This window comes from Bidens hawaiensis, unplaced genomic scaffold (assembly GCF_021521415.1).
Source record: "Bidens hawaiensis isolate Kalapana, Puna unplaced genomic scaffold, B.hawaiensis_p1.1 tig00036757_1, whole genome shotgun sequence".
Taxonomy (NCBI): domain Eukaryota; kingdom Viridiplantae; phylum Streptophyta; class Magnoliopsida; order Asterales; family Asteraceae; genus Bidens; species Bidens hawaiensis.
Window position 1 is genome coordinate 53,103 of NW_027505432.1, and position 72,089 is coordinate 125,191.

General features: G+C 36.6%; 4 protein-coding genes and 1 pseudogene across 5 annotated transcripts in view; 3 read left to right on the top strand and 2 right to left on the bottom strand.

Moving 5' to 3' along the window:
- The first annotated feature begins 10,762 nt into the window (after positions 1–10,762).
- LOC143613157 (putative beta-1,3-galactosyltransferase 14) lies at positions 10,763–14,221 on the top strand. The gene is made up of 7 exons (XM_077086942.1): positions 10,763–11,106; positions 12,697–12,849; positions 12,929–13,011; positions 13,395–13,494; positions 13,587–13,700; positions 13,862–14,004; positions 14,105–14,221. Exons 1-7 carry the CDS (start codon positions 10,769–10,771, stop codon positions 14,194–14,196), a joined length of 1,023 nt encoding a protein of 340 aa, XP_076943057.1. The 5' UTR covers positions 10,763–10,768; the 3' UTR covers positions 14,197–14,221.
- Positions 14,222–28,834: 14,613 nt separating this feature from the next.
- Positions 28,835–33,248, top strand: LOC143613151 (TPR repeat-containing thioredoxin TTL1-like). The gene is made up of 9 exons (XM_077086937.1): positions 28,835–29,595; positions 30,567–30,762; positions 30,861–31,038; positions 31,164–31,498; positions 31,595–31,799; positions 31,883–31,989; positions 32,763–32,936; positions 33,108–33,166; positions 33,245–33,248. Exons 1-9 carry the CDS (start codon positions 28,835–28,837, stop codon positions 33,246–33,248), a joined length of 2,019 nt encoding a protein of 672 aa, XP_076943052.1.
- A 7,664-nt stretch (positions 33,249–40,912) lies between these two features.
- Positions 40,913–42,654, top strand: LOC143613156 (multiprotein-bridging factor 1b-like; annotated as a pseudogene). The gene is made up of 4 exons (XR_013150065.1): positions 40,913–41,053; positions 42,024–42,107; positions 42,177–42,259; positions 42,346–42,654. The product of XR_013150065.1 is annotated as a multiprotein-bridging factor 1b-like (transcript).
- A 113-nt stretch (positions 42,655–42,767) lies between these two features.
- LOC143613152 (uncharacterized) lies at positions 42,768–43,746 on the bottom strand. The gene is made up of 3 exons (XM_077086938.1): positions 43,636–43,746; positions 43,387–43,553; positions 42,768–43,035 (listed from the first exon to the last, which is right to left on the bottom strand). The coding sequence occupies exons 1-3, from the start codon at positions 43,744–43,746 to the stop codon at positions 42,768–42,770; spliced, it is 546 nt and encodes a 181-aa protein (XP_076943053.1).
- A 28,207-nt stretch (positions 43,747–71,953) lies between these two features.
- LOC143613153 (uncharacterized) overlaps positions 71,954–72,089 on the bottom strand; it is a 394-nt gene continuing 258 nt past the window's right edge. The window contains exon 2 of the mRNA XM_077086939.1: positions 71,954–72,089. This exon is cut by the window's right edge and continues 160 nt beyond it. Coding sequence (XP_076943054.1) covers positions 71,954–72,089 — 136 coding nt within the window.

Below are 72,089 nucleotides of genomic sequence, written 5' to 3' on the forward strand. Positions count from 1 at the left end.
CTACCCACCAACCAGCATGGCACGTGCGTAGCCCATAGTTGGTAGAACAGGAATATTATACAGTTGGCTATACCTGCTTGGAAACCTACCTTCGGCTATAAATACTCCAACACCTTGGAACGGTAGGATCATCTTGTATCTTATCTTCTCTAGCAATCTCTCTTTATATACACATATTCAGAGCAATCTAGTCTGATTCTCACGCCGGAGGGTGGTCACAAGGAGGTACCCCCCCCCCTTCTAAGTGACGAGCTCACGGTGTCTGTTTTGCAGGTCACCAGAAGAACCATCTTTGCCGGACATAACCCCTCGTGGGAAACATCTATTTAACCCCCAGATTATCCGTAATCTGCCCGGGGTCAATTAGTGTTTCTTCATTGGCGCCATCCGTGCATAAAAGCTAGAACTAATTCTCAGTTTTTTCAAAACTTCTGAAAAAATGGTTAACGTTACTCCGGTCCCAAGGCCAGTAAGTGACCAAGAAACCCCGGTAACCACAACCCCAGCTACTGGGGGGAACACCGGCGGTTACACAAATTTTACGAACACTACCCCGGTTACCCAAGCCGGGGCAAGTGCAGTAAACAATATTTCACTGGGGTTCACTGATGCCCAGTTGGAGAAACAGACGAGGCTCCCTCGCCAAACACTCGATCAAGTTAAGGCTTGGGCCGAAGCACGTCAGAAGGAATTCCAAGCTGAGTTGGATGAACGCTTGCGTTCACTCCAACATACTGACGAATTCGGAAGCACTCGACAACAGCTCAACATGAACAGTGAGTGCGAGTACTCGGACGATGATCGGGAGGAATCCGACACTGATGCGAACCCTCGCCATAGGGCGAAAGGGAAGCGTAAAGAAACGGACTTCCAACCAAGAAGGAATTTCGGAGAAACCTTCAAACCAAGGAACGCGGGGGGAAACCCACGCGACTTCTCCAAAACCTTTAGACCAACTGCTGCAAATGCGGGAACATCCAAGTTTGCAAGGGACATTGCGGAAGCAATCGCTCCGAGAAGTGCCAAACAGATGTCCAACATCGGCACTTATGATGGTCTATCCGACCCAGATGATCACTTGAACAGATTCATAGCGGGGGCAACCGTCAGTAACTGGACGGAACCCACGTGGTGTTATATGTTCCAGATGACGCTGGTTGGAGCGGCCAGGGGGTGGTTTGATCGTTTACCGGTCCACCACATCTATGATTGGGCGGACTTTCAACACAAGTTCAGCCAACACTTCAGTCAACAGAGGAAATATACTGAAGAGCAGTGGACGATCCTCAACTGCGTGAGAGAGGAAGATGAATCTTTACTAGACTTCATCACTCGCTTCAACTCCAAAACGCTGAGTCTGGGCAACATAAGTGAAGATCTTGTTCGCAGCCGCTTTCATCCAGGGCGCCGAATACCCAGAGCTTATCCGCACGTTGACGGGTAAGGACGGCATGCCATCCACATGGGATGCCATCATGACGGCGGCCAAGCGCTTTGCCGAGACGGAGAAGCAACTGGGTAGGGATCTTCCCCAGAGTACACACCTCTACACGCAGAGGACCAGAGAAAACAATGTTCGGATCGCCCGGCAGAACAAAAAGAGGAAGCTAGGTATTTGGCAGTCAAGGGTAAACTTTGACACCTCATCCAGCTCTCGCTCTCTTGTTGGCGGAAGGGATAACACGCACCCTTCAAGCCGAAAACACCGGTGGACGCCACTCACCAAAAGCGTCAAGGAGATATTTGCCACCGAAAAACTCCCATGGCCAAAAGCTCCAATGATCCGGCAGCGACCTAATGCGGATCAGAGCAAATCCTGTGACTTCCACGGGACAAAGGGTCACAATACAGAGGAGTGTACATCCTTGAAGGATATTGTTGAAACATTCGTCAAGGATGGAAGACTTGCACACCTTGTGGCATCAATCAAGAATGGAGAAAGGAATGATAACCGGTATAAAGGCAACGGACGAAAGCCCGTTGACATCAGTATCCACATGGTTCATAGCAACATCAGAGGAAGAAAAAGACGAACGACAGAACCATGCGAATGGAAGGAAGCTGAGGTGCGCTTCCCGCGAGTGCCAGGAGGACCCAGCAAGGAAGGCCCTATCGTCATCAAAAGCCAGCTGGGGCATTACATAACTTCCCGCACTCTTGCTGACAATGGCGCCTCGTCAACGGTTATGTACAGGCAGTTCTTCGACAAGCTAGATGACGAAGACAAAGAACGCTTGGAAACGGTTTACGCCTCAATGGAAGGGTTCGACGGCAGCACAAACACCCCCCTGGGTATCCTATCTTTCCCCGTCATTCTCACGGACGGGAAATACTCCCGCACAGAAGACGTGGACTTCGTCGTAATGAGGAAGCCACATCACACATACGACATTCTCTTCGGGAGAGACGGGATGGCAAGATTCAACGCTGTGGTATCTTCAGTCCACGGCATGATGGGATGGCCAACTGCTGAGGGTGTGTAGCGATGATCACCGGTATCCCCCAGGTATGCATCGCATCCGTCTCATCTAAACCCAAACCAAAGATGGCTAAACCAACCATCACCGAACCAGAAAATGGGCCCTCAATGGCAAATACCCTGACCAGGATGTTACAATTGGCCCAACAATCACTGATCCTACGCGCACCTTGCTCAAACGCTTACTACAGAAAAACGCTGACATCTTTGCGTGGACACCAGCTGACATGACTGGTGTACCTCGAAGTAAGGCAGAGCATAAGCTCAAGTGTGACCCGGCTTTTATGCCAGTCATACAAAAGCGCAGAGTAATGGGGGCGGAACAAGCTAACACGTGTAGAACCCAAGTCAAGGAACTCCTTGACGCGGGCATCGTACGCGTTAGTAGATATCAAACATGGGTTGCAAATCCCGTTATGGTACCGACGGCTAACAAACAATGGCGCATGTGCATAGATTTCAAAGATTTAAACAAAGCATGCCCCAAAGATTGTTACCCGTTACCCGAAATTGACCTCAAAGTGGATTCATTAGCACCGTTTCGCCTTAAATGCTTCCTTGACGCATATAAGGGGTACCATCAAATCCACATGGCTGTAGATGATCAGGACAAAACCGCATTTCGGATGCCCGATGGCACATTTTGTTATCAAATGATGCCATTCGGACTTAAGAATGCAGGGTCCACATACCAACGCCTGATGGACAAAGAGTTTCATGCCCAAATTGGGAGAAACTTGGAAGTCTACATGGATGATTTGGTCATCAAAAGCCCTGAGCCAGAAGCGATGTTGAAAGACATCGAAGAAACTTTCAACACGCTCAGAAAGATAAACATGAAGCTCAACCCGAGCAAGTGTTCCTTTGGGATGGAAGAAGGGAAGTTCTTGGGAGTCATTGTTACTAAAGATGGCTTCAGAGCGAACCCTGAAAAGGTCGATGCCATTATCAAAATGGAATCACCTACTACCATCAAGCAAGCTCAGACACTGAATGGACGCCTAGTCGCACTTAACCGCTTTTTGTCAAACCATGCGGATAGGTCGTTCCATTCGTGTCAACATTGAGAAACTGTTTAAAGAAAACGCACTTCCGCTGGACACCAGAAGCGGAAGCAGCTTTTCAGGAAATTCGATCACGCTTGATCGAACTCCCAACGCTCACAGCACCAGAAGCGGGGGAGGAATTAATCATATACCTTTCTGCCACAGATAGAGCAACCGGGGCAGTCCTGCTAGTAGAGCGAAAAGGTATCCAGATGCCTATTTACTATGTTAGCCGTGTCCTAACAGACGTAGAAACCCGGTACTCCACCCTGGAAAAATTAGTCTTAGCACTTGTACAAGCTTCACGCAGACTAAGACGATATTTCCAGGGTCACCCAATCACCATTCTCACCAACTTCAAACTCGCAAACGTTCTAGGCAAACCCGAGTTATCGGGACGTCTAGCCAAATGGGCAATTGAGTTGGGGGAATATGCGATAAAGTACAAGCCAAGACCAGCTATAAAAGGCCAGGTCCTGGCCGACTTTATTGCAGAAATCCCCGCTTCGCGGGAGAAAGAGTGCCAGGAGGAGGCTTAACCCCCCCCCCAACACAGGACATCAATGATGTCTGGCGACTCTACACTGATGGAGCAGCCAGCAACGAGGGTTCAGGCGCAGGGTTGAAACTAACCAACCCAGCAGGCCAAGAATACACTTACGCTATTCGACTGGATTTTCCAAGTACGAATAACGAAGCCGAGTATGAAGCATTCTTGGCCGGGCTGAGAATTGCGCGTAAGATGGGAGTGAAAAACTTGGAAGCCCACGTGGATTCCATGTTAGTAGCCAACCAAATAAACGGGACGTACACGGCCGTGAACGACACAATGGCCCTGTACCTCGCACAAGCAAAAACCCTTATGCGTGATTTTAATGATTATAAAGTCATACACGTCAAGCGTAGCGAAAACAAATCTGCGGATGCGTTAAGCAAGCTTGCATCATTAGCCTTTACCCATTTGGGAAAGGACATCCGCATTGAACTCCTTGAAGCACCATCAGTCCCGCACAAGGAAATTTGTGTCATCCAAACCGGCACAGAAACGTGGATGACACCGATAATAAATTACCTTGCAGCGGGTATAGTACCAGAGTCAAAAACACAGGCAAGAAAAATACGTTGTAAAGCATTAAACTATCAACTCATCGATGACATCCTTTACAGACGTAACTTTCTTGGCCCACTCTTAAGATGCGTGGACAACCAAGATGCTGACTACCTCCTAAGGGAAGTACACGAAGGCATCTGTGGAGTACACGCAGGTCCATGCGCTGTTGTAGCTAAGCTAAACAACACGGGATACTTTTGGCCGGGGATGCATATGGATGCGCTGGCATACATTCGAAAGTGTAGGGCTTGCCAGCTCTACGCACCCAACACGCATCGCCCGAAGAATGAACTTGTTCCAGTCACCTCTTCATGGCCATTTCAGAAGTGGGCCATCGATGTGACAGGCCCATTTCCCACAGCAGCTGGAAACGTTCAATTTCTAGTGGTAGCCATCGACTACTTCACCAAGTGGATAGAAGCAAAACCCTTAGCCCAAACAACCCCGAAACATATTAAAAAATTTATTTGGGAATTTATTATTTGTCGTTTTGGACTTCCACAGACTTTGGTGAGTGATAACGGCACCAACTTTGCTGACAAGAAGCTACAAAAGTGGCTGGAAGAACTTCAAATCACCCACACCTTTACCTCAGTGGCACACCCGCAAGGTAACAGTGAGGTGGAAAGAGCAAATAAAAGCATCGTCGAAGGCATAAAGAAAAGACTCCTGGAACACAGATCCGGCTGGGTAGACGAAGTTCCACACGTCCTTTGGGCAAACAGAACGCTGAAAAATGCCAGTACGAGAGAAACCCCGTTCAGCCTCACTTACGGCACTGAAGCCATGGTCCCAGTCGAAATTGGTTTACCCTCACCAAGGGTCTTGATTCAGCCAGAAGACAATGATGCGGAAAGACGGTTAGACCTTATGCTAACCGAGGAACGCAGAGACTTAGCCGCAGCGCGTGAAGAAAACTACAAGCGACAAATGCAAAAGTACTAAAACACGCGGGTAAAACTCTGCAACTTCAATGTAGGAGACTACATATTGCGTAACAACGAGGCTTCAAACCAAGAGCGCCCAGGAAAACTGGCACCGGTCTGGGAATGACCGTACATTATCAAAGAAGTTTTGGGAAAAGGCGCATACCGGCTCGAAAGGCTCGATGGCACTCCTATCCCAAGAACATGGAACGGAGCTCAATTACGCAAATGTTACATGTAGATCAATTCCAAACTTGTAAAGAAAAGGCCTAGAGCCAATTCTAATGGAAATGATTCTTCTTTATCACATTGCGTTGATAGCCTTACCTTTATACTTATGAACTTCCCACACTGATATGTCGGTATTCACCGCATAAATATGGGAAGAAGTAAGTCGTTGCGTGTGGAAGGCGGCAAAACCCGCATAAACACATAAAACGGTAAAAATTTCTAAGGAAAAGATAAGGAAAACCTTCACGCAGGTCAGCTATAGGTGAAGTTTGGTCATCCCAATAAATGAAAGTGACGGTCCTACCCGCACAATCATGATAGAGGAAACTGAACATTAACCTATTGGCAACCGCGCGTCGAAAGGTTAATTTATTCAAAACACTTAGAAAATTTCAAAGGAAAAGATGAGGAAAACTTCCACGCGGGACAGATATAGGTAAAGTTTAGCCATCCTACTAAGTGAAAGTGACGGTCTTATCCGCACAATCACGAAAGAGGAAGCAAAACTTTAACTTATTATCTGCCACGTTGAAAAGTTAACTTATCTAAGTACTCAAGAAATTGCTAAGTTAAAACAAAATATGCGCGAAATAAACAAGGCAAGGCATTAACAAATAATCTTTATTCCATCAACATTCAAACATTACAAGAATTGCTGGGTACATACCCACATACAAGATTATAAGTCTACAAACATAAAAATCTACTCTAATGGTGGAAAGGGATCTAAAGTATCAAGCTTCAGGACCACTCCCACTTGGACCCGCACCATCAGTAGAGTGTGGCGGTTCAAGGAAAGCTTTGAGGATAGCTAGCCCATCATCAGCAGCAGCAATCTCGTTTACCTTCTCTACCACCGGATGCGGGAAGGCGGCATACTGATTCACTGCTTGGTCATACGCAGCTTCAGTATCCACATTGTAAAGAGGGAAGTTGGAAGGCGGAATGCCTTGTTCAACAAACCCTAGACCAAGCAGGAAGCCAGCCTTTTCCCCATTCTCATGAGAAGCGTTGAGGGCTGCGCTCATCGCATCGTCATATGATGTGTTCGTGAACACCCGATGCACAACCTAAAAAACAGAAGTATATCAAAAACTCTTTAAGGAAAAGCGTAAAGAAATTGTGAAACTGCGCATACCTGAGACAACGCTTCTCGGAGAAGCCATTCCTTGGTAACCAGAGCCTCCTGGAGGGCAGCTTGAGCTTCATTACGGGCGCGTTCGGCTTCGTTCTTTGTATGGTTGGCAAGCAACACATCTTTGGCTGCAGCCTCTTCGACGCCCTTTAGCTTACGCTCAGTGTGGTCAAGCACCCCCCTCTGGTCCAAGATCTCTTGGAGCTTCTTGGCATCTTCCATGGCCAAGGCATCATGAGCCTGCTGGAGCCTCTCTAATTTGGCTTTAAGTTCCTCATTCTCGATGCGTAGAGGCTCAGCAGCAGCTTCAGCCTTGGTGGCCCTCTCGGTTGCGTTCCGTGCAGTTTCCTTAGCCAACCGAAGCTGTTCATTAACAGCTTGGGCGGCCTTGGAATGGGCCTCGAGACGAGCCTGAACTTCAACCTCAAGGGCCTTGAAGGCCTTCTCCTTCTCCGCAGCAACGGCGGAGAGCCTCCTGTTCTCCTCCCGGACAGCCTGTGCCTGAGCTACTTCTTGGATACGAGCTGCCTTTAACTTGTCGTTTTCACGACAAAGCAGCTCGACGCGCGGCTGCATCCGGGCTACGAGAATGCGGAGCTCATTTGTCAACCTACCCTCCTGGTAGCTTGACATTGCTTCCCCCAGCGCCCCACTTGGGGCGGCGTGGCGCGCCCACTCGACGCATTCCACAGGCGTCCGAAGGGTTGTTCCTCGGCGGATGTTCCATCGTGGAACATACACTTCATTGGAATCCGACACTGCAAAAGCAAAAAGCAGTTAGGAAAAGATGATAAAAAAAAATATAAAATAAAATAATAAAAGGCCAAAATAACCCTACGCACCTGTAGGGTCGACGACAGGCCTGTAGCCGCCAAATATTTGTGTGTTCTTCAGTTATTTAGTTTTAAATTAGGAGATGAATACTTTCCTAGTTGTAATCCTACGCCGTTAAATATTTGTGTGTTCTTCATCTATATATGCTTGTTTGCGTTTTGTGAATTAGTTTTAGCTTCAGCACGTAATGTCTAGCTATAATGTCTGTGATGATTTGTTGGTTGTAATCTTTGAAAGACTGCCACCTAAATCCATCATCCGGTTCCGATCACTCTCAATACTGGCATTCTCATCTTGTTAGCCCAAACTTCCTCAACAATCACCGCCTTCGATGCTCTAAAAACCCTCCAAAAGTCATCGTCAGACACGTCACTGATCATGAATATTACAAGCATAGAGAAATCTATACATTGCACTCACCAGACTAGTTGCCATTCGTCGACCCAGGTTCTAGGTTCGCCTGCATACCCGGAGTTGAGCTCCCCTATGCGCGGATGGCTTATGTTTTGGTTCTTATAATGGAATTCTGTGTATGTATGATTATGATAAGGAAATTATAGGTCTATGAAACTTTTCAATCAGGCGCAGACTAATCGTGCCACGTCATCTTCCTTTGAAATCAAGTACCTATACTAAGTTAGTATTCGGATTTGGTTTTGACCAGATCACTGATGATTACAACATTGTGGCTATATGTTACAACTACTCATTAGAAGAAAATCGTACACTTATTTACTCCTTGAAAACAGACTCGTGGGGTGCGATCGCTTCCCCGCCTAATCGGCTTTCTCATACTTATGTAATGCGGAAGGCATGCTTTTTCAATGGAATATTGCATTGGGCGGGCCATGGTTATTCAACAACACATGAAGGTTGGACTAGTTTTATTTTGACATTCAATTTGTGCAGTCATGTTTTTGGCTACATTTTGTTGCCTTGGATGATCGAACAGGTAACCACCATCAATGGTTGTCTAGCAGTGGTTCATCCGGAAAATAACAACTCTTTGAAAGATGATTATAGTTGGATTCGGGTGATGAAAGAGTATGGCAACATTGAATCTTGGTCTCCACTTCTTAAAGTGAAAAGAGAGACATTTTTCGGGATAACAGTTTTCCAACCCATCATTAATGCTGATATACTGGCATACTACCATGAAGATTCAACTTTTTATAATACTCGAACAAGGCTTACAAAATGTTTGAAATTTGGACCTCATCGCAGCAAAGTTGAGATGGATACGTATGCTGAAAGCCTCGAATTGGTTGACAAAGAACGTGCGACAACTTGTGGGAAAACCGTATTCTCTTGGACCAAAGAGGATGATCACAAATGACAAGTTTATCGCGAATGTATTCTGCTTTCCGCATTATTTATTTTTCTTCTTTTTCCGTAGTATGTTTTTTTCTTCTTTTAAAAGTGCTGCTAGCTTGAATACTATAAGATGTTGATTTAAACTTTACTAATTACCTGTTTGTTCTCTTATGTTAATGGGAGTTGGTTTTAGTGGTAAAGAAACGGGTGTTCAAAAAGTTAGTTTGAAGTTTGGATGACTTCGAGTTTCGACCATGTTAACAGTTATATTAAGTTGACCCGTTGACACTTTAAAGATAAAAAATAACATAAACCGACACGTATGGACCAAAGGGTGTGAAAAAACCGGTTCTGATCCCGACCCGCCGGTTCCCACCCGGAACCGGACCCCACCCTACCTGACCCATGTGTATGGACCGGGCTTTGGGTTTTTCCTTGGAAACGTACCCGGACATGTTAGAACCGGTTTCACCAATACTTGGTCAAAACCCGACCCTCCCCGAATCCTGATAAAAACCCGGAAAACCGGTCAAATACCCGACCATACCCGCAACCAGTTACTACCCAACCCAATTTTGACTTTTGTTGACCATACCAGAAACCGGTTTCTACTTGGTTTCCGGTTCTTGAAAATGCTCGGTTTGTGCACCTCTAATATGGATGTTAGATCAAATCAAATGTCGTCGTCGCAACATCGCGCGGGTTCCAACTCATGTGTGTATACACATATATATTATATTGTTTTATAATTAATTGTCAACAAAGATATGTGTAGCTTTTTCTTGTTTCACATCCCATAAAACTCTTGGTAGGCAATTCTTCTTAGTAATTTAGGAAACCATTGTCAGTATAATTTTAAAATTTATTAATATTTTATGTTATTTGGTTTTAAATTATGAGAGCATATATTCTTCTATATATTTCAAACAGGAGTTTCCTGGATGTTTGATAACCTACGCTAGAGTCTAGCGGGCAAATCAACCGGTTAACCGAATCGATCCAAAAACTGAACTAAACCGAACCGGTTTGAAACCGATTATGTAGAAACTGGTTTGGAACCAATTAAAACCGTAGGTTCGGAACCGGTTTGTAATTTTCTCCACTAACCGAATCGAAACCGGCCAAAACCGGGCAAAAACCAGTCAAAACCTGAACCGAAACCAACCGAAACCGATCGTAACATTGTAAGAAACCGGTTTCAACCCGAACCGAAACCAATCATAAACCGGTCTGGACTTTTGTTGACCAAACCGAACCGGTTTTGAATTTTAAACCGGTTTGTGCACCTCTAACCTACGCCCATCATTTAATCATTTAAGTACAACTTTAACTCAAAAAACAACTTAAAATTGCATTAAAAACTAACGAATATACAAAAATATCCCTTTTAATTATTTTACCTACCTTTTGATTTTTCAAACCACAAAATTAATTCAAACACTTTTTAAAAAAACTACCATAATTAAGTTAAATAAACTTTTAAAAGTAAAAGTTTTAGCTTAAATTTAATTTTAGTATCAACCGAATTAACCAACCGAAAAATTAACTGAATAAACCGAACCAATTAACAACTAATCTATCAACCCACGCTTTTTGGAGGCAGCTGGCTACTAGTCGTACTCATCTATGCTTTCTCTTCTCCCACTGAGTTTACACTCCAACTAAATCTAAACCCTAGATCCAGCAGCATCAATGCCGAATCCCAAAAAATTCTTCCAAGCTAGATCTCAATCCAACAGCCGATCCACCGTACTAACACTCTGTTTCGTAACCGCCGTCGCCGGTTTATTATTACTCGGCATCGCCGTTTCACGCGGACGAATCGGAGGCGAAAGCAGATGTAAGTACGGTAAGCCGTTATCAGTTTCCGTTGTTTGGGATAAAAGTGGAGTAAGTAGTGGCTTAGAATCCGATCGGAAGAGGCATAAGGTTATGGGATTTGTTGGAATTCAGACCGGCTTTGCGTCCGTTGGCAGGCGGAAGGCGTTGCGGAAGACGTGGCTGCCTTCTGATCACCAAGGGCTTCAGAGGTAATGTTGGGAGTGAATTAGATCGGTATCGGACCGGTAAATGTACCAGTACCGAATACTGGACTATTTTATTTGTTTGGCACAGATCGGTACTGGTACTTATACCTTTGAAAGTATCGAAAATATAATTAATACTGATATCAGACTATCAGTACTAATGTTTCAGTTCGGTACAGGTCGGTATTTGTCATTCAAAATATCAAAATTGAATGGTAGGGATACGAAAAAATGAAGAAAAAAAAAATAATGCCAATACTGGTACCGATTTTTTTTAAGTTGAAAATACTGAATCCGATGGTACTTATACCGAAAACATGAAAAAATGAATACTGAATGCTGTACTATAGGGTTCTTCCTCCACTAGTTGATACTTCAAGGAGGTTTTACCTGGAATGAAAAAACAAAAATGGATTCATGAAGGTTTAATTACTGAATCGCTTCCCAACGGCATGTTCCGGGTTCGTTTAGATAATGAAGATATGATTCTTGGTTATGTTTCAGGAAAGATCCGACGTAGAGTCACTTCGGTTCCCTCATATATATAGGGATCATGTCATAAACAAAAGATTTTATTTATATTTAATCCATTTTTCTGGATTGGCTAGGCGGGATAGCCTAGCATATTTTTTGGTCCAGTACATATCAAGTACTGGTACCATTGAAACTTGAAAATACTGAAAACATGAAAAAACAAATACAGATACCTATTTTTTTTTGGTTAGGTATAGATAAGTATCGGTACCTTTGAAGATACTGAGACCTAATGGTACAGATACCGAAAACATGAAAAAAATGAGTACTGATACCGGTACTGGAAACATGAAAATACGAATACTGATACCAGTGCCGATTTTTTTGGTTCAGTACTGGTACCTTTGAAAATACAGAAACCGAATGGTTCGGATACCGAAAATGTGTAAAAAGCGAATGCTGTTATCGATACCGATGTAAAAAATGCTCATCCCTTTTCTTTGGGGTTTTTGATTTTTGAATTGCCGATGAATCTGTATGTGAATCTAGTTGATTCGTATTGTGCCTGTATCACATAAGTCGATTAGGTCATGAGTGATTAGAGCCTTTGAAGATGTTAATGTATGCTATATATAGTTTAAATTTATGCATCAATTCAAATCAAGCTTTGCTTTATTATACATAATAATCGACTTTTTTTAAATGGGAAAAATTCACATGTTTCAATGGTTTCTAGCAAAGAGATGAAAATGCTTTGGTTTCTAGGCGATCTGTTATTTGAAATAGCGGATCCTAACAACCTTGCACACTGCGATAGTGTTCCACCATTTCAAATGGAGGAACCACTATGAAACACACAAGATCCTCCCTTTGAGAATAGTGCAAAGTCAGGTAAGATACTCGATGGGATGTGACTTGTACAGTTTCATCTCTTATAGAAACCATTGAAGCATTTCATTTTCTACTATTAAAAAAAAGTTCCATAATAATCTGATTTATATATTAAAGCTTTTCAGACTTCCAAATGAGCTTGCTTTATCATGTACACTTCTAATGGACTGTTTTGAGATATTAATGAGATCAAATTTGCAGCCCATATATAATATTCATTGTGTGCAGACTGGAAGAGGCAACAGGTTTAGCCTTTAGGTTTATTATTGGCAAAACTAGTGATGCGTCAAAAATGGCTGAACTTAGGAAAGAAGTGGAGGAATATGATGACTTCTTCATGCTGGATATCGTTGAGGAGTATAGTAAGCTTCCGTACAAAACGTTAGTGCCAATGGCTGAAGTAAATTATGATATTGTGGTCATTTATTGACAGAAATGCTACTTTTTGTGTTTATTTTAGGTTGGCCTTCTTTAAAGCTGCCTATGCACTCTATGATTCTGAGTTTTATGTTAAAGCTGATGATGACATATATTTAAGACCAGGTAACTTATTGTTTTTTAAGTTTGCAACTGGTTTTCATTGCAAACTAACTATAATTCTAAAAGTGGCCTGTAAAACAACGGTTACTAGATTTCCTAGATCTAAATCAATATCAGTTATTTAATTTTGTGTCCTAAAGAGATGTCAAAAGTGTAAAACCACTGTCATTTGCAAGAATAAGTGAACATGCACATGCACAAAGAACATATTTGGTGTTTTTGGCTAAAACCATCATGTGTTTGTGAAAGGAGATGGTTTGTTTGTAACTTGAAAAACTACAATGGTTACTCTTTTAACTAATTGTTGTATAAGATTGTATCTCAATTATCAGCTCCTTGATTTCTTATTGCCGTTTTACACATCTTGTTGTTCTGTTGGATTCTAGATCGCCTCTCGCTGCTCCTGGCTAAAGAGCGTTCTCACTCTCAGACCTATCTTGGATGCATGAAGAAAGGTCCTGTGTTCACTGACCCAAAACTCAAATGGTTAGATTTTAGAAAATATGGATTTTGGATATATTTTCTGAAAAAACAGTATATTAGAAGCTGATAGATATTACACATACTGATATATGCAGGTATGAACCTCTAGGGTATATGCTCGGGAAAGAGTACTTTCTCCATGCTTATGGCCCAATATACGCTCTTTCTGCAGACGTTGTTGCAAGCTTGGTTGCTTTAAGAAACGACAGGCAAGCCTTTTCTCACCTCAGGGGCATTTTAGTCCATAATTATTCAATCATAAAGATCTGAAAAAAGATACTATTTTATTCGTACCAAAACAGATCTTCATGATATGAATATCAATATTAAGCGTTACTATTTATTAACTCTATGATATTGCATCTTCCAGTTTCCGTATGTTTAGCAACGAGGATGTTACTATTGGCGCTTGGATGCTTGCAATGAATGTCAACCACGAGGACAATCGTCAACTTTGTCAACCTGAATGCACTGCTACATCCATTGCTGTGTGGGATATCCCCAAGTGTTCTGGTTAGTGTGTGTGTGTTGTGTGTGTGTGTGTGTATATATATTATGAAAATTCTCTCAAGAATGAACAGTAGTTATGTAAATATAATATATGATGTTGCAGGGCTGTGTAACCCTGAGAAGAAGATGTTGGAACTTCATAAAATGGAGAACTGTGCAAGCAGCCCGACTTTGCCATCTGATGAAGATGAGTGACAGGTGCACTAAAGTTTACGTTTTTTTGAAGTATACCCTTTTACACTTGAATGCCACAAATAGCTTTAGGTAAACTTTATGTGTGTGTCTCGATTCTTTTATTATATACCAACCCGATTGACAAAAGTTTTGAAATGTAAAAGACTGTAATAGTGTAATGTAAAACTAGTTCTAGATGTTAGAATATCTGGATGAAAGTACTAACCTGTGTGATCCGTTTATTTTAGTATTTTTTCGTAAAAACGTGTTCATGTGTCGTTACGCCAGTTGGGTAATATGCCGTTTTATGATTTAAACATAACTGTTTTATACAGATTTTTATTTTCTGTTGTAAATATAAGTTTAAAGTATTACTATGCCAAGACATAAAATAAAAATACATGGGTTAAATGGGTTGTGTTTGTGACAATTTATGACTATGTATGTGGTGTTTGGTTCATGTGTTTTACACAATTTTGGAGTTTGTGTCGTTTAAAATTTTCTGGTTCGTATCTGGTTTGACTTTTGACCCGTTTAGTACCCTAGATATGCCTGACCTACAAACACGTGCAGGCCTGCATCTGCACCTAATTTGGATGCAAGAACTGATGCAGCTGCTTTCTTTGTTGCTGGGTCCATGTCATCTCCTTGAAAAACACGGGTGTTTTCTAATAGAATCGAACAGTTAAAATCTGTGAATTCGATTATTTCAGTCTAGGTGAAAAATGAGTAGGGTTGTGTTAACGACTAAGCGGTTATAATTATTTGTTATAGAAGTTATACAAACCATTTTGAAATAAGGAAATCAGCCCCTCCCTCGAGGAATTGAGTCGGTTTGGATAATAATTTTGGGCCAAACTGATAGTTACGGTTTCTGAAAACACAACCCAAACTGGTTAGATTCTGTGGATTACCTGAACCGGCTGGTTGCAGCAGCAGCTTCTATTCTAAACTAGCCAGACCAGCCGACTTGTTTCAATTTAGAATGTTAGTTTGGCTTTACTGGTTTGTGAACATGGTTGTATGTAAATGATTTTTCACATGTTTTGAGTTTGTAAGGGCAACCCAGTGAAGTTGTTGAATGAATTTTCCATGTCGTTAGATTATCTATTTCAACGACGAGTGCAATACAACCTTGATAGTAGAGGTGTACAAAAAAACTGGTATGGGACCGGTTCATGGCAAACCGACCCGATTACCCGAACCAGTTTGATTAAGAAACCGGTTTCACCAAAACCCGGTTCATGAACCGACCCAAACCGCTGGTTTTGGTACCGGTTTGAGGAAAACCGGTTTTAAACCGATTAAAACCGGATCTAAACCGACCTGGACCAGGCTTGCTTCTAAACCGGTTTTGACCAGCCTTTGACCAAACCGGTTTGGTTTGGGGAAAAATCCAGTTTTGTACACCTCTACTTGATATTAGGATTTACTGTTTTCGTTTATGAAAGCATGACAATTTGTACGATAACATATATGACCCCATCCACCATTGTGACTATTTCACATGTCTCCTCACCATTGTAATGATTGTGTTTTCCATCCATGTAACTAAGAAGCTTTCACTATATCCATTATCCACACTTCACATGCCTTGTTTTGCTAAAAATAACCCTATTGTCAACACAAATGAGTGTTTACATTTAAATATATTCCTACTTACATGGGCTAAAAAGCTCTGGACATAATCGTATCTTATTTTGATAATTTCCAGCAGAAAGTCCGAATATTCTTCATAACAAACTAATGAAAATCTAGGATGAAATCTTATTCAAAATATTATTCTTAAATTTGGTTGGTAACCGTGGGTAGGAAGTAGGAACTAAGTTCGTGCAAGTCAACCTACGATAGCAGCGAACTTCCTGCCGAATGAAACAACCCATCAACAGTTTTGTCTTTCGGTCATCAACGAGTCCTCATAAAATGTATCTTTTATTTAGTTTTGGATTTTTTACCATTGACTGCCAACATTTTGAGCTGAAAAATGACCAAAATGTCCACTTGACTGATCATGTTTATAAAGTGTCCAATTGATCAATAAATTCCTATAATGTCCACCAAAAACAAATAAACTCGATCACTTTTTTATCATTACTTGACGGAATTTCTAACTAACCAGCACATGCCTTATCCAAAAATATCTAGTCGGAACAAAAGAATCTCATCGGAAGCCATAAAATCTTGTCTAAATCCAAAATAAATCTCGTCGGAAGCCGAAATAAATTTCGTCGGACATCAATATAATCTCATCAGGCGGCTAAATATATAATCCCGCCAGCTCCAGCGATTTTTAGAAAAACTAGTGACCCAACTGTTATTTGACGCGTGGCAGAATCTGCTTGGTTAAAATATCCCGTCATGTAATAATTAAAAAGTGATTGATCAGGTCAACAAGTTTTAGGTTGAACATTTTGGAAGTTGGTTGGTTAAACAGACATTTTATCAACTTTGACCGGTCAAACGGGCATTGATTTTCTTGCGATGGTTTGCTTTCTCAACACCAAGTACACCGTTAGAACCCGTTTTACTTCAAAACAAACAGGTTCAATTAGCGGATAAAAATCTCCCCAATTTTGTACTATTATGAGATAGCTTAAGAGGCATCCATCATGTGATTATTTTCAGATGTGCCTGCAGCCATTGTGACCCCCTGGATGGAATCCTTTTAGTACTGTACCAGGTACTGCCATCAATTATATATGTACATACATATACATATAATTCCTGGAAGAGGTACCACATGCATAAACATACGTTCAATCGGTTTGGATAAACTGACAAATGACAAGGTTTTCTGCTTCAATGTCTCAACCTAATCATGTGTTGCCTTTTTCATGTGAATTCATACGTATGATGTTTCATTGTCATGTTAATGCATGCACACATTTATCATGATTCATCTACAACGTGGTCCTTAAGTGTTTGACTCAAGTACAACTCGTCAAACCTCACTTATAAGTTATAAGTTATAAATAAAAGATGGCGTACTTAATGTCTGATCGAATTCGATTATTATTATTATTTTTTTTAACTAAAAGCATAAGTGTTTGGTGCACTTGTGATCATATTTTGTCATGTGTTCAACAAAACCATGTAACGTCAAAGAAAAAAATATTAATTTTGCGATTTGTAAATTTGAATACTACGTACAAATGATGAGTGATGAAAAAAAAAAAAAACAGGGAAAGAAGAGGTTGGACTCACACAACTGTGATACGTGGCAATGAATAGTTATTATTTATTAGGTATTCGTAAATTCATTTTTTTAATTAATTTTCTAATAATGATATTCACATCAAATGATGACCTATTCCAGTCTATCTGAAAACATAAACAACCAAGAAATAATAATACTCACTTCAAGAACTAAAAAAACACATGACATTAAGCCCACACGTAGTCAAAACTACATACATCCAGACATTTTACACAATGTGACCCCTAGTCAGCTTTTGAGCATTTTACAAAAGTGGGTTTAGTGGGAACACCCCCCCCCCCCTCTTCTCTACCTCTCTCTCTCACAAAATCCTCAAAATGTAAGCCATCACAAAGTTATGCACATAACTTGCTCACCAAAACGCCATCCGTAACGCCTGGGGGCGGTGTCCTCACGAATCATGACACAAAAACGCCACCATAATATTCCCGCTACGTATGGTCTAAGGGCTGAATCGAAACGTTTTAATCACAGCATATATGTTCCAATTCATCAAGCACTATAAAATCTCAAAACAAAAATCAAAACCTTTGGATGATCGATCACTTTAGGTTTTATAAACCTCAAGCGATCATAAGTATTGTTGTCAGTTTGTGCATGAAGAGGCACGTGGCAAGGATATAAATTGCAGAGGTGCATGCAGCCAATGTTAGTCAGTGGATCAGTCTTTAGATGCTCATGTACCAGGTACTCTCATGTGGTCTTTGTCGGTTAGTTTTACTCTCACATATATAAATATATCTATCGGGTTAGGTTAGAATAAAAACTCACTTAAGTTGTGAAAACTCTAGAAATTCATTTTCAAACACATGTTTTTAATTAAAGATTAAATTTTGTGGTCTACAATTAAAGTTAATAAAAAATATAAAAGTTTATTTACATTTTCTCTCTCCTGAAAACATATATAAAAATAACTAAAAAATGTAAAAAAAAATAGCAAAACATTTTTTTTATATTTTCGATGTTTTGTATTAAATGTCACAATATATATTACATGTAACAAAAAAAAAACGATGTTACATAGGGTTTTCACGGGTTTTCTCAACTCTTCAAACTATACTTCTCCTATATATATATATATATATATATATATATATATATATATATATATCTACTACGTACATACGATATTCATGGAAAACCACATGGATGCATGCAGTAGCATATATACGTTGGATGAGTTTGGATAAACTGACAAGGGTTTGTGCTTTAATGTCTCAACCTAATCATGCATGCGTTGCCTTTTTCATGTGTATTCAAACGTATATATGATGCTTCATTATCATATTATGATATTAATATACATACATGCATCATATATATATATGATTACATCATCCACATCGTCCTTAGGTGCTGACTCAAGTACAAATCGTCAAACTACACCAATAAATTGTCATCCATATATCTTCATGGATATGGCAGTATGGATAAGAAGGTGTTGTACATTTGTACTTGGATATCTGAATTCAAGCTAATTCTTTTTTTTTTTTTTTGGGGACAAAAAGCATGTATAGTTGTGGTTTTAGTGGTAATTAAGATCATTGCTTTACTACAATCACGATTTACTAAATCCAAAAGAAATAAGTATATAGACCGATTAATTCGAGTTAAAAGGTTTAAAGTGCGCGTTAAATCAAATTTTTGGACGCAACACGCATGTTGGGATTTGATTGATTGATGGAAGATGTTTCAAAGTTGAATATTGATTGATGAAAAATTGTACGGAAATTACTAATAATCAGTTGTGAATGATCGATTAATTATCGGTGATGGCATTCATAAGTAGTGAGTGACTACGTTGATGACCCATCATTGGCAAATGAAGATTAACAACTAAGTGAAACCTGAGTATCAGTTGCAACTATGATGTCATTGGAAACCGGTTAGTTATATTTATCGGGTGGTCAATGGTAACTAAGTGTCTAGTTATCATAAATGTCTAAATGACGACATTTATAATAACTGCAATATGATGTTATAATAATTAAGTCTTCAATACAAAAAAGGTCTTTTGTCTATTCTTAGTAAGTTGTTTCGTAACAAAACTGTATATAACTTTATCCACGAATTATAAATGTATATGCCTATTCGATTTCTATGATATCTACATATGGTTATCTACATTCCTGCATTGTCATGACAAATATGATTCTAACATGTGCGATTGTCCCCTTGAAATTAAAAGAGGAAAAGAAAATTTGGTATGATGCCATAAACTAAATGCCTTGTCAAAAATTTGTTAGTAGTTGGTGTGTTATTCCTCCGATATATGCATTCGAAATTCACGATCTTTTCAAAATACACCTCGCAGATATGATAAGTACGGCATGTTGGTGTATATGGAAGACAAAAACGAAACCCTATTTGACAACAAACGAGTATCTTTTAATAGAATCAAGGAAGACATCAAAAGGTTAAGTTTTATTTGGGTAAAAAACAGACAGAAGCTAGTAAAGGTGGATTGGGATAAATGTTCTTCTTTTTCGATTAGTTAACGATCATGTAATAGGGTGTGTATGTTTCTAGCGTATTAGTTGTCTGGTCTAGCTTCTTGCTAGTAAAGACTTGTTTCTTTAGTACAATTTGTCGTTAAAAAAAATTATCTTTGAACCTAATTAAGGTCTCTTATATACATTAGTTTTTAGGATGACGTCATATATACGTTTCTTGAGTTTAGTTCTATCAGTCTCACTGGTCAACTGGTAAGACGACATATTCCGATTATCAAATCATCTATGCAAATTTAAGATAAGGGCAACTGACTTCGACAAAGTAAAAGGAAAGAACGAATCGCATGGACTATCCTGGTGTATGTGCATTGGTGTTTGTCACCTAAGTAAAAGTAAAATATATCATCAAATCATGTTATGCTTTAAGACTATTTTTGTTTGATGTGGTACTTGAACTCTTATCATTTAGGAGGGACTTCACCGTAACAAACACCTTAATAAAATTGGGTTGCAAACCCTTTAGTATATGTTCAATCTAATAAATAATATAAAAGTATTGCAAGTAGGTTTCCTATTTCAATCAAACTCGGATAGTTTTCTGAATCATTTCAGATTAGAATATTTTAACGGTAGACAAAGTCAATTATAATTGGCCAGGTAAGACAAAGTGTTCTATAAAGAACAAGATGCTCTTCTCTATGAAAATGAATTGCTACTTTTGTGTATAAAACATACCAAATGATTTACCTTATATATATGGCTCGCACCATCACTAGCATAGTAGCATGTGGCATGGTTAATGGTAATGACTGAAATTGAGTTACCAAGACTAGATGATCATTGAGTCATATGATTTTAAATTGTTCAAAAAAAATATATCTAATGTTTGAACTTGGGTTAACTTGTTATAATCTATTATTGGGCAGAAAATTCATGGTGAGCATATTATATTTTTTTTTTCTAAATATGACATGTATATACCAAAATTGCTCTTTATGGATATATCATATATGTGTTATGTATTTGGTTCATTAAGTATTGTATAAATGGCAATGTGCGATATTTGACTTTGCATCTAAGTTTACAGTATGCATTTTGGTATAAAAAGCATGCTAAAGAAAACGATAAAGGTCAGATACGACATGAACATCGTTTGACATATACACTAAATTATCTAATTTGGTATCTCATTGTGTATTAAGTTAGCAACTTACTAACTTAGCATATATTATCTATGTGTGTATTAGCATGTTTGATTCCAGTTAGATATATATGATATGGTTGATAGGTTAGAGATAGTTGCTACTTAATTATAAGTATAAGAAGTTATATTTGCAGAGTTGACCTCACAATTAGGGATGAGCGTTTTCGGTACCGGTACCGAATTTCGTACCAAATGTTTAGTTTTCACGGTATCAGTACGATATCGGTATTTTCCGAGTTTTGCACGAAATACCGGTACCGTACTGATACCAAACCGAATATTTCGATACCGTCACCAAATATTTCGAATTTTTAGGATTGGTGCTGCACAAATTGGGGTTAATAACCTCACGATTACATTTTGGGCTATATGGCCTCACAATTGAGGTCATTAAACCTCAATTTTACACTTGGGCTAAGACATTTACAATCAGAGTTACTGAACCTCAAATTGGGTCAAATTAACAGCCTCAAATTTTTAACCAAAAAATCTTAAATTTGTATTTTAAATATACATATTTTTTATATATTTTACTTTTAAACAGGTATAAAGAATGCATGTTTCTTAAAAAAAAAAAAAATTGTTTTACAATTAATTTTTAACTTTTTATAAGTGTTACTTATAAAATTGAATAAAATAGTATTGGAGTTTAAAACTAAAATGTTTTTTTTAATCATACTATAGAAATAAAGTTACAATATATTTTTATCACTAGAGTACCATCGGTGAAGGCCTCCGACAACGACCATACTTAGTTATCCTATTAATGATATGATTATAATATATGAGAAGTATACTTTTATAATATATAAACAAACAAGAAGTATACAATTATATAAGAAAATGTTGTCACATATACACTTTTAGCGTTATTTTATTCGAAAGTGGAAGCATTTTTCAATAATTGACACTGCAATAATTATTCTAATATTGTTACTTGTCATATAAGCTAAGCTAACACTCATAACTCCATCATCCTCAACCTACTCTATACTTTAATCAACAAATATAACCTAAAGTATTCAAAGTCAAGAAAACACATCCTCTAATTATTATTCTCAGGAGTGTGCACTTTTGATAATTAGTTGTATCAATATAATTATCGGAAAATGTCATAGAATAGTTAATGATGTTATATTAAACATACACGTCACTTTACAATTTATATATCGACTATGGTAAGAGTCGGGTACGATTCATGACAACCAATATGCATGTGCATTTGTGATAATTTTACATGTGACTAGAACCATGTAACATCCATTTCATATGAATAAAACCATATTTGATAGGAACCCTTCAATTTTATTTTTTTATATTAACGTTCTCAATCGTTTATCTACTCGTTAAAGCATTATCAAATGTGTGGGTATGTATGTTGAATGATGTGTATAGAAAATAAAGGGTTACACAGAAAATCAAGCGTCAGATTTGTATATCGGTGGATGGTATGAATTGATCACTTCGAATGAACAACTTATTGTCTCAATATTGATCAACCCTTGTAAAATAAGAATTAATCTTGTGTCATACTAAATGCCAATCTCTACAAAGAAGTATTCGCATCGAATAAGGATTACACTAGATAAAGATTCTTCTTTTTTTATGATTTTTGAGAAACATAGAAGAATATTTTTTTAGCAGGGCACACGAAGCATTTTTAAGACATGGGTGTGGATGGTTCGATTTTGTTTACAACTGTAGGTGATTTGGAATATAAAATTAAATATCAAATATAACTTTAAAAAAAAAGTAAGCAGCATTTATATAATTTGAAACAACTCTTAATAAAATTAAATATCAAATATAATTAGGCGAAAAATACTGCTTAGATTAAATCATGGGAAAAGTCGAGGATGACATGAAAAGAGGTGATAACTTGACGAGTTACATTTATGTAATACTACGTCACATGCTCAAAACATAAACTTTGTGGTCGGAATGATGTGTGCAAACTTAAATTACCTTTGGTATGCTTTAATGCTTATGGAGGTTGTTTGGGTACAGTCAGATTGATTTTGGTATGTATTTTTTAGGTATGCAATTAATGTGGTATGCAACGCATTCTGGGTAGTGTGATTTTGGGTCCTTTGGTTTGATAATGAATGTAAATTGGTCACAACAATTAATAGAATTTTGTTAACAAGAACATCACAAAACATCAATGATTTCCATTACAAAACAGGGATCATTTGATATGCATTTGAACTGACAATTTCTTTGGTATGCAATAGAGATTAGAATTTGAGATGCAATTTTAGGGTAACTAGTGTTTTACCCGGCACGTTACGCCGGGCAGGTCGATAAAACCTGAACGGTAGTAAAACTCAAGCGTTAGAAGCGATACGTCGATGCGAATTCGGTCGGTTGAAGTTACGTGCGTTATAAAACAAAAAGAATTATAAAAATTGAGACGGACCAATGGAGGTGGCGTCGGTCGGTAAAGTCGAGTGCTGGTAAAACCGACCATTGTCAATTCGAGCGCTGAGGTGGCGAGTCTTTGCAAATTCGGTCGACGATACTATAACTAAAAAAAATCGGCATCCGGTCGGTTTTCGTTATGGTATCAAAACTAAAACAAAACGCAGTGAGTCTATATGAATTCGGTCGGTTTCGATTACATTTGTGATGGTACCAAAACTAAACAAAAAGGTCAGTAAAACTCGGCCGTTAGTAAAACCCGAAAGTTGTCAGTCCCGGACGTTGCTACGGCGAGTCGACGTGAATAACGGTGTAGTTATTAAACTTAAAAAAAATGTGTGGTTCATATTCAATATTTTGATGAATAGTAAGTTTTGTGAGTACGTTAAAAGTTAGTTTTTATATAATGAGATTTTGGGTCTATGTGGTTTGATTATGGGCCTGAGATGGCCACATCAGTTAATCCATTCCATACTATATGAATTGCATATATTTAACACGAGCGTCCAGCCAGCGTAATGCAACGTAATATGATAGGATGAATTTTGATGGTGCCTTTAACCACAACGTATAATCTCATACGCTCATTGTCAGACCACATAATTAAAACATAAACCATTACATTTTTTTTCTTCAAAACACATGTACAACTTTAGAAAATAGATACACATATCAAACTTATAAACCCTAACATGGCTTATTATACAAATCACAAGTATAGATAATAGATGTATAATTTAACTACATTACATTTTATAACTATACATGAAAAATAATTAATTTATGATTTTCTAGTACTTGCTTTTGATAATTTTTTCTTTGCCAACGCTTAAAATAAGAATTTCCCTAATATAATAAAGCCAATATGAAGTAGGACAAACTATGACATATACCATATTTGTCGTTTGTTGGCATGTACTTGAAGTCATTAAACAAATCTCCATCAAATGAATTAAATGTGCCGACCATCTAAAGAAATCCCAACATTTCAAGAAAAATGTTATATTTTCTTGAACAAGTCAACACTTCAGAAGTATGGTTAGAAATCAAACACATGATATATTATTTTAAAATATACTTAAAAACCAATTTTAAAACTTTTGTTTATATGCTTACTAGTTTTAGAACCCGTGTAACACACGAAATGATCAAAATAATAAAAGAAGAAATGAAGTTAACCAAACATGTACATATTGTATGTGAAAATTGTATTACATTTGTACTTCTATTCATGCTATGTTTATAACAAAGTTTCATATAACGTTCATGTTTTCAACGATCTGCATCTTACTCATCATAGCCCAAGCCCGCCTTCAACCGTTGGCAAAGTCTCAGAACCAGTTGCATTCAACTTTAGTTCCATTTTCATGAACTCGTAACAAAATGGAATCAACTGCCTAGAACAATTGGTAATAATTGTTAAGTATGTGATTTTTAATAATCTGGCAAAACATGATAAGTGGCAATGAAACCATTAAAAATATTACCTTTAGACAGAGTTGTGCAGACACGTCTTGATCACAAACACTAGGAGCAATTACAAGAAGTGAGGCGAAAAAAACGTTGTAAAAGGACATGTACCAATCATTGCAAGCAGGTCAGTGTGAACCCAAAAGTAATGTTTTTATAGAAGAAACATACCTACATGCAAAAAAAACAAAATTTTCCTAAATTTTTACTTATGTTACATAATAATGAAAGAGAATAAGATAATGGAAATATGTTTTTACCATTATAGCAATTGCAAAATCACTTGCCATCACAAACGATTTAAGATGAAACCTGTGTTCCTTATGCACCGCTAATTCCAGCTCGAATATTAATCCCAACATCATTTGCCCCATCACCGATTGCTAATGTTGTCTTTCTTGTTCCTTCTTTTACCATCTTAGTAACCTGAGTTGGTTAAAAAGTTACATAAGTTTATATTAACATGAAGTCTATTAGATTGAAAATGAAGAATGCTTAAAAAAAAATACTTACAAGAGCTTTTTGTTAAGGAAAAAAACAGCAAATGACAGATGAACACTTAATTGCCACATTTAAAAATAATCTTTCAAGAGCAAAAGCTAAAGATCTACCATCAACCATTAAAGCAAACGAAAAGCTACTTTTATTTTTAGCAAAATCAAGCTGTGATCTTCCTTCTTCTAACTAATTTGTTAAAGCATTTATTAAGTGAGTATGACAATTATTAATTGATTTCTTTAATAAATTCATAGAGAAACTTTACCGTAGCAATGACATTCCGATCTCTTTGTTTTTCTAAGGCTTTAATACCATGAGAATCTAATGTGATCACAAGCTGGTTCATTCCTTGTGCTGGTAACTGAAACACATTCCTGTAAAACTCAAAGATAAAAGTCGATTCAAAATAAAACAAATATTAAAGTAAAATAGTTTTGTGATTATATCCTAAATTTATTGCCGTCTCCATCTTATCATCAGTTAACAACCAAATCTTAATCCCATCATTTGAAAGATTTTCTATGCATTCTAGAACCTTAAACCAACATAACATGGTTGAGTAAGATTAGATTTGGTTGGTTGGGTTGACCAAAAACATCAAAAGTTGACGTTTTATACTTACCCCTTTCTAGAGTTTGTCTTCAATTGCTGTAAACCAAGAAGAATCAAGCCCCGTTCAATCTTCAACAGCAACATCTACCAAACACAATCAACTGAAATTAAGAACTCACTTTTATTTAATCAACAAAACCAAATTTGTGTCTGCGTAGTTCAATTGAAGGATTTTGACATGTGAGTGATAGATTAAGCTACGTACATGGATTTTGAAGGTCTGTGACTTTCTCCTAATTAATTAAAGCAATTATATTAATGGACATATCCAAATCCTATGCTCAGTTAAATTAAAGCTAACTCCTATATACACAGGAACAATTATTTTGCTTAATCAAAATAGAATGTTAAAACTTATATGTCAATCAATCAATCAATCATACCCAGTAAAATCCCACCGACAGCAAAGCTATAAGTAGGGTCTGGGAAGGGTGGGATGTAGGCACACCGTACCTCTATCCAAAGGAATAAAGAGGTGGCTTCCAGAGAGACCCTCGGCTCTAAGTACATGTGTATGAAGCAAAATAAAGGAAATCAAAGTTTAACAGCTATATAAAAACTACTGCTAATTATAATAATATTAATAATAAGATCACAGTTTAACAGCTATATAAAAGCTAATAATAATTATAATAATAATAATAATATATGTAAGGGAAATACCATTATGGTATGTGACCTAAAAAAGTTACGTCTAAGCCCTAAGGTATTCAATTCTCTCTAAAAATCCTTAACTTTAAAACTTATATGTGATTAACTTATATGTAAATTAACATATGAATGCTAATACAAACATCACCACTGACTTGATAGCCAGACCGAAGTGATACATATATCGTTCACTTAGGTGTTAGTGAACTGTTCGCTTGTTCAGTTTGTTCAGTTACAACCCTAAATCTAATATAAATATCATTAAGTCAAAACAAAATTAAACTTGAAATACATACCTTTCATTAATTTTGTTCCTTGTACGCTTCTCTGCAACCGAATGCTTCGACCTAGTAGCATCAAGTTTTATCACTATTCTTTGCATCGGCAAAATCCCCAATTTGATAAAAAACACAAATCACGTCTCATAACACAAGTTACCCAACCAGTTACCCGTCTCAAATATCAATAAGTACAAACCCTAATCGTGTAATAGTACTAAAAAACAATCATTAGAAACTCGATACAAAATTTATAATACCCTAGGCGATTAAAAGATACAATATTTAAGAAACCAGAAATACAGTTACTTGTTTTAATATAAAAAAATACAATATTTTTAAAATCAATTCAAAGATAAGAATCGAGAATACCTGTTAATTCGAAATACTGATGCAGATTGAATGAAGAGAGGGCTGTCTAAATATTATGGTTTCTAACAGGTAATCTCAAGGTCGTATTGTAACAAATCGATGAAGATATGTGTAGTATGAAAGCCAATAGCAGATCGATGTTGTCAGAAACCCTAGGCGAGCGGCTGAGAGGGAATAATAATATCATACTATATAAGATCCATTGTATGTGGGTATCAAATTCGTTTAACATAACCCAACCCGTGTGAAAATGAGCCGGAATTTGCCTCTGAGACGCATTCTCTAGCCGCCACGTGTTACAGATATTTTCTTTTATTAGTATAGGTAGTAATCAATCCAAGCCAACTCTCGTCAATATTTTGACTATCAAACTTATAACTCTTTTTACCTTTTTTAAATTTTGACCATGAAGCTTTTAACTTTTGTCCCAATATATTTTTGTTACAGTATCGTAACAAACTCAACGATGCCGATCGAGATTCTATCACGCACCATCCTGCAACATAATTCAAAGCAACTACAAAAAACGAGTTTGGATTCTTTCAAGTTTCTAACGAGGTAACCGGCGAAGACGTTAGGGTATCTTTGCGAATCAAGTTCGTGCCGCTACAATGGACTAATCTCCAAACTTAGAGCATTCTCATCCCTTCTGTATTTCTAAACCTAAAATTACACTAAAGAACTATATTTTCTCTCATTTTCAATTAAATAATAACTTTTATATCTTTACAATTACAGTTTCTCTTTCATCTACTCACAACCACTTTAAAAAATATAAAAAAGTTAATAAGATGTTACATAAAATTTTCAAATATACAAAAAAAACCCATCACATTTTCTCTGCCATCTACTCATAATATCCTAAACTATAATAACATCACTCACATTATTTATACATTATTTAGTGGATAGAATGTGAATTCTCTTATTGTCAAACAGAGACGAGCCTCGTTATCAAACCCCGACACCAGAAATCTCGACCTTGATTTTCCCAAAATCCTGCTACCAGTACCGGTATCAAAAACAAAAATTCAAAAAATACCGGTACTGAACCGAACCATACCAGTCTTAAAACATCAAAAAGTCTATAATAACAAATCCAGCACCAGTATCAAATTAGTACCTGTACCCGTTTGCTCATCCATATGTCTTTTTACTAGCAAGAAGAGTAACTAAAAAGGAAAGTAAAAGCTAAAATACCATCACTATCTCTCTCTCTCTCTAAAACCCCAATTTAAATCACGAGATCCCCATCTCCTTCATCTCTTTCCTTTCTTTTCCTTTCTTCTTCGTTCCATTCCATGATATTATTATTATTATTATTATTTTCCCACGTCATCTTCCGCCGGTGGCTGTTTTCCATTCTCAGCCTCACTGGCACTCACAATAATAATAATAATAATAACACCTTTCTTTCTTCATTTCATTTCCCATCATAAAGCCTCAACCTTTATATTAATCTTTATTTAAACATAACAATAATATGTCAAACTCCGGCAACCCAATTCCGGCCACTCTTTCCGATCGCCTCCGCAAGTCTTTATCTTTCGAACCTCACACTCACACCACCAACAAACCCGACTTTCGTGAACTCGATTTGGGTTCTCCGGTCTCACCCTTAGCCGCTAGACCGGCCGCCAGCAGCAGTTCCAGCTCCTCTGGTTCAGCTTCCGGTCGGACCGAGAAAGCTGCCACCGTCAGCACCGGAAACAACCACTCCGGCGAGTTGTCGGTGGAAAGCTCACCGGCCGGTGGTGGGTCCCGGAGAACAAGTTCGGTGACTTCTCCGGTGGGTAATGTGCTTCCGGCCGGGAATATTTGTCCGTCTGGTAGACCGGTTAAAGGGATGATGGCGAAGAGCCCGAAACCGGAGGTTTTGAGTTTGGGGACTGGGAATTATGGTCATGGGAGTATAATGAGAGGTGGGTCCGGGAGCAAACCCGGTGAGAATGTCGTTTCGGGTGCGTTGAGTTCGTCGAATTCGAGGAGGTTGGTAACGGATCCGGACGAGTTGAAGAGGTTAGGGAATGAGAGGTATAAAAAGGGGTGTTTTGTGGAGGCATTGGGTTATTATGATAGGGCAATAATGGTGCAGCCTGGTAATGCTTCTTTGCATTGTAACCGGTCCGCGGCGTTGATGTGTTTGAACCGGTTGAGTGAGGCGGTGAAGGAGTGTGAGGAGGCTGTTAGGTTGGATTCGGGGTATGTGAGGGCGCATCATCGGTTGGGGTCTTTTCTTATCAGGTGAGTGTTTATTTAAGAAGTTTGGTTGTTGTGATTTGGTTCAAGAATGGAGAATGTTAGGTGATGTTTAATGATTGAAGCTTGGTGCTTTTGATAGTTGATGACTTGTTAAAGATTGAAACTTGGTGTTCTTGATGGTTGATATCTTGTTAAAGATTGAAACTTGGTGTTCTTGAAATCGTGTTAAAGAGTGAAACTTGGTGTTTATGATGATCATGTTAAAAAAATTGAAACTTGGTGTTCTTGATGATCATGTTAAAGATTTAAACTTGATGTTCTTGAAATCATGTTAAAATTTGAAACTTGGTGTTCTTGATGATTATGTTAAAATTTGACACTTGATGCTCTTAAAATCATGTTAAAAATTGAAACTTGGTGTTCTTGATGATTTTGTTAAAGATTTAAACTTGGTGTTCTTGAAATCAATGCTAAAAGTTGAAACTTTTTGTTCTAGGTGATCATGTTAAAATTTTGACACTTGGTGTTCTTGATGATCATGTTAAAGTTTGAAACTTGGTGTTCTTGAAATCATGTTAAAGATTGAAACTTGGTGTTTTTTTTTAAATCATGTTAAAGATTGAAGCTTGTTCTTGAATCATGTTAAAGAATGAAACTTGGTGTTTTTTTAATATCATGTTAAAGATTGAAACTTGTTCTTGAATCATGTTAAAGATTGAAACTTGTTGTTCCTGATGATCATGTTAAAGTTTGAATCTTGTTGTTCTTGATGATCATGTTAAAGATGGTAACTTTGTGCATGGTTCCATTTACAGGTTGGTATTGCTTTTTCTGACAACAGTTGCTTTTCATGTCCTGTTCTTCATTATTAAAGATAAAAACTTTATGATTATTGCTCAAGATAGTTCGACAATTTATATTCTTCTTGATGATCATTACTTAGTAACCCATATTCGAATACTTTTATTGCATGATTTTTCACTTGTTTTACAATTTATGTTTTGCGATCGCAGTTTAGGACACGTTGAAAACGCCAGGAAGCACTTATGTTATCCAGGGAGCCAACCCGACCCAAACGAGCTGAAAAAATTGCGAACGGTGGAGAAGCACTTAAACAAGTGCGCTGATTTGAGACGAATGCGCGATTGGAACGGTGTTTTAAGGGAGAGTGATGCCGCCATTGCTTCTGGTGCTGATGCTTGTTCTCCGGTAATAAGTGACCTAATTTTGAAGTTATTTATGATGCAATTAGATTACTGTCACTTTTTTAGATATATCTATAATGCTTTTGTTATGGAATTTGACAGCTATTTGCATGTAAATCGGAAGCGCTATTGAAGCTTCGGCAACTAGATGAAGCAAATTTAAATCTTTTGAATGTGCCTAAATTTGAAGCAACTTCGTGTTCCCAAACGAAATTCTTTGGAATGCTTTCAGAGGCATACATTTTGTTTGTTCGTGCACAGATCGACATGGCATTGGGAAGGTGAGCAAAACGGGCGGGGTCGGGCTGGGTGTATGGGTCGAGAAATGGGACAGGTCGGGTCAAATTGATTGAAATTGCCTTCTCTATTAATATGATAATAAACACCTTTTTTGTTCATTTTCATGATTCGAGGATGCAACGAGCTCAATTGAGAAGTCAGGTCAAATCGACCCACGAAACGTTGAGGTTGCGTATTTGCTTCAAAACGTCAGGTCAGTGTCTCGGGCCCGAGCTCGTGGCAATGATCTTTTCAAGTCAGAAAGACTCACAGAAGCGTGTTCAGCTTATGGTGAAGGGCTACGAGTCGACCCATTGAACCCGGTTCTCTTTTGCAATCGGGCTGCTTGTTGGTTTAAGCTGGGCCAATATGAGAAATCACTTGAGGATTGCAATCAAGCACTCGTTATCCACCGAAACTACACAAAAGCACTTCTTAGACGTGCTGCCACATTTAGCAAGGTATCAAACATTATCTTTTTATCAGTTAACGATATAATATTTGTAAAAATATCTTCTTTTGTGGGCTGATCCGACCCGGCCCGTTTGTCATTGTAGCTCGATAGGTGGGATGAATCTGTAAAAGATTATGAGATTTTGAGGAGGGAACTGCCGAACAATAATGACATTGCTGAGTCATTGTTTCATGCTCAAGTTGCTTTGAAGAAGTCTCGTGGCGAAGATGTAAATAATATGAAGTTTGGGGGTGAAGTTGAAGTTGTTGCCAATCTTGACCAGTTTAAAGCTGCAGTTGCTTCATCGGGTTCGTTTTCATTTGGGTTGTTTAATGTTGTTTATGAATGTTATGTTTTTTGTTCGTTGAATTTTTGAAGTTTGAAACTGCAGGAGCTTCAGTTGTTCTTTATAAAACGTTATCGGATCTTCAATGCAAGCAGATAATTCCATCTTTTGAAACACTTTGCAGTCGGTATCCATCTGTTAGTTTTCTCAAGGTAAGATATAATAATCTGGTTTGATTTGTTTGTTGTTTTGTCTGATTGGCTTGAGCCGATGCATTTTAGCCCGTTTGACCTTTATGTGACTGCACCAACCGGCCCATTTGCACCACATAGGTGGCGGTTTGTCTAATGGGCCAACCCAACCTGGCCCAAACCAAGTCAACCATGGTTTGGTGGGCCGTCATGAGATCACATGATCTAGAGGTGCAAAAATCGGGTTTTTGGCCCAAACTGGTTCGTGTTGAAACTGGTTGGGTTGGGTCAAAGATAGTCAAACCCGGTTTTTGGTGAAACCGGGTTGGGTCAGAAAGACAAACCTAGTTTTTGGTGAAAGCAGGTTGGTTTGGGTGAAAGAAAGTCAACCTGGTTTTTTGCGGGTCTGGTTGGGTCAAATAAAGTCAACCCGTTTTTTGCAGGTCGGGTTGGGTCAAAGAAACTTAATTTTGGTGAAAGGGTCCGGTTGTGTCAAAGAAAGTCAACCTTGCTTTTGGTGAAAGTGGGTCAGGTTGGGTCAAAGAAAGTCAAACCTTGTTTTTGGTGAAAGCGGGTCGGGTTGGGGCAAAGGAAGTCAAACCTGGTTTTTGGTGAAACAGGTTCCGGGCCCCAACCCAGTTTTGTAAGAGGGAAAGGATCAAGTTTGACCTGGTTCAAACCAATTACAACCCTATGGCTCGGGTTGGGTCCAAAACATTTGGCCTGTTTTATAGTAAACATAACACGCTTATGGCGGCATACATTTAACCATATATTTTTCTTCTGACGAAAAGGTGGATTTGGAAGAAAGCCCGGAAATTGCAAATGCTGAGAACGTGAGGGTGGTGCCGACAATCAAGATTTACAAAAAGGGCCTTCGTGTGAAGGAAATGGTTTGTCCGAGCCCGGAAGTGTTGGAGTCGTCATTGCGGCATTACACTCTAAATGGCCCGCGGTTGGGATATGTTGTACACTTAGTAGTGCCCATATAGCATTTGATGAAGGAGAATATGGTAATTGCACCCCTCTCCTCAACATACAAATTGTTTCGTTAACCTTGTGACATGACCATTAGAATATGGGGGTATAAAGCTTCTAGCTTAGTCTTTTTGTATTTTTATTTTTATTTTTTGTTGCAGAATTCTATTCTTTCATTTATATTAGCGTACTTTATGATTCTGATTCTTATTCAGATATGGTTTACAATTATTTTCAGCACACAAAACACGCGCCACTTTACTGGTCATTGTGTTGTTTACTGCATATGTGTTTGTAGGTAGTGCATAAATGTATGTGGTCATTGTAATCTACACAAAAAAAAAGTGTTTTTACATTAAACTTCCTACATACATATGAATGTATGCGGTTATTGTATTCTACGCTTGAATATTATGTGGGCGTATTTGTTCATTTGTTCAGTTATAGTTAAATGATCACAAACAAAGATTTTTGTATTTGTTCGGTTCATTTACAATCAGGCTAGGCGGCTAAATGGTGGTGGTGATAGAAGACGGCCTCAATTTCTTGGAGGTTTTGGTTGTTTTTCGGTTTAGGGGTGTTCAAGGCTTGGCTACGCAGGTTTTAGCGAAAATTTTAGGCCGAATTGTGAATTACATTTTTTAGGATCAAGACAAATCAAACCGGTCAGGTTGGTTGGGTTGGTCATGATAGCTAGTTTCGACTGTTAAAACGGTTTTAAAAAACATTAACATTTTTTATTTTTATAGCATGTTTTTGTATTAAATTATTAAAAGTGACAAGGATAGTTAGTGAATATAATATGCATGATAACTTTATATGGTTAACTTTATATTCCTAAAATAGAAAGGGTAAATAATAAATGTTATATGACTTGGTTTAATGTTTTGAACAGTAAACTATAGTGTATATTCGTACACGCTTTAAACCGGCTGACTTGTTTCAATGGTTTAATTGGTTTCGGTCATTTATTTATTTTTCATTCAGAATTTTTTCTGGTACAATACTATACAAAACTGAAAAAATGTGTATATTTTTAATTCAGAGTATTCATTTACAAAATTATGCTATAATAAATGTAATGTATGATGGTCACAAGCAAGCAGATATTTATATACAAATATACAATTATGCATAAAGAATTGGAGATGTTGAAACCTGAAAGCAAATTAGTCAAAGGAAGAACGACAAGGCAACAGAATTGGTCAAAAAGCGGTTGTCTCCATAAATGATATAACTATAAAAGTTGCTAAATATTAATTACCAAAATATTATTTTTATATAAAAAAATACGTGACCTAACGACTAGTCATTTATTATGTAACTTAGTTAATGTTGACTTATGGGACAATTCATTTTGAATCAACTTTAGATATTCTTCTCAATATTTTCTAATTAAAAAAATACTTTTTTTTTGAAGTTTATCTTTCAAAAAAAATGAAAAAAGAAAACAAAAGAAACATCCCAATTCATATTTCATTTTTTAAACATAAAGTTTGAGTCCAGATATTATTAAGTAATTAACTTATGACTTTTATAGATAAGATCTTTGAGATAGAGTGGTGAATGATTTAAATAGAAACTAAACTTACATAAAGGATGAGTATGGAGTCATTGGAAGACGCGAGAAGCTGTGACGTTGGCTTTGGTGGACAAAACGACGGTAATCCACAATTTTATTTCTGTTCTGTTGTTATATTTGTAGCTATGAGTAACTGGTATTATTGAAAGGTTACTGGATTTTGTGACGAGGTCAAGTTTATAGAACGGTATTCATTGAATTATCACCAGATGTTAAGCAACAAAGAAGCTATTAAAGTGAAAGCACCTTACACCATTAATTGATTATAATTAACCACAAATCAACGATAAACACAATTAACTTACAGTAACTAATCTAAATAATAATCCTCACAAAATTGCAACACATAATATTAAACTGTATAATAATTGAAGGAATTAGGTTTAAACAAGTCACCTGGTTCGCTGAGTAAGCGCTGAGTTTCCTGGATCAATTACACAACGTAAAGTTAGGGTTTAGAGATAGGATACGGTGATTGGTGAAATGATGATTACGTACCTTGATGATTCGTCGAGGAAGATTGCTGTTCGCCATTGAAGGTTTACGCTACGATATGATAATGAATTGATAATCAAAAAGAGTGGTTTTTAGAGAGAGAAAGTGAATGTGAGCTAAAGTGAAAAGTGGGCGGCTAAAGTTCCAATGAAGTGGTAAATGGGATATACATGGTACATGGGATGGGATGGGATGGGGTGGGGTATGAGCAAATTCGGTACCAGTATCAAAATTGATATCGATTTGGTATCGTCGGCAACAAATCGGTATCAAACTTTTGAGTTTCGGGACCTTTACGGTATTGATACCTGTACGGTACGGTCTGGTACTGGTATTTCTTGAATTTTTACCTTCAAAATCGGTGACGTATCTGTACCAAACTGAATATTTTGGTACGGGTACTGGTACCAAGAATTTATGATTTTCGAGACCGGGATTTTCGGTACCAGTACGGTACCGATTTCATCCCTATTATCATATATTATTGACATTGTTATTCGAGTTATAAGATTATTTGTAGTCAAAACTTTACACTCTGTTAGCGTTTTACGTCATGTGGTGTCCAGTCAGTATTTCAAATTTTTGCAAAAAACATATGTAATGATAAAATGTATACAAGTCTTTGCCACCCAAAATGCATGCCAAAACTACGGGTACATGGCGTTTTGACACTTAAAACGTCTCCCAAAATGTTCCACTACGCATGGTATAAGTTGGGGTTTAGTGTTTGTAACACTATCAATTCTTGCATCTTAGAGTTGTTATTCAAACTCTGATACTGCTAGACTACAAGTGGTTTTGATCGTAATATTATTTTGAAGACTATTGTATTGTAGGGTTTACAAATGCACGTTTTGATTCAGATTAGGTTGAATGGTTCATGGTTAGCATTGAGCTATAAAAAATAGGTCCATTTTGTTCTATGTTAATTATTATGGGCGGCAATTGTTCACACGACTCGAACCCGATACGAAAAAAAACAGGTTTTGGATCAACTAACACAAACCGTTTAAAAATGGGCTGGGTTCGGGTTGACTCGTTTAGCTAGTAAAAAACTTTTGTAATTATATTTTTATTCGTGTTTTTTTTTTCGTTTTTCTTAAGATACCAATTCATTTTCAAGATTTTTAATAAAAATCAAAAATAAATATCAATACTAATCATTACTCTACTGACTCTAAATAATATCAATTTTGTTTTTATTTTTTATATTTTAAAATAGGTTAAATAGATCGTGTTCGGGTTAACCCGTATTTTAAAATCGTTGAAGTTTTTGGCACAAATAATAACATGGGTCGGGTTCTGATTGCACATTGTAGCCCGCAACCTGTTAACCCGCCAACCCGACACGATTGACACCCCTATTATTTATGTTATTTTGCTTTGCAATCCCGTTATAGAAGGGATTCTCATGACTTATGGTAACGCAATGATTTGTGAAACCCAAGTACACATAAAAATGCCCAATATGTGAGTGTCGAACTTATAAACCATTGTGTGTGTAAGCACAGCATATATGAAATAGACAAAGCATGTGCTTATTGGTGTGTTGAAATTTAATTCCTTGAGTTCTTTATGCCTGATCATGCCATTTATATCATATATTGTTATATAACATAAATGAAGTCAGATGACACTAGACATGGAATTAAGTTATGCGTTGTTTTTTTTTTAAAGGTAAAATGTCTGCAGTCTGCGGACCACATCTGTAGAAGAAGAGACGGACCAAACCTCTGTAGTCTGCAAGAAGAAGATTGTTTTGTTTTTTAACGTATGCAGATTGCTAAAATAAATTGGTAGTGGTGTACAAACTGTGGTGGTGGTTCTGGATGGTGATAATGGTAGTGGTGGGGTGGTGGTGGCAGATGGTGGGTGGTGGTGGACGGTGGTGGTGGATGACGATGGGTGGTGGTGGCGGGCAGTGGGTGGGTGGTGGGGGTGGACGGTGGTGGTGGTGGAAAACAGTGGGTGGTGGCGATGGACGGTGGTGGTGGAGGACGGTGGGTGGACAGTGGTGGTGGTAGACAGTGAGTGTTGGTAGGGTGTGGTGTTGTAACACTGCGGATTTTAAAATATCTCAGAAGTGGATGAGCCAAGTCTGCACCAAGAAAAGCCTGCGCAGATGTTTTTTTAAAGAAACGTCTCCGAGAAAACAAACAGTCTGCATATGGCAATGTCTGCGTGTGGTCTGCATGGCGCGAATAAAAGAGCATGCGGAGACCTTTTTTCAGAAAAACAAACAACACCTTAGTCATGAAGTTTATTAAGAAGACCTAACAAATGAGTAACAAGATGAACATGGTAAAAGAATATGATGGAACATAGAAATGCGTAGACAATAAATAAACCTAAGTATATACATATAACATTGCAAAGGGCTATGGGATGAAACAACTATTTAAATTATGGTTGTACAACAAAATATGTGATGTCTTTGTGTCATTAAAACAAGTTTTTAACAATAAGGATATGTTATGAGTATTGTGTGGCAAAAAGATAAATACAATCACAAGAACTGCATGCGTTCAGTCGATGAGTCGAGCGAAGGACTAATCCTCGGACAAGATAAAAAGATTAGCAAGACTTCATGATAGGATAAGGATTATTGTAAGATACATACATTAAAGGCATGCTTTAGTTGTGATAAGATGCCTACATTGAAGACATGACATGACATGCCTTTATGATAAAGATGTTTTAAAGAATGAATTATTTCATGGTTTCATCATTGATACACCCTTGTATTGCTCAAGTTTAATGACTTTCACTTGTTTTTCTACAATATCTATGTGTACACCACCTGTTAGTAACAAGGAATAGACTCTACGATGTATAATCCTCGGTGCATGAATGTTGACATGACGTCTAACTACATATGTAGATTATATGCTTGATTTGTAATAATTATGATGTAATATGGACTCAGATGGTGCTTGTCCTAAAATAACACCAATCTAACTAATATATTAAAGCAAAACCAATCTGTCCACTTATCCTTCTCTTAGGGTGTCCACCTAATGTCCATGTCATCCACTTTCCATGCTTATAATTTCCACGTAATTAATCAATTAATTTTTAATCTTAATGCTAATTAACATTTAAACCAATATATAACACAAGCATTGGTCAAACTTAACATTTAAAGTTTTGAATTCATAACTTAACATTTTTTTAACCAACCTAAATAGAAAAAATTTCAATGTTTAGATTACATTGATACAAAAGACAAGCAGGCAACAAGCTGCGCCGCTACCCATTTTTGAATTGCAAAACCCAATCTTTTAAAAACTGCATTTGCTGATCTTCGAGTCATAATATTACTATGCATAACCCGCTGAACACAGGTAAGTAACTCCACAGCTTCAGGCGCGAGGAAACCAAAAATGTCAAAAGCAAAAGGAATAAATACATGTTGGTTGTCAAGACACGCCTTAACATTTACTTTGACTTTATTACATCTAACTAATATATTAAAGGAAAACCAATTTGTCCACTTGTCCTTCTCTCAGGGTGTCCACCTAATGTTCCATGTCATCCACTTTCCATGCTTATAATTTCCACGTAATTAATCAATTAATTTTAATCCTAATGCTAATCTTCTTACTATACTATTAAAGCAAAACAAGATATCCACATGACCTTCAAATAGGATGTCCACATAAGCTTTCAAGATTTCCATCTCCATAATTGCCACATAATTCACTAATTACTGTTTTCTAGAATCATAACCAGCTATTTCCTTTCAAATGATTTAAAAACCGATTTTGACTATAATTAATTATTTATAACTAATTAAATAATTCTTATGATAGCTATATATATATATGACGTTTGAAATTTTTTTCACTCGTGTGTAACACGGGCCACTATCCTAGTACATTATATTTTGAAACATTGTTTTCTTTTATTACCTATGAAATAATTAAGCCTGACAAGCTACTCAAACTCAATAGATAGATTAATCTGGGTAACAAATATCCACACGGGTTTATATAGGTCGACTCAAATCAAACAAGTAATAATGGGTCGCTTTTAACCAACTTTATAACTTAAAAGTGGTTCAAAAACGGTCGTGCAACACCTATTACCCTTGACGAGTGACCCGTAGGGAAGCAACTAAGTGAATTAAAAAATATAAATATACTTACAGAATTATGTTAATTCCGTGGAATTAGTTGACTACGGTTGCTCGTGTGTTTGCAGGTTTGAGGAGCTAGAGAATGGTGTTACGAGAACACGGGTGAAAACGGTGAAAAAATCGGAGTTGGAATGAGAAAGTTATGAAGAAAACAAGAAGCTGGAAATGGACTCCACCGTGGACCACGGTCCAACTGGACAAAGAAATTCCAAAGATCACCATACCATGGGGAAAAAGGCAAACCGTGGCCCACGGTCTGGACCGTAGACCACGGTCCAATCGTAACAGTCGGTCTCCTTTAGCTTTAATTGGGCGTTTTGACTAACCTTTTCATTATCTCTTCATCAAGAAACATTGGGAGACGAATTTGGAGAGTGAAGAACAATATCTTTGGATTGGGTAATCATTGTTTGGTGCATTTTAATTCGTTTGATGTTGCATACAATTGATATTATGATGATTTCTCAAACCATGAGTGGCTAGTTCCTCTTGGTGATCATCTTGGATGTAAGGTTTAATTGATACACTATGTTATGCTTTGATTTCTAGAATAATGACTTTGCAATGTTTGTTTAGTTATGGTGTTTGATTAATTGTTTGTAAATTGTTGCTTGTGTTTGATCATGATCTAAACCATACGTTCTTGGTGCCATTGGCAATTGAGATATCATGGGAAGTAAGCTCGTTTAATAATCAAGCCTGAGCCCGAGCTTCACTTATCGAGCTCGAGCCGGCTCGCGAGCCTAAACGAACATGTCATTTATATATTTTTTAAAATATGCGTTAAATAATAATTAATTAATATGTATGATGTTATGAAAAAATAAATAAAAATAACTAAATAATATAGATTTTTTAATACATAAAATTATAATAGAAAAAAATATATAAAAATAATTATAATTATATAAAAAATAATTGATAAATAGTAAACGAGTCGAGCTTTGAAAATAAAGCTCGAAACAAGCCGTGCTCGTGCTCGAGCTATGTGTAAATTAAACGAGCCGTGCTCGAGCCTAGTCGAGCTCGGGCTCAGCTCGTTTGCACCCTTACTTGTTATGAAGCATAGAAATGAAGAGAATTATGGTAACGTGTTAAACAAGTTTGGATTAGGGCTGTAAACGAACTGAACGAACACGAACAAGACATGTTCATGTTTGTTCATTTAACTTTAAATGAACACGAACACTTAATCGAACAAATATTTATGTTCATGTTCGCTTATTTAAAAAAGGACATTTGTGTCCGTTTGTTTAAAATCTAAATGAATATAATTGAACAAAGATAAACGAACATACATGAACAAATGTAAATGAATACAAACAAACTTACATGAAGACAATTAAACGAACACAAATTAACAAATATAAAACATTTGAGCAGATAACCTATCTAGATAATATTTAATTATTTTATATTAATAAATAAACGAACATAAATAAACAGACATAAACGAACGTTTATGAACATAAATGAACGAACGGAACATGTGTTCATGTTCGTTCGTTTATTAAATAAACGAATACAAACGAACTTTCCGCCGAACGGTTCACGAATAGTTCCCGAACGCTCGGTTCTTCAGGCCTAGTTTGGATTAACATTTTCAAAAAACGTGGATGCCAGAATGCTACACTTCTACACCTTGACCTCGTAACCAAACACCCCAAATTGTTACCCTTTATAACATTCACATCCAGCAAATTGATCCTTTTATTATCATTCGTAGACTAAGAATAATAAGAAGAAAATATTAAAAATGTCAGGCCACATCGCACAAGACTGGGAGCCGGTAGTGATCCGGAAGAAAGCTCCGACCGCCGCCGCTCGTAAGGACGAGAAAGCCGTCAACGCCGCACGTCGCGCCGGTGCTGAGATCGAGACCGTACGCAAGGGTTTGTATCCAATTTCATATACACACGTGTTCATCAGTTCTGGAATTAGGTTTTCGATGGTTTTAATATCATCACACGCTTTTATGTTGCGGAAATGAAGATTATGTATGCTCACATGTTCAATTTGTTTATTATTAGGGCTTGTGTTCGTACTGAGCTAGGGTTTTGTATTCACTTGTTTTTAGGATTAATTGATGTCATCTTAGTTGTTAATTGATTGATTTGTACCTACTGAGTTAGATTTAGGGGTGTCGAGCTCGAGCTTGGCTCATGAGCTGTTGTTTTTAGCCTGAGCTCGGCTCAGGTTCCGCTCATTTCTTGTTTATTTAATAATTAATATATGATTTTAATTGTTTTTATATATCTTGAGAAAAGCCTTTAACGCCTCTAAGCTGGGCTCGAGGTTGTATACTTGTATAGTACCTTAAACAAGTCAAAGCTCGACTCAAGCTAGGCTGTGTAGTGTGACATAGTCCAAAAGAGGTGAAACTTAAAAGTACACAAGCCTCGATCTTGTGCTTGATAACTAAACATTATTTGAGACTCAGGCTCGGCTCAAGCTTGAAAAGACTCGGTTTGTTTCGAGTTTTCTGCTGATCTGAGCTTGAGTAGCAGGTAGCTCGCGAGCAGCTCGGTTCGTTTGCCCTCCTAGTTAGATTTCTTCGTTACTTCGATGAATTTACATGTTCTGTTCGTGATGATGCTCATTAGTGTATTCTTTTGAATCAATTTGGGGTTTAGCTATCTGACATAACTAAATCATACGATATATGATTGGTTGATTGGCCATGGACTTCTGAATTCATTAACAAGTGATCATTCACATCTTAAGAAAATTAACTATAATTTGTGCCTTTGTGGTAATCTCAACCGTGAAAGCATATGACACATCTTTCAGAAGTTTGACCTTTAGTCTGTTTAATATTCAAATTGACAGAAGCTTATTATCTTTATTTTTTCATATTTGCAGCTACTGCCGGTTCAAACAAGGCTGCATCCAGCAGCACTTCTCTTAACACTAGAAAGCTTGATGAAGAGACTGAAAATCTCACTCGTGAGTCATCTTAACACTTCGTGTATCCCGTATGAGACTTGTTCGTAATAAGATTTTATTTTGTAACAGATGAAAAGGTTCCGACTGAGTTGAAGAAAGCTATCATTCAGGGTCGGACCGAGAAGAAGCTTACTCAATCTCAACTTGCTCAGGTTAACGGCTTTCCTTTTTTAACTAACTCTGGTTCGGCTTATGATATTATTAGTTGCATAACATAACTCTTTGTGTGTTATTGCAGCTTATCAACGAGAAACCTCAGATCATACAGGAGTATGAATCTGGGAAGGCTATACCAAACCAACAGATCATCACTTCATCACCAAACTGGAACGGGCCCTTGGTGTGAAACTTCGGGGTAAGAAATAGACAAGTAACAGTTGCACAAAATCTTTTGTTTTCTTGCGTTTGAACTTTGACCACCTTGTTATCGCCTTATCGGCATGATTCCGATATCCTGTTATTGTGAATTTTATGTTTGGGTGTTTTGACAAGTTTGAAGTTGCCTTAATACTATGTTTGTGGCAGTGAGTACTTGAATTCTATGGGCAAGTAACTTAGTTCCAAAACATGTGAAGCAAATACAACATTGGACATTATTTATTTCAATTACAAAACTGAAAAATGATTACACATCAGGAACCAAAATGTAAATTGTTGGTATTAACACATAGATAAGATAGAAGGTTGACCAGTTGAAGGATTCGATGCAGTCTTATCGGTCTGATGCTGTGTTGCGGTTACCAAATAAACGATCTCTAGGACAACGCTTGTAAGAGCAAAGGAAGCACCCGCACTGAAAATACCAGGCTTTACCACATTGCACTTGTCATAATGTTGAAAGTTTGTTTGAGGTTCGTACTGGTGGCCTTGAAGTTTGGCCATTAACAAACCAACAACATAAAAGCTCATTGCCACAAACCATGCCACCCTAAATGAGGTCCCATCAACGGGTCAGTCGAACAGCATAGCATCAACAGAGTTACAAATGTGCGGTTTATGCTGTTATTTTTGGCGATGAACACAGCTCCGACTGCTGGTCCAAGCAGACCGGGTTCTTGGACTAGATTTCAATTTTTGTTTATTTTCTTTCTAAAATCTAATTTACTGATCTATTTTTTTTATTAAAGATTATACTTATTTTTAATCCAAAGTTTTATGTTTTATTGACATTGCAAATCTACCCAAAAACATAAGGTAAATTTATATTTCGTTTTTAAAGTAGTTAAAAATTTATAGACAATATTTTATTTTCTAAAATCTAAAGACAATAAAAAGTTACCATGATAAATAACGAGAGAGTTGAACCGACGAAGATTGGCTTCGAGTTCCAGGGCAATAAACACGGAAACCCAAAAGTGTAACAAGCGCCACCACCGCAAGAGCTGTGGCGCCTGAGTGTTCGGGATATGTGCATCCCATTCTGTATATGTTCTGAATCTCTTCAAGCTGCATGTACATTTATGCATGTCATGCAAGTATATGATCTCTATGCGTGTGTTGAAGTACGTGCTTATTTGATGTGTTTTACCTGAATCTTTGTGGCTTCCGCAGCAAAACCAAGAGTGGCTGATAATAAGCCGACTGTCGCAACAATCGCATTGAGTTTAACTCTAGAACTTTCTTGATCATGACCTTCCATGCTTATACTTCTATGAGGCTATCAAAATCTTGAATGAAACACATGTTTACATATAATTTGTGCATATATATACATGTGTTTCATCTAGTTAGTAACGTTTGTTTTGTCCCTTGTATATGGATTCTAGTCTTTGATATCATGGTAAAATTCATATGTTTCTTGGAGTACACAAAACATGTCTAGGAAGCGAAACACGTCACCTATTTACGTCAAAAACTTAAATCAATAATTTAAACACGACACCTAGTTGGTCAACACCAATGTACATTAATTATGACACCGTCATCTTATTATGTGACTCGACCTGGAAAGTTTGACTCCAGATAGTTATAAATCCAAGCACCAAAAATTACCAACACCACAAGAAAAAAATTCCTTGCCATGCCTACTAAACGTAACCTGCCATTTACATGATTACATCTGCATTATAGTATTTTAAGCTTTTGAGTAGCTGCCTTGATTTTGATACAGAGCCTTGATCCAATATTAGCTAGTTGACTCTCTGGACTTTTTTTATGGACATGATTTTTCAGTTCCATTAATACTATGTTTGTGGATGTGACCAGTTGTGTTTTGATAAGTTTTTGGCTGTTGATTGTGCATATATTCTGTTAATATTATATATGGCAAGTTAACTTAGTTTCAAAACTGGTCATGCAAATGTTTTTTCTTTCTAAGGGGTGAGGGTTCGAGTCTCATGGCACACTGCAAATAAGTGTAATTTAGGAGTTGATTTAGAAAGTATGTGCGTTACTGTTTTAAGAAAGAAAAATACAAAATTGGATACAATTTATTGCAATTACGAAATTTAAAAATGATTACACATCAGAATCCCAAATATAAATTGTTGGTAGTCTTAACACATTGCTAAAATAGAAGGTTGACTTTTTTTTTTGAACAGTTTGGCTTACTGGCAATGCACACCCCCTAACACCTAAAGTACCCGGGTTCGAATCTCCCAGAGAGAGGGACCTTTCAACCTAAAATGGTATTTTTTTTTGCCTCCGCAGAGACTCGAACCTAGGCCACCACCCGGGCGGGACCCTCGCAAGCGAGTTATCCCCCCCACCTCCGACCAGCTGGGCTGGACCTGGTTGAAGGATTAGTTGCGGTTTTATCGGTCTGATGCTGTGTTGCAACTAAATAAACAATCTCTAGTACGACACTTGTAAGAGCAAAGGAAGCACCCGCACTGAAAATACCAGGCTTTACGACGTTGCAGTTGTAATAACTTTGGTATTGGTCTCGATATTCTAACGTGTTGCCTTGACGACCATTCATTGTCAAACCAACAACATAAAAGCCCATGGCCACAAACCATGCCACCCTGAATGAAGTCATAGTTGCCTAATACTTTTATTTTTCAAAATAATCATCATTGAAGTTACCATGACAAAGAATGAGAGAGTTGAACCACTGAAGAAGGGCTTCGAGTTCCAGGGCAATAAACACGAAAACCCAAAAGTGCTACAATCACGATGATTCCAAGAGCCATGGGGCCTGAATGGCCGGGATATGTGCATCCTGTTCCAGTTATGTCTTGAACCTCACAAAGCTGCATGTAAATTCATGCATGTCATGTAAGTATATTATTGGGTACTCACGTGTATGCAAGCGCGCGTACGTACATGAGTGGTGAACGCTAGGCAAAGTGGCCCATGGCTGGCACTTAAGGGCCCATTCTCTACGGGCCCCAAAATTTTCCAGTATATTACATAATTTTTAAAAACTATAAATAAATAAGCACACACAATTTTTTAAGCACACTCTTTTTTCTTTCTAATAGGGTCTAATAGTGATAGTTGAAATACACAATTTTTTAAGACAAGAAACATATATAGATTCACAGGTCTGGGCTAAAAACAAACTAACATGGTCGAAAAAGGGCATATTTTGTGTTTGAGAAGTTCAAACGTATCTGCCTTCGGCTAATCGGCAATCGCAACTCGATAGAACTAAGCAGGGTCCGGGAGCCAATTCACAACTATCGTCAATATTTGAAAAAAAAATTATATACAAGGGTTCAATTTTTAGTACTGATCATTTGGGGCACTTGAAATCTCAAAGGCTGCCTAATGTGCTTGTTTGATTGGTTTTACCTGGAGCTTTGTGGCTTCAGCAGCAAAACCGAGAGCAGCTGATAACAAGCCGACAATGGCAATAACGGCAATGAGTTTAACTCTTGGATTTTGTTGATCATGACCATCCATGCTTATAGTTATACTTTTAGAAGGCTATTAAATCTAGGGTGAAAGATGAAGGTTTACAAGTAATTTGTGTGTATAAATACATGTGTTTTATCTAGGTAGTTATGTTTGTTTTGAGCTTCTATGTATGGATTGTAGTGTTTGATATCATGGGACAATTCATGTATTTCTTGGAGTACACAAAACATGTCTAGGAAGGAAAAATGACGCCTATTTAAGTCGAAATATAATCATTTAAATACCTCTTATAAATGTGAACACTCATTGGCAAGCACAAGTTGGATGTTCACACCTTTTGCCTAGGGATGGAAAAAAAACCGCGCTCGACGGGTATACCGGGAACCCAAAACAAATGGGACGGGTATACCGAACCTAATGGGTATGGGCTGGGCATGGGATTAAGATTAAAAAATTTTCGTGGGTATCAGCCGAGTATGGGATTAGATGATACCCGGCCCAATTACCCGAAAATGCATACCCGTTTACCCAAACCGTATGCTGGAATCGTATACCCGAAAAATTATTTGTATTTTGTAGGATGTGAAGTGTGTATATAAAAAACTATATAAAAATTATAATGATACTATTTATTTATTGTAATGTTTATACATGTGGAGTGTATTATATTTTAATTTGTAATAATTGCTATATAAATAAAAAGTATAAAAGAATTATAATGATAAAAAATATACTTGAAAATCCCAACAGATATACTCGATACCCAACGGGCAATTACCCGACAACTACCCAACGGTTAATGGGCCAGGTATGAGATACGATTTTACAAATATGTATGGGTATGTAATTACCAATATCCGGCCCGAACTCGGCCCATCGCCATCCCTATAGTTTTGTCTAGGTGGTCGATTCCATGCCTACTAACGAAGTAAACCCTGATTCACTATTTTACATCAACATTTGATACTTTTAAGTGGGCCCTTCATATACCACGCTTTATTTCAATAGCTAGCTGACTTGTACTTGGACCGACTATACATAAATAGAAAAGGGAGACATTAAAAAATGTCATAACTTCGAGGACGTCTGGACTTATAGTGCCCATAAGTAATAGATGATCGAAAAGGTCCTGATAAGCCAAGTCATGTGCAAATTGATCATGAAATCGTCTTGCAAGAGACCCGAAACAGCGACATCCAGACAAGTAAATCACCTTTGTCCTGTTTCTATCACCGCGGCTCAATGTTTGCGGGTAGAAGAAGGTATTCACTTCTCTGAATCTGAATATTTGAGTTGCATGCTGCCATCATTTTTTTTTTCTTTTTTTGAGTTTAGGCTTAAATTTTAGTTCCATCAAGTCATTTTATTGAACAGGCCGGGTTTACTTGAGACCGAATAGATTTTAGATTAAGCTATGATACGAGTCAGCAGATGTGAAATATGCACTCGTTCAAAATGATTTGATAGGACGGTGCTCCTATTCTATTTTTTATTTTTATTTATAACAATAATCTACCCTCCTATCTCCTTTTCTAACCGTCAAAAGTAACAATATCGTGAACGTCACTACTAGAAGAATGAGTATCACTAACTATTGGTCGCCGATGGACTAGTGAACATAGTCTATTTTGTACTATAGCAATTTTGAAATTTATTTTATATGAACAATCCATTCAACACAACTTGAGGATGGACGAATGAAGAATCAATCCCAGTTTTATATGTGATTGACAAGTTATCACAATCATGAAATGAATTCACAAACATGCATAACTAAGATTGTCGTGTCGAGCATTTTGGCAAATCTGGTCACTTGAAAAGAGACGTTCACGGTGAGATAAATGAAGCCAATAGATGAAGTTTTGGAGTTGTTATAAAAACAAGATCCAAAATCTCATCCCAGGCGGTGAAGTTTTAGTTTTTGGTTCAATTTTTTAAAAGAATTTTGTGCCATTGTTTTTAGATGCATGTTTCGTGCAGGATGATGCAGTGGCGGATCCAGGAATTTTTTTTCAGGTGATGCACTACTTTATATGTTTCAATTTCATAGAATCAGGTATAAAAAATTCCGGGTCGGTTCGAGGTTCAGGCCGGTTCGATGGTTCGGGCAAAGTTCATTACAAATTAACAAATTAAAACTAACAGAAACTAACAAACTAACAAATTGAAACTAAAATTTAACAAATAATTTAACAATTAACAACATTAAGTTTATATGTTTCAATTTCATAGAATCAGGTATAAAAAATTCCGGGTCGGTTCGAGGTTCAGGCCGGTTCGATGGTTCGGGCAAAGTTCATTACAAATTAACAAATTAAAACTAACAGAAACTAACAAACTAACAAATTGAAACTAAAATTTAACAAATAATTTAACAATTAACAACATTAAGAACAATTAAATATCTAACAAATGAATCTAAACTTACATTTATAGTGGGAGGAGTCTAGGAAGAGTAGCAAGGGTGGCATGAGGAAGAGAGGAAGACAGCAACTTAAAAAACAAAAACCTTGCTGCACGGAATTGAACCTGTGACCTTTTGTTTACAAAACCAGCAACTTACCAGCTAGTCCAGCCAATGTAGTTTAAATAGAGTGGTTTCTTCCTAATTTATAAGGTGGTTCCTCTAATATTTTCTATATATCGATACATTATTATTTCAAAGCTCGGGTGGTTCTGGGGAACCACCCTCGTACATGGTAGATCCGCCCCTGATGATGCATGATAATTGCATGTTATTGTCAACTAAGATTAGACAACATTTATCATATACAAAGATCCTATATGTTCATGACTTCATGTGCTAGAACTTATACGTAAAAACATCGGGTTTTGGTCTTCCGAAACTTGATGAAGAAGAAAGCGCCCAATCAGCACACGCATTGTCGGAACGATGTGAGTTTACTCTTATATAATGGTTTATAGCCCCCGTTCTATAAAAACAAAATTAAACCAGTCGCCTGTTAGCCCCGTTCAGTGAAAAAAGAAGCTACAGTTTTCAAACGAACAAATGAAAGCCCAAACGAACAAATGAAAACCACAAAGGGTAAAAGATGACAAGAAAGCGGGATTCGACTCCAAAATCATCCCATGAGTTCCTGATAGCCCCTTTCAGTAAAAACAAAGTCACACTAGTCGCTGTTAGCCTTGTTTTGTGAAAAAAAGAAGCAACACTTTTCAAGCGAACAAATGAAAGTCCAAACGAACAAATAAAAACTACAAAGAGTAAAAGATGACAAGAAGGCTGGATTCGACTCCAAAATCATCCCATGAGTTCCTAATAGCCCCGTTAAGTAAAAACCAAAACACCAGTCGCTATTAGCCCCGTTCAGTGAAAAAAGAAGCTATAGTATTCAAACGAACAAATGAAAGCCCAAACGAACAAATGAAAACCACAAAGAGTAAAAGAAGACAAGAAGACGAGATTCGACTCCAAAATCATCCCATGAGTTCTTGATAGCCCCATTCAGTAAAAATAAAGTCACACCAGTCGCTGTTAGCCTAGTTTTGTGAAAAAAGAAGCAACACTTTTCAAACGAACAAATGAAAACCACAAAGAGTAAAAGAAGACACTAAGGCGGGATTCGACTCCAAAATCATCCCATGAGTTCCTGATAGCCTCGTTCAGTAAAAACAAAATTACACCAGTCACTGTTAGCCCCGTTCAGTGAAAAAAGAAGCCACAATTTTCAAACGAACAAATGAAAGCCTAAACAAACAAATGAAAACCACAAAGAGTAAAAGAAGACAAGAAGACAAAATCATCCCATGAGTTCCTGATAGCCCCTTTCAGTAAAAACAAAGTCACACTAGCCGCTGTTAGCCTTGTTTTGTGAAAAAAAGAAGCAACACTTTTCAAGCGAACAAATGAAAGCCCAAACGAACAAATGAAAACTACAAAGAGTAAAAGATGACAAGAAGACTGGATTCAACTTCAAAATCATCCCATGAGTTCCTAATAGCCCCGTTCAGTAAAAACAAAATTACACCAGTCGCTGTTAGCCCCGTTCAGTGAAAAAATAAGCTACAGTTTTCAAACGAACAAATGAAAGCCCAAACGAATAAATGAAAATACCAAACGCTGTTAGCCCTGTTTAGTGAAAAAAGAAGCAACACTTTTCAAACGAACAAATGAAATACCAAACGAACAAATGAAAACTACAAAGAGTAAAAGAAGACAAAAAGGCGGGATTTGACTCCAAAGTAATCCCATGAGTTCCTAATAGCCCCTTTAAGTAAAAACAAAATTACACTAGTCGCCATTAGCCCCGTTTAGTTAAAAAAGAAGCTATAGTTTTCAAACGAAAAAAATGAAAGCCCAAACGAACAAATGAAAACCACAAAGAGTAAAAGATGGCAAGAAGGTGGGATTCGACTCCAAAATCATCCCATGAGTTCCTGATAGCCCCGTTCAGTGAAAACAAAGTCACACCAGTCACTGTTAGCCCCGTTTTGTGAAAAAAGAAGAAACACTTTTCAAACGAACAAATTAAAGCGCAAACGAACAAATGAAAACTACAAAGAGTAAAAGATGACAAGAAGGATGGATTCGACTCCAAAATCATCCCATGGTTTTCTGATAGCCTCGTTTAGTAAAAACAAAATTTCACCAGTCGCTGTTAGCCCCGTTCAGTGAAAATAGAAGCTACAATTTTCAAACGAACAAATGAAAACCCAAACGAATAAATGAAAACCATAAGGAGTAAAAGAAGACACTAAGGCGGGATTCGACTCCAAAATCATCCCATGAGATCCTGATAGCCCCGTTTAGGGCTGGCAATTTACACCCGATACACGAATACACGACACGTACCTACACGATTTTCACAGGTACCTGGTAAGTCCTTAGCAGGTTTCGTGTACTAAGCAGGTACACACGAATTTGCCTGTTAATTTTCGTGTCTAAACAGGTAAAATACTTGTTTACCTGTTAAGTACATGTTAAGCACTTGATTTGATTTTCATAATTACATATATATAATTATAAGTTATCATAAACCCTAAATTTCTGAAACATTCTTACTTTCTCTCAGTCGTCAAATTCTCATGACATTCCCAATTAGGTTAATACGAATAATTTGACTGTCGTAGGATCGATTTAAGCTATTATCGTGTATAACATGTATTTACAGGTTCGTGTTCGTGTTTGGGATACAGGTATACGATAAGTTTTCGTGTCGTGTACAGGTATATACATTTCGTGTTCATATCTTATCGTGTATGGGTATACACGATATGCCAACCCTAGTTTATATGACTTTGACTAAATATGAAACGTTTATGGTGTGATTTGTAGTGGGTATATGGCTCTAGAGGAGGATATTTGACGGATAAACCGGATATTTATAGCTTTGGAATCGTTGCATTAGAAATTGCGAGCGGGAAAAGTAATACTAATTATCGGCCGAAGGAGGAGGTTGTCTACCTTATTGATCGGGTAAGTGAACCTTTCTATTTGCTTTATGCATTCCAATTTGGGGTTGCACTATTCGGTTAGGAATCGATTAAACAGAACACCAAACCAAAAAACCCGAATACCCATTTTTATAGCTTTTAAGTTCTATATATTTATGACTATTTTTTTGGCTTCGCACGTTTTATTATGATTTTAAACTCTTGGATTTAGGTCTTAGGATATACTGAAGAAAGCACTATTTGAATTTTTTGTTGCTCATAATATAAAAAGATACATTGGTTCAAAATATTTGTTCAGTTAAAGTTAGTTAATTATGTTTTTAACCGTAACCAAACATAATATTTTATTCGATTATTTGGTTTGGTTAAACGCTTTTTATATTCGGTTTGGGTTGGTTTTCTGCTACGCCTGAACAAAAGTCATAACAGACAATGAGCATGCCAAGTGGTGATTCATGGGTCGATTCAACCGTCTAGAGAACTTGTATTTAAGACTTGTATACTTATACAAGGCGCACAAAGTCTTAAGTGTAAGTTTAATTAGTTACCTTTTATACGCAATATATTTACTTCATGTGTAATTATTTTAATTGATTCGTAACTAATTTACTTGATGCATAAGTATTACAAGGACAGACTTCGATTGTATGCTTCGTATGATAAGAAGCCTAGCTTTGTATTGGATTATTTACCAAGATACGGATGCATCTCTAGTCAGGGTTTGCACCCGTTTTGGAATGTGTGGCAGACAGCAAACAAGGAAGAAGCGACCTTCACGTTGTGGAGGATAAGTCCGTGGACTACGTTTGGGACTGCATACGAGAAGCGGACCACACACATATGCATATGCGTGTGTGTGTATATATATATGTAATTTTAATAATTTTTGACAAGGTTTGTGGAGGTTTCTGTTATATAAGAATTGAGTTTTTAAATGAAGTTTGTAACACGATGTGGCGTTTGATGTAACGGTTTGTAAAGATTTCCTATAAAGAGCCATAAAAAACTCATCAATTCACATAACAAAATCAATATTTTCAGTTCTCCATTCCACATTTTGGATCTCTCTCCTCAATACCATGATGGTGTGCTTCTATTTCTATACATGCAACTTTAAAATTGTATTGAGATATTAAAAGGTGGTTATTTGGTTAGCCATAACCTTTCTTAATTTAGGATTATATGGTTAACTAATTAACAACTAGACACCATTCGGTGTTCTAGTGATATGATGTTTACTCTAAACAAAAGTGTTGTGGTTTCAAATCATTGCAAAGCAAGGTTACGTGGTATTTAGGTGTAAAAATATTGTTGTTCAAAAATAACTATTTAACAACTCATTATTTAATTTTAAGTGGTTAGTTAATTAAATAAATATATTATTGAATTTATGTATGTGTGTGTATATATATTACCAGTGGGCATCGTCTAACAACTAAATCTCATGCAGCACTATGTCAACCTTTCTTGTGAGCATATGAAGGAGAAACCAAATGATGAACTCTTTCATGGATTTGAAATGATCAGGGCCGTTGAAAGAGACCGTTTCATCAATGGTGAAGCGACACCACGGTTGGCCGCTTACGTTGAGAATATGATGAAATATGAAAGTAAGAAGTTAGAGAAGGTGTTGAGTTATGATCATCATACACTACAAGGACCAACTAAAGTAGAGCGTGGCAAAAGAACAACACTTTCAGAGCTGTTCCAGAAAACTATAATTGCAGACGAAAAAACTGAAACTAAATGCAGCATAGGAAACAACAAAGAAATGAAAAGATCTGCTTCAGCTGATGAAAAAATGCACAAGGTACATTTTCATATCATATGACATTATGACGTACTATACCTATCTACCTCGTAGCAGCATCGAATGGATTTGAATTAATTGATGTAATTAATCTAATGTTTGGTTCATATGAATCTTATACATGTACAAATGCAGATTCTCCAAATGGTTCATCTTGAACCCTTGGCATTTGCTCAAAACATACGGAAATATGTGAAGAAAAGCAGCGGCGTCACCAATGACGAGGCCGAGGGGTATAGAAATAGAAACCGACATAATAATATGTTACTCAAAGATATTATTATATTTCCTTACGGGTCTATTTCTGAAAACCGGACCAAGGGCAAGGTGCCGCATCCCACATATGCAAGTACCAACAGGAAAAGCGAACGTTGGATCAAATCAGATGCAGAATGTAAGTATAATGCACAACATTACACCATCTAAGACAGGCATAACTTAATTAATTTCCTACTTATGTCAACCTCTTAATTTATACACACTGAGATTTACCAATCTACCAAAATGAGAGCATAGAAAACAATATCAACTACAATATCAAACTACATAAGCAATGCATTATAATAACAAAGAAAAAAACTTAATAATAACAAGAAAAGAATAAAAATAAGCACCAAAATAATAACAGCAAATACTTATAACAACATAAGAAAAAAACCTAATAATAACAACAAAATGTAAATCAACAAATAATACTTATAACGTCTCATAATCGAAAATCAGCATATACGAACAAAAAATAACAGCAAACAATTATAAAACAAACCTAATAATAACAATAAATTGGTTCTCACTGTTTTCACGTTAAAAATAAAATGTATTTGATCCTGAAACTTGAGATTTATTACAAAACACTAAATTATTACGGAAAAAGCAAGCCTAAACCGTTTAATTCTCAATCTTGTTTTCCTATTTTCTTAACATTGTGTTACTTGCATACAAACGTGCAGGTTCTATGGAATTATTCGTTACCTAGAAACTAAAAACATTCAATATAACTGAGAATAAATAACAAAAAAGCCATTGATTTAAATTCAATGCATTTTCCACAAGCATAACAACAAATTCGTACTACATTCTACATTCAGCACTTGTCATCATAGTACTGATTCTAACAGCTTAGTGCTAACGTTTTGTATGCAGACTTGATATTGGAACTGTAGTATGTAGAACATAGAAGGAGAATAGTACTGTCTGTTGGAGAGATGGAAACCACCAAGCCACCGCGTGGACACTTTGGTTTTTATGAAACGAGTGAGTGATTAAGAGAAGGTGAAGAATCAAACTAGCTTGCATGTTTTTCTAAGGTGAAACGGGATCGGTGGTTTACATTGATACAATGTACGTGCTATGGTTACTGTCGTCTAATGAGTTTGTGATGAAGTTGAGAATAAATTAGCGTCTTTGATCTATTTATATATAAAACGTATGTGCTATATATCGATCGATCTCTGGTCAAATGTAATTTGTATGCCTTTAAACGTTCTTGCGGCTGTTTTAATTCGTTTTTACTCAAATCGATATTGAAACATGTGTAACGAACATTATTTTACGCATTCATGCTGTATTGTAATAGTCGATTCTTATATATCTATATATAGGGTTAGGTTCAAATAAGAAGTTTGATTTTTCTAAAAACACTAAGAAGGAGGGTGTTTTTGTCTTGACACTTTTATATCAAAACCCATCTACTTTAATCTCAAAACTCACTTACATTAATTTCAAAAACCCACTTACATCTTCACTCATCTCCTACATCCACCACCACTCCACCGCCACCACACCCGTCACCCACCGCCACCACCCCGCCGGAAAAGTTCGAAAAAACACAATGGGAAAAAACACTATGAAAAAAATAACACAATGATAAAAACACAATAAAAAATACAATTGTATGACACAATGTAAAAAACACAATGAAAAATACTATTGTATAACACAATTTTGTAAAACACAATTTATAAAAAACCCACTAATTTTTTTAATTTTTATATTACAATATGATACTCATATTAAAGATAAAAATACACTCGTTAGTATGGTGAATTTATTTTTCAATAAAAACGTAGTAAAAAAAGTTATTGACGTTTTAAAATGATGAGAGAATTTGACATGTGTCTTGCATGTGGAGAGTGAAAGTTAATAAATGTGTTATACCTTTTATACTATTTCCTTTATGTTCACACTTGATTTCCCACTAAACTAATCTCAACCCTCCATCTTCAAAATCAATGGCCAAGATTACTTCTTATCCTTCGTACAAAAACTATACTTTCTATTATAATCTAACCCTATATATATATATATATATATAGGATCAGTATCAGGTGAGAACTTTTTAGGAATTGAAAACCATGATAACCATCTTAGACCACAAAAAACCAAAAATAAAAAAAAGCATAAAACAAAAAAAAATACAAAAAAGGAAAGTAAAAAGCCAAAATTCTTATATATCATCCTAGTTTCATAAAAAAAATTCTCATTTAGCCAAATTATACATATATTTATAATATGTACATATATGTGCACACATGTTTTTTTTATATACATTTGTGTACATTACGTAACTAGAGATTCAATGAAATTATACATTACCAATGTTTTTAGTACAAGATAGCATCGAAAGGCTTTCTTCTTGAGTTGTCGAGGCGCACCAGCAACGCCTAGCACACTTTATTGACTCGATTTTTTCGTGTGAAATCCTACCCGCTCCATCTCGCCATATATTGTTCACTACAGGACATTTCAGCCTCAAGATATGTATATTAATAACATTAAATATACCCTTAAATAATTGCACCTAATTAAGATAACAATTGAGTTAGAAAAAATGCAGTAAATTACAATTATGTGTTTAGAAAGTGGACAGACACATTGGTATAAAATTAATTATGTTACGCGAAATAGTTTGGGACCGACGAATCGAGGAGTAGGGATTCATGCTTCATCATTTAGCGCCACAATTCATTACTTTAGGTCCAAAATAATAATTTTTTAAATAATTTGGACACGTGTAAAGCGATGTGTCGGCTAAAATATACGTCTTTGTATGAGAGTTCCCATCATGGTGTCCTAAATTTAGGGCCTGGACTATATATGATAGTAGATTGAAAAGCTCCAAGAGAAAAAAACAAAAGAAACATGGCAACCTTGTGTTGTGATCAAACCGTAATTTCTCAATGCAATGACTTGGCTTTTTCCTTTTGATTGAGCATGAATAAAGATCCCAATTTAAATTATGTTCGAGTCGTATGAACCTCACACCCATGTTCCGAGGGGGCATAAAAAGATGGTCTTACACATCAATTCCTAAAAAAACTTAACATTGATTAATCAAAGTGGAAGTTGCAACAAGCGTCTTAGTTTTGTAAAACGAAATTACTTCATAATTTGTCTAATGCTAAGTGATTTCTGTAGCGTTTGTTACTAACAGACGAAATGAAATGGACAATTGTAAGTGAATAAAAAAAAGGGTGTTTTGAGTCTAGCTTCTTTTAAGTAAAAAAAGGGAGTAAAAAAAGGGGTACGCAGGAAAAGCCTTCTCCTTTTGATGTTAACTTCTTTTTGAGTAAAAGTTTTAATGCATCTAAGCTGTTAAAAAAATGTTTGGTTGGTCAATATAATGAAATCAATGATTACATAAGAAATTGCATTTCCTCTAAACACATCAAAACGAATCATTCGCATCCCACTGTTTCTGTTTTCATTGCATTCCCACGTTCATCCGACGTCATCACCTGGCCACCACAGCGTCGCCTCTATCACAGCTTTTAAAATGACCTGGTGCATTCAGCTTATGAGAAAGACATCATTGATTTTTCAATGCAGGTTTACCAGTTGTCCCCATGATTGTTAATTTGCATCTTGTTATTGAAAAAGAACACGTCCTTTTCATCATCTTTTTTTATATATAAAGTAAATGATAGAGATATACAAGAATAATATTTTGCTCAGTGACCTCCATTTATTCTCATTCATTCTTTAAATATCATACAAATGCAATCTCCTATTTAGAGATAAGATATTAGTCATGAATATCAAATAATACTAATTACAGTATGCTATCATTAATAAATATAATGCCACCATTAACAAATATAAGTTTATTACACCCCCGCAGTCGAAGCGGGAGGTAGCCGGATGCTGAGACTGGATCTAAAATCTTCAAACAGAGCACATGGAAGACCCTTTGTAAAAATATCGGCTATTTGATACGGAGAGCTAACATGCAAAACCCGAACCTAGCCACGTTGAACTTGCTCGCGTACAAAATGAATATCAATTTCAATGTGTTTGTTGGAAATACATCAACCACTTTACAATGATGGTTTTGCAAATCAACAAATTCAATCAACTTTATTTATTCAAAACATCAAAAGATATATTTTGTGAATAAAAAACTTAATGAATCATCGTTCCTCAATCGTCAAGGGCATCGGCAATGACATTCCCTGAATTGTATCAAGAGATCATTATGTTCTGAAACGTCCATTGGGTAGGCAATTTTAAAGTAGGATGGAATGATAGGAAAGAACCACAATTCCCTCTTTTGTTTTCCTTTTCTTTTAATAAAATAATTGGTAAATAGGGTTTTAGTTTTTTATAAAAAGTTTTACTTTTTTTTCAAGGGAAATATCTCTTTTTACACCAATATCGACATGAACTTTATGCAAATATCTAACTCCAAAAGCTCCTATAAAGAGCCATAAAAAACTCATCAATTCACATAACAAAATCAATATTTTCAGTTCTCCATTCCACATTTTGGATCTCTCTCCTCAATACCATGATGGTGTGCTTCTATTTCTATACATGCAACTTTAAAATTGTATTGAGATATTAAAAGGTGGTTATTTGGTTAGCCATAACCTTTCTTAATTTAGGATTATATGGTTAACTAATTAACAACTAGACACCATTCGGTGTTCTAGTGATATGATGTTTACTCTAAACAAAAGTGTTGTGGTTTCAAATCATTGCAAAGCAAGGTTACGTGGTATTTAGGTGTAAAAATATTGTTGTTCAAAAATAACTATTTAACAACTCATTATTTAATTTTAAGTGGTTAGTTAATTAAATAAATATATTATTGAATTTATGTATGTGTGTGTATATATATTACCAGTGGGCATCGTCTAACAACTAAATCTCATGCAGCACTATGTCAACCTTTCTTGTGAGCATATGAAGGAGAAACCAAATGATGAACTCTTTCATGGATTTGAAATGATCAGGGCCGTTGAAAGAGACCGTTTCATCAATGGTGAAGCGACACCACGGTTGGCCGCTTACGTTGAGAATATGATGAAATATGAAAGTAAGAAGTTAGAGAAGGTGTTGAGTTATGATCATCATACACTACAAGGACCAACTAAAGTAGAGCGTGGCAAAAGAACAACACTTTCAGAGCTGTTCCAGAAAACTATAATCGCAGACGAAAAAACTGAAACTAAATGCAGCATAGGAAACAACAAAGAAATGAAAAGATCTGCTTCAGCTGATGAAAAAATGCACAAGGTACATTTTCATATCATATGACATTATGACGTACTATACCTATCTACCTCGTAGCAGCATCGAATGGATTTGAATTAATTGATGTAATTAATCTAATGTTTGGTTCATATGAATCTTATACATGTACAAATGCAGATTCTCCAAATGGTTCATCTTGAACCCTTGGCATTTGCTCAAAACATACGGAAATATGTGAAGAAAAGCAGCGGCGTCACCAATGACGAGGCCGAGGGGTATAGAAATAGAAACCGACATAATAATATGTTACTCAAAGATATTATTATATTTCCTTACGGGTCTATTTCTGAAAACCGGACCAAGGGCAAGGTGCCGCATCCCACATATGCAAGTACCAACAGGAAAAGCGAACGTTGGATCAAATCAGATGCAGAATGTAAGTATAATGCACAACATTACACCATCTAAGACAGGCATAACTTAATTAATTTCCTACTATGTCAACCTCTTAATTTATACACACTGAGATTTACCAATCTACCAAAATGAGAGCATAGAAAACAATATCAACTACAATATCAAACTACATAAGCAATGCATTATAATAACAAAGAAAAAAACTTAATAATAACAAGAAAAGAATAAAAATAAGCACCAAAATAATAACAGCAAATACTTATAACAACATAAGAAAAAAACCTAATAATAACAACAAAATGTAAATCAACAAATAATACCTATAACGTCTCATAATCGAAAATCAGCATATACGAACAAAAAATAACAGCAAACAATTATAAAACAAACCTAATAATAACAATAAATTGGTTCTCACTGTTTTCACGTTAAAAATAAAATGTATTTGATCCTGAAACTTGAGATTTATTACAAAACACTAAATTATTACGGAAAAAGCAAGCCTAAACCGTTTAATTTTCAATCTTGTTTTCCTATTTTCTTAACATTGTGTTACTTGCATACAAACGTGCAGGTTCTATGGAATTATTCGTTACCTAGAAACTAAAAACATTCAATATAACTGAGAATAAATAACAAAAAAGCCATTGATTTAAATTCAATGCATTTTCCACAAGCATAACAACAAATTCGTACTACATTCTACATTCAGCACTTGTCATCATAGTACTGATTCTAACAGCTTAGTGCTAACGTTTTGTATGCAGACTTGATATTGGAACTGTAGTATGTAGAACATAGAAGGAGAATAGTACTGTCTGTTGGAGAGATGGAAACCACCAAGCCACCGCGTGGACACTTTGGTTTTTATGAAACGAGTGAGTGATTAAGAGAAGGTGAAGAATCAAACTAGCTTGCATGTTTTTCTAAGGTGAAACGGGATCGGTGGTTTACATTGATACAATGTACGTGCTATGGTTACTGTCGTCTAATGAGTTTGTGATGAAGTTGAGAATAAATTAGCGTCTTTGATCTATTTATATATAAAACGTATGTGCTATATATCGATCGATCTCTGGTCAAATGTAATTTGTATGCCTTTAAACGTTCTTGCGGCTGTTTTAATTCGTTTTTACTCAAATCGATATTGAAACATGTGTAACGAACATTATTTTACGCATTCATGCTGTATTGTAATAGTCGATTCTTATATATCTATATATAGGGTTAGGTTCAAATAAGAAGTTTGATTTTTCTAAAAACACTAAGAAGGAGGGTGTTTTTGTCTTGACACTTTTATATCAAAACCCATCTACTTTAATCTCAAAACTCACTTACATTAATTTCAAAAACCCACTTACATCTTCACTCATCACCTACATCCACCACCACTCCACCGCCACCACACCCGTCACCCACCGCCACCACCCCGCCGGAAAAGTTCGAAAAAACACAATGGGAAAAAACACTATGAAAAAAATAACACAATGATAAAAACACAATAAAAAATACAATTGTATGACACAATGTAAAAAACACAATGAAAAATACTATTGTATAACACAATTTTGTAAAACACAATTTGGTAAAACACAATTTATAAAAAACCCACTAATTTTTTTAATTTTTATATTACAATATGATACTCATATTAAAGATAAAAATACACTCGTTAGTATGGTGAATTTATTTTTCAATAAAAACGTAGTAAAAAAAGTTATTGACGTTTTAAAATGATGAGAGAATTTGACATGTGTCTTGCATGTGGAGAGTGAAAGTTAATAAATGTGTTATTCCTTTTATACTATTTCCTTTATGTTCACACTTGATTTCCCACTAAACTAATCTCAACCCTCCATTTTCAAAATCAATGGCCAAGATTACTTTTTATCCTTCGTACAAAAACTATACTTTCTATTATAATTTAACCCTATATATATATATATATATATATATATATATATAGGATCAGTATCAGGTGAGAACTTTTTAGGAATTGAAAACCATGATAACCATTTTAGACCACAAAAAACCAAAAATAAAAAAAAGCATAAAACAAAAAAAAACACAAAAAAAGGAAAGTAAAAAGCCAAAATTCTTATATATCATCCTAGTTTCATAAAAAAAATTCTCATTTAGCCAAATTATACATATATTTATAATATGTACATATATGTGCACACATGTTTTTTTTATATACATTTGTGTACATTACGTAACTAGAGATTCAATGAAATTATACATTACCAATGTTTTTAGTACAAGATAGCATCGAAAGGCTTTCTTCTTGAGTTGTCGAGGCGCACCAGCAACGCCTAGCACACTTTATTGACTCGATTTTTTCGTGTGAAATCCTACCCGCTCCATCTCGCCATATATTGTTCACTACAGGACATTTCAGCCTCAAGATATGTATATTAATAACATTAAATATACCCTTAAATAATTGCACCTAATTAAGATAACAATTGAGTTAGAAAAAATGCAGTAAATTACAATTATGTGTTTAGAAAGTGGACAGACACATTGGTATAAAATTAATTATGTTACGCGAAATAGTTTGGGACCGACGAATCGAGGAGTAGGGATTCATGCTTCATCATTTAGCGCCACAATTCATTACTTTAGGTCCAAAATAATAATTTTTTAAATAATTTGGACACGTGTAAAGCGATGTGTCGGCTAAAATATACGTCTTTGTATGAGAGTTCCCATCATGGTGTCCTAAATTTAGGGCCTGGACTATATATGATAGTAGATTGAAAAGCTCCAAGAGAAAAAAACAAAAGAAACATGGCAACCTTGTGTTGTGATCAAACCGTAATTTCTCAATGCAATGACTTGGCTTTTTCCTTTTGATTGAGCACGAATAAAGATCCCAATTTAAATTATGTTCGAGTCGTATGAACCTCACACCCATGTTCCGAGGGGGCATAAAAAGATGGTCTTACACATCAATTCCTAAAAAAACTTAACATTGATTAATCAAAGTGGAAGTTGCAACAAGCGTCTTAGTTTTGTAAAACGAAATTACTTCATAATTTGTCTAATGCTAAGTGATTTCTGTAGCGTTTGTTACTAACAGACGAAATGAAATGGACAATTGTAAGTGAATAAAAAAAAGGGTGTTTTGAGTCTAGCTTCTTTTAAGTAAAAAAAGGGAGTAAAAAAAGGGGTACGCAGGAAAAGCCTTCTCCTTTTGATGTTAACTTCTTTTTGAGTAAAAGTTTTAATGCATCTAAGCTGTTAAAAAAATGTTTGGTTGGTCAATATAATGAAATCAATGATTACATAAGAAATTGCATTTCCTCTAAACACATCAAAACGAATCATTCGCATCCCACTGTTTCTGTTTTCATTGCATTCCCACGTTCATCCGACGTCATCACCTGGCCACCACAGGTCGCCTCTATCACAGCTTTTAAAATGACCTGGTGCATTCAGCTTATGAGAAAGACATCATTGATTTTTCAATGCAGGTTTACCAGTTGTCCCCATGATTGTTAATTTGCATCTTGTTATTGAAAAAGAACACGTCCTTTTCATCATCTTTTTTTATATATAAAGTAAATGATAGAGATATACAAGAATAATATTTTGCTCAGTGACCTCCATTTATTCTCATTCATTCTTTAAATATCATACAAATGCAATCTCCTATTTAGAGATAAGATATTAGTCATGAATATCAAATAATACTAATTACAGTATGCTATCATTAATAAATATAATGCCACCATTAACAAATATAAGTTTATTACACCCCTGCAGTCGAAGCGGGAGGTAGCCGGATGCTGAGACTGGATCTAAAATCTTCAAACAGAGCACATGGAAGACCCTTTGTAAAAATATCGGCTATTTGATACGGAGAGCTAACATGCAAAACCCGAACCTAGCCACGTTGAACTTGCTCGTGTACAAAATGAATGTCAATTTCAATGTGTTTGGTGCGCTGGTGGTTGACAGGGTTCCAGGACAGGTAAATGACACTGACATTGTCGCGGTAAACAAGCAATGATCGAGATAGGGGGTGGTGCAGTTCTAATAACAGGTTCCGTAACTAACAAATTTCAACTACGACATTGGCAACACATCCGTATTCTGCTTCGGTACTTGAACGTGAAATAGTAGGCTTCCGTTTAGAGGACCATGAGATAAGATTAGAACCATAATACACGCAATAACCCGACGTTGAACGACGAGTATTCGAGCAACCAGCCCAATCGGCATCAGTATAAGCTAGTAGGGCATGGCTGGTCGGTTTACTAAGTGTGAGTCCGTAATGTGCAATGTCTTTGATATACCGAATAATCCGTTTGAGGGCATCCCAATGTTTCGATCGCGGGGCATTCATATGCATACAAACCTGTTGTACGGTGTAACTGATATCGGGATGAGTTAAAGTAAGGTATTGTAATCCATACTCCGGTAAAGGGTTAGATAATCAAATGCGGTACCGGAGTCAGCATTAAGCTTTCCATTAGTGTCCACCGGGGTTGGAACTGGTTTACAGGTCTGCATCCCAGCTCGTTTAATGATATCATGAGAATACGAGCTTTGTGAAAGTAACATACTGTCACATGTTCTAGTAACCGAAATGCCAAGAAAATAGCTAAGTTGGCCCAGGTCATTCATTGCAAATTCTGATGCTAAGTCTGCCATAAGTTGTTGCCGAAGAGGAGGTGAGAAGAACGTCATCAACATAAAACAAGAGATATGCCGTGTGACACCCGCTATGTAATATAAATAATGAATTAGCACACTTACTTTGCTGAAACCCCAGTTTTTCAACTTACTGAGTAAATCGTTGATACCACGCACATGGAGCTTGTTTTAGTCCATATAATGACTTCTTGAGGTGGCATACATAATCCGGGTGTGGTTTACTACGAAACCCCATTGGTTGGTACATGTATACGGTTTCGTCAAGTTTCCCATGCAAAAAAGCATTTGCGACATCTAATTGGTGCACCGGCCATGATCGGGATAAGGCAATAGATAATACTATCCTTATAGTAGCCGGTTTGACAACCGGACTAAAAGTTTTCCCACGGTCAATTCAAACCTATTGTGTTCGACCATCACAAACCAACCGTGTTTTATATCGCTCAAGTGTGCCATCCGAGTTAAACTTATGCTTAAATAACCACATGCTCCGTAATATATTCATCTGTGGGTGACAGGGTACAAGTTCCCAAATCCCATTTTTAATAAGGGCATTATACTCGTCGGTCATAGCATTATACCATTCAGGTATAGACAAGGCATGGATGGGGTTTTTGGGTATGGGGACGAGTGTGGTGGCCGAGAGATTGAAAGATATTTTTGGTTTTGTAATGCCATCCATACCGCGATTACGCATGGTACGTCTGGTTGCGGGTTGTGGTGGCGGGATATTAAGAGGGGACAACGATGGTGGGGAAGTAGTGTTAGGAGATGGTGGAGTTATAGTACTAGATTGATTTCGAATTGGTTGTGGAGTTATTCGTGAGTGGTGAAAGGGGGTGGGCCGTAGGTGGGGAGGTTTGGTTTGTAAAATTGAATGGAGTAGGTATATTAAGGGCGGGAACAATACGTTGGTTTGTGTTGGTGGGGCTGGGTTGAGAATGGTCCGATGTGGGACCGCCAGGTGTTGTAACGGAAGACCAGAGATGTGGGTGTGGTGTGTTTAAGAAATCATAGTTATGTTTGCATGTGGAGGGAGAGGAAATTAGATTTGTAGCGAATGGTAGTATTGTTTCATTAAATATTACATGTTGGGAGATCGTAATTTGATGTGTATGTAAATCAAGAAATTTTTACCCACGATGATTTTGTGGGTAGCCAAAAAAGACACATGGATGAGAGCGATGAGCAAGTTTGTGAGTGAAAGTAGAGGGCTGAAGAAGGTAGCAAAGGGACCCCAAAGACACGTAGGTGTTTATAGGCTGGGAGACGTTGGTAGAGAAGTTCATTAGGGGTTTTGAAATTGTGATTTTTGCTAGGTAGAATGTTGATGAGATAAGTGGCCATGTCTAGGGCATGGTGCTAATAAGAAAGGGGGAGATTAGCATGAGCTAGAAGAATTCGGATTATGTTATTAATTAAGCGGATTTTGCGTTTCACTTTTCCATTTTGTGATGATGTATGGCAATAAACGAAAAAGCATGCCATTTTGATTACAATGTTGCTGAAATGAGCTATTAATGTACTCGGTGCCGTTGTCGCATTGAAAGGTTTTTATTTTTCTTTCAAATTGAGTTTCTATTTGTTTAGAGAAACTACTAAATATAGTATATACTTGGGATTTTTTGGCTAAGGGAAATGTCCATAAAAAATTTTTCAGGTCATTAAGAAAAGGATGTAATATCTATGACCCCCGGTACTGACAATTGGAGATGTTCAAAGATCGCTATGAATAATATCAAATTGTATATATGTACAAAAATTAAACGGTATCAAAGGTAATTTAATGCTTTTTCCAATAATACAAGAAGAGCAAACATTCTTATTCAATTTTGTAAAAGAAATAACATTAGAAGTTCTCAAATATTGTAACAAAGCATGGCCAGGGTGACCCAAACATTGATGCCAAATTTGTTGAGAAATAGCTGCAAAAGTGAAGGGAGAAGTGTATTGGGTAGACTCTGGCGGAAGTAGAGGATGGAAATCACCGCTGCTGTTGCATTGGAGGATAGGGATTCGTGTCTTGAAATTCTTCACAAGAAAACCAAAAAGATCAAATTCTATGGAAATCCAATTGTCAATACTGAAGCGATAGACAAAAGTAAGATTTTTAATTAATTTGGGTGCAAGGAGTACATTATCTAATTTGAGGGGTGGGTAGGGCGGTGGTAGGGTTTGATTGCCTTGTCCATAAACTGGAATTGTAGTGTTATTGCCGACAATAATATTATTAAAAATGCTGTTATTAAATAGGGTTTGGAAATTACCTGGATTATTGGTCATGTGGGATGTAGCTCCGGTGTCCATGAGCCACTAATCAGGGGGAGGGGGTTGAGTAACATGGTGTAGAGTGCTTGCTCGATATCAATAGAGGCATACGTGTAACATCCTATAAAATCCCAAAATTATTTTGGACTAAAAATGTCAACTTTGAAAGTTGAATGATTAAAAATATTCACAAGACAAGTAATGGGAAAAATGAGATAAGAAAAATAAAATATCTCATGTTAAGGAAATAAGAAAATTCATCCCACATGGAAAGATGGAAGAAAGTGGAAGCATTCCATATGGTTATAAATAAGAAAGAGAACTTCCATCCCACATGAAAACAAGGAAGAAAATGGAAGCTCTTTATAAGGAATAGAGTTTCCATAGTATTGTTCTTATGTGGCTAACCACTCTCCATAGTCCTAGCAGAGGGTGCGAAGCACCCGATGCGCACGGACTCAAACTCGGAAACGGACTCGAGCGATGGGCGTAATGTGGCGTTTTAATGGCGCACTTTGCACTTCGCATGCTCGCATCGCCAAGGGCCGCTTTAGTATTTTAGGATAGTACAAGGACTGAAAGTGAAACTCTGAAAAATTATCCTTCGCGCGACATGAACGGATCAGGTTCAAGGACTTCGCACTACGCGAAAGACAAAAGATATAAACCGACATAGTACGGCTTTGCGCTACGCGAAGTATTTATTTGCGCGACGCGAAGTAACAAATATGCATCTGCTACACGTGTAGACACATGGCAGCATGTAGCGCCACATGACAAACCGTTGTATGACTCATCATATATAAGGTGGTTCGCGATGCGAACTTCCATAACCTTTGTCCTTCGCGCGACGCAAAGAAGCAGAAAATCAAGTATAAATAGGAAGGTCCACGACACTTTCATTCTCACACCAATCACATCACATTCGCACGCTTAGTCTCATTTTGCGTGCTGATTCTCGTAGTACGTGCCAAGCCCCAAGATTCCGACGGTTTAAGCCTCAATACGCAATACCCGATAGAGAGTAGAAGAGCTGCCCATACAAGCTTAGGCACATAAACTCCGAATATCCGTGTAAGGTAGGGGTTCTGCTTAAGTTATTATTTTTATTTTTATTATAATGGCTTAGACCATAGTTGGGGGTATAGCCCGAACCTTGATTACAAATAAGCATAATATAACTTTTCATAAATAAAGGTTATAGATAAATTATTGTTTCTTCATGTTTAAGAAACGTAAGCATTCATATACAAAGGATATGGTCAAAATAATATTTCTTTATGATTAAGAAATATAACATTCAAATACAAAGGTTATAGTTGAAATATTGTTTCTTCAACATCAAGAAACACCGAATCTTACATACATGAGGATATATTCAAAACATAGTTTCTTCACAATTAAGAAACATAAAGCTTCATATACAAGAGAAACAGTCAAACTAGTGTTTCTTCATGACTAAGAAACATTAGATTTTTTTCATACAAGGATTATGATCAAATGAAGTTTCTTTTAAAGCCTATCATAGATGTTTCTTAATGAAGAAGAAACTCAGCACAGAATTGGTAAGCAAACAAAAAGATTACATGAACAAGTATTTTATGCAAATAATGATCAATCAAGGTTTAAAGCTATCAAAACCAGATTAAAGGTCTATAGCTAGATCAAGAGATGATTCGAGTATTTATATAAACCTATTTTGTCACAGGTCAATCATCAGTCATTCATAAAGGTTTTCAAACGAGATCACCACATCATTCAGAACAGACAATCACAGGTGAATACGTTAAACCTTTACAAACAATTAAAACAAATTTATACTCTATAAGATAGACAGGTTGTTTGTCTTATCCAGTCAGTCAAACGTTTACATGAGATTGCGTGATCTCTAAAATGTTGTAATACAAATTAGAGAATAAAAGCAACTCAGATCGAATACACATGTGTTTGGATCCAAACATAACTGTTCAGCCTAAACAGTCAAACGCTACGTGGCTGCGGGCTAACAGTCATAACTAATTCTCCGATATGGGCTACGTGGCTCGGAGAAATTATGTGTGTGTAGGGCAGTGTTCCAAATACCGGAAAATAGAAATATTTCTGCTGAGATATGTTAAGAAATCTATATTTGTATTATAATTGTTATCTAAATTCTTTTAGAGTCAACGATTCACCATCATATCGCTGACGTATTTTTCCCCACATTTCAGGAAACAGGTTCAACACAAATAGCAAGGAATTAGAGTAAATCAAAGAGTTACATGCTCGCTACAAGAAGATGGCTTGGTTTTAAATTATTTGATTATAATAAACAGATTAAATATGAAATTTTAAAATAAACGTTCGCATATTTATTATCCGAAAAGTTTTCAAAGTAAATTAATATTTTAAATAAAGTCTTCCGCTAAAACAACCTGCAACTCTGATACATTTATAAAACATATACCAACTGAGAGTCACCCTTCTAGGCCCTAAGTCGGGGTGTGACAATAAGTGGTAGCATACGCTTGATTTGGTCTCGGTCCAAGTAGGCCATCACCGAGATTGCCATGGGTTTGTTGGCCCGGGAGCAGTTGGGTATGGGCAGGGTTGGTTGGGCCAGGTTTGCTGATTGTTCCAAGGAAACTAATTGGGCCAGGGTGTTTGATGGTTATGGGCTTGAGAGGCCTGTTTAGTGCAAGGGGAATAGGAATAGGAGTTTGGTGGAGTCCGGCCATTCCAATTTCCATAATTATTGGGATTAAAATAACCATAATTATTATTTCCATTCCCACGCCCCCTGGCTATGTTATTTCTACCATATCCACGGCCACGACCACGTCCACTATCTGATGTATAATCTGAACGAGGGCCAGGGGAATCACCCGTGCGGTTTGTGGTTGCATGTAAGGCGTTGTTCTTCCATTTGACACGAGAGCGGGTTGCATAGAAGTACGGAAGGGGTTCGGTGTTTTGAATGATCATTCCGATTCTTTCGTATTGTTCATTAAGGCCCGTAATTAGTTGAATAACCAAGTAGGTTTCGGAAATGGGAGCATCCACGTTTGCAAGTTGATCAAAGAGCACTTTTAATTCTTGACAATATGCATGCATGTTCGGAAAATTGTCAAAACGGGTGTTGGCAAACTTCGTTTTGAGATAAACGGCCCGTGTTGCTTTGCTATCACTGAAGATCTGTTCTAATGCAGTCCATGCATAAAGCAATGGTATTTTTCTTGAGGATGGTTTGAAGTAAATCGTTTGAGATGGTGCCGTAAATCCATTGAAGGACTATCGCATCAATTCTTTCCCACGAATCAAGAGCAATCGTAGGAGGGGCAGGGGATATGTCATCGGGTTTGGATGTGCTATGGGTGGTTGGAGGTGTGTTTTTAGTGAGATGATCGAATACCAGAAACGCTTTGCAATGGATTTTAAAGAAATCATGAGGTATATTGGCCGGATTCGGTGTCCAGGGTTATGGGAATGAAATTTTTGATGTTTGTAACGGTGACAGCCAGATGAAGTTTTGGATTCCATGGGTAGAAGGATGATTGATAGAGGTGGAAGAAGATGAAATAGAGATGGAAGACTGGGATCAGAATAAACAGCCGGTAGTAAAGGTTAAAGACTTGATACCATGATAGAGGTATATAAGAATAATATTTTGCTCAATGACCTCCATTCATTCTCATTCTTTATTTGAAGATAAGATACTATCCATGAATATCAAACAGTATGCTATCATTAACAAATATAATGCTATCATTAACAAATATAAGTCTATAAGAATATCTTTTTATATGCAATAAGCTTATATATGAATCTTTATATCCAAATTGATTTTTTTGTTTTCAGGAACCAAATAAAAATTTCAAAGAGAGGGTGGAGGACGGACTGAAGGTCACCCTTAGTAATTATTGGCATAAATCATATAAAAAATTAATTTGAATTTTACTCGGTATACCAATGACCTATTGATTAAGGGGTATGGTGTTTGTCCCTCCAAAAGTGAGGTGATGAGTTCAAATGCTTGCAAATACAAGGTTAAGGCATTTTAGATGAAATATTTGTTAAAAAGAAAAAAGAAGAAGAAATTTACTACGTCATGTATGATTTTGAAGTTCTAAGAAGAATTGTTGGTTGCGAAAATCTCGTGGGTCAAGAAAACTTTGAAAAGTTATGAAGTTGGCTATACCTTGTGGCTTTTAGTTTTTGACAAAACGAGCTTAATTAAATGTGGGAAACCCTTGTGGACTCTGCCAACTTCAATTTCTTCCTTTCATAGAGTGACAACATGCAATGTTTTGAAACCCGGACCGGACCGGCCGGTTAACCGGGACCCGGTAGGTACCACGGTCGGGTTCACATAGCATAACCCGTTTTCTAATAGCCCGGCCGGGTTTGTCGGTTTGCGGTCCGACCGGAACCGGTGAACCGCCGGCCGAACCGGCAAACCCTTTTTCCTCTATTAAAATAAAAACATGCAGCATGCTGGACTCGAACCCGGGTAAATCCTATGTCAACGTATTTAGAGATCTTCTCCAAAGCCATCCCGCTAGCCTTCAATGATGTCCTTATATACAAAAATTAACTTATATATACTATAAAAGCACAATTATGGCAACTGAACTGTTAGTGGCTATGTAGAATTATTGGACTTTTTGGAATCTCATTTATTATTCATTTTTTGTAAACAAAACTTATATTATATATATATATATATATTATTTATGACATCATCCGGGTCAAACACCGATCCGCCCTCCTGGGTCGGTCCGACCTTTGACCTGGTAAGGCGTCCGGGCCGGGTCTGAAAACATTGACAACATGATACTGGCTTACGCTAAGATGGTATTTGAAGATGAAGAACCAAAATCAATCTGTCTTTCTTTTAAAAAAAACAATAAATCCTAAATGCACAATTTTCAACACAAAATTCAACTTTATAGGTTAACTTAATAGCATCTAGCAAATTCTAAACACATTACACGTAAACATATAATGATATAAACTAGCAAAGTAGCAAGTCTGAACACATACTTTTGCATAAACATATAAAATTGAACATCATATACTAATAATCAAGCTTCAAGAACACTACTACATTAGAGTCTAAGTCTTATAATTGCATATTGGAATTACCTTCGCTCAGTCTGGTGATGGATTTGTGAATGTGATTGCCATATTAATTAATTGCTAATTAGGTTTAAAATGTTAATTGGGCCTCTATTTAGTTGAATATTTAGACCATGATATCATTTATTATCTGGCCCAATTTAATAGACCATTTGGACATTACAACTGATTCAATTGGGCCTTGTATTTTTAAATGATTTGAGTAATTTTTATAGTTTCATTATAGATTTTGTAAAACAAAGTAAAAAATAAAATAAAAGGAAAATTAAATTATTTACCAAAATTTTTGCCGTCAATGGGTTCGTGATTTGAAACAACAGCGAAGTCATGGTTCACGGTTCTTCGCAAAACTCCAAATTGCGACTAGCGTTTAAGAGGGCACAGACATTTTTGGGCTTGGGCATTGAGCGACTAACATATAAATGCATATATAATAAGGGGTTACGGCTTATGGGGTTTATTGAAAGTGCGACCAAATCACTTGGAATAGAAAATAAATTTTTGGACCCAAATCACTAAATCAGTGGGAACGGAAAATAAATTTTTCTATTTTGAAACCTGTTCGAGCATATCATTTATCGTACCCCGGAAACTCTATTTTAAATTATGAACCAAAATGCTCAATTAGTGAAAAGAATTTCCTGTCGATGTGTAATTGTATCTCAAGTTGCAATATATATAGTTTTGTGTATTAAGAAATAATTTACTTGTTATTATCTTCTTATCTCAAACATATCTTTTGACGTTTGTCCATTACTCATAATTAATATAATTTTAAACGAAAGAGAATATCATATATTGAAACCAATGACTTCTTTTCCTTTATTAAATCATTTTGTGGTGCATTTAATAGATTTTATAAAGGACAAATTATTCATGAACAAGCTTTAGTTTCATTCAACTCTCTAAAAGCAAACTGATTTTCCCAAGCGTAGGTGAAGTGAATGCTTTCTTTAGGATATATTTTCCAGCCATAGTTTAAGACACACACGTCGCCTTGTTGAACGACG

Excerpts from the sequence above, each read along its gene's own strand:
- LOC143613157 (XM_077086942.1), top strand. The coding sequence starts at position 10,769 with ATGCCGAATCCCAAAAAATTCTTCCAAGCTAGATCTCAATCCAACAGC. Across the intron at positions 13,495-13,586 it reads ACTGACCCAAAACTCAAATG|GTATGAACCTCTAGGGTATA; the intron begins GTTAGATTTTAG and ends TGATATATGCAG. Across the intron at positions 13,701-13,861 it reads GTTGCTTTAAGAAACGACAG|TTTCCGTATGTTTAGCAACG; the intron begins GCAAGCCTTTTC and ends TGCATCTTCCAG.
- LOC143613151 (XM_077086937.1), top strand. The coding sequence starts at position 28,835 with ATGTCAAACTCCGGCAACCCAATTCCGGCCACTCTTTCCGATCGCCTC. Across the intron at positions 31,499-31,594 it reads GTGCTGCCACATTTAGCAAG|CTCGATAGGTGGGATGAATC; the intron begins GTATCAAACATT and ends TTGTCATTGTAG. Across the intron at positions 31,990-32,762 it reads CATCTGTTAGTTTTCTCAAG|GTGGATTTGGAAGAAAGCCC; the intron begins GTAAGATATAAT and ends TCTGACGAAAAG.
- LOC143613152 (XM_077086938.1), bottom strand. The coding sequence starts at position 43,746 with ATGGAAGGTCATGATCAAGAAAGTTCTAGAGTTAAACTCAATGCGATT. Across the intron at positions 43,554-43,635 it reads CGGAAGCCACAAAGATTCAG|CTTGAAGAGATTCAGAACAT; the intron begins GTAAAACACATC and ends ATGTACATGCAG. Across the intron at positions 43,036-43,386 it reads CTCTCTCGTTATTTATCATG|GGTGGCATGGTTTGTGGCAA; the intron begins GTAACTTTTTAT and ends GACCTCATTTAG.